At 45.4% G+C, this 71,840-nt stretch overlaps 2 protein-coding genes across 5 annotated transcripts in view; both read right to left on the minus strand.

Annotated features, from left to right (window-relative positions):
* Window positions 1-20,530: 20,530 nt before the first annotated feature.
* On the minus strand, window positions 20,531-59,804 carry SPAG6 (sperm associated antigen 6). Of its 2 annotated transcripts, XM_040547678.1 has the most exons (12): window positions 59,714-59,804; window positions 59,511-59,606; window positions 48,735-48,901; window positions 43,305-43,488; window positions 36,351-36,556; window positions 35,283-35,456; window positions 32,718-32,870; window positions 29,668-29,859; window positions 28,470-28,586; window positions 27,002-27,125; window positions 26,785-26,865; window positions 25,622-25,764 (listed from the first exon to the last, which is right to left on the minus strand). In XM_040547678.1, exons 1-12 carry the CDS (start codon window positions 59,736-59,738, stop codon window positions 25,751-25,753), a joined length of 1,533 nt encoding a protein of 510 aa, XP_040403612.1. In that variant the 5' UTR covers window positions 59,739-59,804; the 3' UTR covers window positions 25,622-25,750. The 2 variants fall into 2 exon arrangements, with proteins under 2 accessions (XP_040403613.1, XP_040403612.1); XM_040547679.1 differs by lacking the exons at window positions 26,785-26,865; window positions 27,002-27,125 and adding an exon at window positions 20,531-23,445 and having other exon boundaries at window positions 25,619-25,764.
* A 9,100-nt stretch (window positions 59,805-68,904) lies between these two features.
* Window positions 68,905-71,840, minus strand: part of BMI1 (BMI1 proto-oncogene, polycomb ring finger) — a 16,328-nt gene continuing 13,392 nt past the window's right edge. For all 3 annotated transcript variants that reach the window (XM_040547684.1, XM_040547680.1, XM_040547682.1), the window contains 3 exons: window positions 71,400-71,498; window positions 70,932-71,012; window positions 68,905-70,848 (listed from right to left, as the gene is read on the minus strand). In XM_040547684.1, coding sequence (XP_040403618.1) covers window positions 70,519-70,848; window positions 70,932-71,012; window positions 71,400-71,498 — 510 coding nt within the window. In that variant the 3' untranslated portion in view covers window positions 68,905-70,518. The remainder of the gene's footprint in view (window positions 70,849-70,931; window positions 71,013-71,399; window positions 71,499-71,840) is intronic.

A 71,840-nucleotide genomic window follows, 5' to 3' on the forward strand; every position in this document is an offset into this window, starting at 1 on the left:
GACTGCCTCCCTTCTTCCCTGGGGATTTGTGGGCTGCCGGCGCACGCGGCCACCTAACACATGGGACCCGTCGCTCGCCCGCAGGTCATGGCCCCACATCTCCTCCCCATCCCAGGGGTGTAGTTGGCTGTGGTTGTCTTTCCGTGGGCACCAGGAAAGGAGGAGGCACCTCACGGACAACTGTCATGTGTTAGTTCAGCTCCCTGTGCGACTCTGACCGACACCTCCCTGGGTACCATCACCACCCTGCCTCACGGGGGTCTATTCAATTCCTACACTGTAATAAATACCACGGGGGATAAAGCAGGAGAGCAGTAGGGTCTTATAAACGGTGGTTCAAAAGCCCTCGGAAAGGACCCGGGGTTTCAATTCAGAATGATGACGCCGCCGCCAGTGCCGCAGCATTTTAATTACAATTCCAGTATATCTGTATCACAGAACCTGGCAATTTTAATGACAAAGTGCGGCAATTCCACAAAGTATTTTTAGAACTAATAAAACCTCCGCAGAATATTTCCATGGAACATATTAAGATCCAATTCCTGCATTCATTAGTAACATCAAACAGCACAGGGTGAATGGTTATTTGAGAAAAATTTATTCAATGTAAATCGATTTTGTATTATCAGGACTAATGTAGAGAGAAGCTTTCCAGCGTCTTCAGGCTTCAGCCATTCCACCGCCTGCTGCAGTTTATGCCCTAATCTTGTGAGATTTACATAGCATTTTAATTTTCAGTCTCAGCCATGTTTGCCAGCTGAGGGACACTTGTTATACTTTACATTAATTCCAAATTCACACCACCACAACAGCAAAAAATAGAGTGCTGACAAAAGCGAGAAGCCAAACATGACTCAATTAAAGTAACACATATCACCATTAATCACCTCCGCCTGTCCGTCCACATTCCCATGCCGGTGCCTCCCTCTGTGGCCGCATCCACGGCCAAGGCCAGCTCTCCTCGTGCTTCTCCCCCTCCCTCCGCACCGGGCAGGATCCGGCCTCCCTGGGCAATGGTGAGGGACGGGGGGGGGATGGAAGAAGCCCACAGGACAGCACTGGGGGATGCCCAGGCCCACAAAGAGCTTGCACGTGCTTGCCTGCTCTTTGCACCTCTTGTGATGGATCCAGCCAGGGGCTCGGCTCGCTGGGGCTCCTGCATGGCCACGGCTGCATTTTCCTTGGACTTGTGCAGAGCTCAGCTGTTTGCTAAAGCTTAACGCTCCCCATTATTATTAACAGTTAATCCACATAAAAATAAGGCAGAACCAATGACAAAGAACAAAAGCGGAGCGGTAATAACCCCTCTCCACAAAGTAACACCCCCTGGGTAAGCTAACCAAAGAGAGAAGGGCTCCCACACAGTTTTTCCACCATCCAGCCATGGGGTTAACAGGAGACTGCCCGGGGTGAGCAGTGGGGTGGGGGTCCTGCCGAGCCTCGGCCGCGGCAGCTGCTGGCTGCTGGGGCAGGGGGCAGTGAGATCGGGGACCTTCCCCTCGCGAGCAGAATGACAAGCCCTGCTCACTGCAGAGCCGTGCCTGGTGCCGGCTGCCACAGAGGCCAAGCTAAAAGTGGACTGCCTGGATCCATCCCTCCTCTTTTGTGTGCTTTGTGCCGGTACTTACACACCTGCGAAAGCTGGGAATGAAACGCTGCCTGCTCCAGCCGACAGCAGTCTAATGCTCATGTGCACAGCAAGAGCCCGGCTGCAAGAAAAAGCCCTGCATGCTGCAAGCTTGCTTACGTGTGGTCTTGAAGGTCACAAGGCAAGGCTGGAGCTGAAATGCCTGCCCATGGTTTTGTGAAGCTTTTGAAGAACGAACCCACTGCTCTCTGCATCTCTCTAACCGCAGGCGACTTGTCTCACCCCCAAAGTCGCTCAGACACGACCCAGGGAGTTTCTCTGGGAAGGAGCTTTGACGGGTTCCTGACATTAGACAGAAAAAGACAAGCCTGCGCGCACAGGAAGTGATTTCTGTCTTCTGCTCTTCTCTCTCTTTCCAGCTAAGTCCTGTATGTGTCAGCACTACCCAGTGCCTGTAGCGGAGAGCCAGCCGTCGTCGGAAACCACCAGGCAGCTTGGTTCAAAGGAAAGCGAGGAAAAACGTGCAACCAAAGCACACCCGTTTGAGCCATCCTTGCTAGCTGCTCACAAAGTGCCCCGTGCTTGTGGGCTCTGCCTCATTTGAATAAAAGCCCTTTTGGTAGTCATGGAGGAAAAGAAACAACATGCAAGAAGCACTTGCGAGTTTCACAGGAGCAATCAGTCATCTGAAACTGGTAACAAAAAAAATTTGCCCTGTAGCAAAGCGCATCAAACTTCAGCTTGACTAATTTGTGGCTAGTTATCTTTTTGTGAACAGCACGTTGAATCAAACCTGGGGAAAAGTAGGTAATTAATGAATCAGTCAGTAACACCAGCTCATAGGCAAAGCTCAGCATCTTTTTCAGCTTGGGACTGTCATTTGTTGCAAATGATCAAACACCCGGAGAAAGAACATTTTGAGGAAAAAAAATGTACTGAGCCAGGCAGACCCAGAAACATTTTTAACAGAGCTGGTCTTGGCCACTTCCCCTTGGCTGTACCACAGCTTTCTATACTGAAACAGCAACAAGAGATGACAAATCAGGCAGGTTGATAGCAAAATAAATTTTATTTTCTCTCCATCCCTGTTGCTGAAAATGCTGGGAGAGGCATTTCCGATTTCTTCCTTCAGTAGCAGCTCTGGCCATCATGTAGTTTATCTGACCTTTGGCTATGCCGCCCCATGAAATCAGACACCGGGAGGAGGGGGGCAGAACAAAGCAAGGGGAGATTAATACCAGCATTATTTGTGATGTGGCACAGGGCCATGAGTCACCGTAGAGCCAGGCTGCACTACCTGCTGGCAGCAGGAGCAGCCCAAGTTCTGCATCAGGATTTTTGCTTTAAAACAAAGACTTGTGATCTTCGCTTCTGTTCTTCTTGTATATACAGTCCTGGTCAGATGAATGAGCGGGAGAGGGAGGAAAAAAATGCACCCAACTGGAGGGCAAGCAAAATATAAAGTTAATATGTGACTTTCATTCAAAAGAGTCTATTCTTTGCATGATTGTTTGGGGCTTTGGGGGATTAACCAATAAAGGAATAAAATTCTGCCTGTTCAGCCTCGTGTTAACGTTGGTGTTGTACTTTCATCAGTGCAAAGTGTAGCTCACATCGCCCTCTGATAGCCCCCACCTTCACAGCTGCCACGTGCTAGGGTGCAAATGTAGCTATCTATGGTCAGTTTGGCACGGTGTGTATGTCAGAGAATGCTAGATATTGTGCAAGTCAGGTTGAAAGAGCTTGAGGATAAAGAAATATATGTCATTATTATTATTATTACAGTTCTACACCGAGCCCAGATAATAAGGAAAGGAATTAGATTTCTGAGATTCAACTGCATTTGACTGTAAGGTTGGAGATTGGTGGCACCTTGATTAGGAAACAAGAGTGACATGAATCAAGAGATTCAGAATGAGTCGAGGTGATGTGAGTCACCGTGAATCAAACATGAATGATATGAATTGTGCTCGCTGTTAAGGAGCCCCCCAACAGCAAGAAAGCTCCAGCAAGAAAGCTGAGAGCAGGGGAGTCCCTGCGCGAGGAGCAGAGGAACAGTCCCAATGGAGAGGGGGCTGCCGCTCACAGAGCACCCACCCAGGAGGGTCCCATGCACAGGGCTTTCTAGAGACGATGGGCAGAAATCTCCTGATCCTAACGGAGGGTTTCATCCACCCAGGCATGTGCTGGAAGGGAACACAACATGAGCAGGCAATCCAGGGGCCTCTTACACTGTGCTGGTGATCATTTCTTACCGTGAAAGCAGAAGGGGAGAGCCAGGGGTTATGTGCTGGTGACTTGCTGGTGGCAAATGCGGTCACTGTGTCAGGATCTGTCCTAGGAGACCAGAACTGAATCCAGGGTGTAGAAAAAGGCTGGGAAGGTAAGCAACAAAGGCTCTGGACTTCAGGAAAACAAACTGCGGTTTTCTCAGGGACTCGCTAAATACAGTCTCCTTGGTTGTAACCATGAAGTGGAAATGTGCCCAGAGGGTCTGAATGATTTTTAAAGAAAATTTACCGAGAGCTCAGCAAAAAAAAAAAACAACCCGGTTCTGCGCAAAGATGGAGTTGTGGCAGAAGACCTGACTGGCTACATGAGCATCTTCTCGATGGTGCAAAATGCAGAAAAGGAGCATACCAGAGATGGACACATTTCATTTCCTGCAAGAGCTGGTCAGGGTGATTGTGAGACTGCTGCCTGCTGTCTGTAACAACTGTGGTGACTGGGGAAGTCCCTGATAGCTGAAAAGGTCTAAAACTTCATCTGCCTTTAGAAACACAGGAAAGGAAACTGCGGAACTATTTGCTGATGAGCATCATCTCAGTCACTAGAAGATCATGGAGCATATCCCTCTTGGGATCCACTTCCAAGGCCATAAAGGACAAGAAGGGCTTGGGAACAGTCAGTGTGGATTTACTGAAGGCAAACTGAACTCAACCAACCCGCGTGCTTTCTAAGAGGAAATGACTGAATGCGTGAAGAAGATGAAAGTTTTGCGTGTCATCTACCCCGACTTCAGTAGGGTTTTGACATCATCTCACCACAACATCATCATTTGGAAGCTCAGTGTGTGGGCTGTGAGGACAGGCTGTACGAAGGGCTGGAAACTGGCAGAAACACCAGGTTCAAAGGGGGTGGTGATCAATGGCTCCATGTGTGGTGGTCACCAGTGTCCAGAGGATCACCCAAGGGGTCAGTACTGAGATCCACATTGTTCAATATCTTCATCAACAACTTCGATGGTGGCACAGACATATGCGTCGATGACACTAAACTATTTGGACTGACAGGACAAAGGGCAAAGCTTCAGAGCAGGAGCTCCATGATAAACTTGAGATCTGGGCCAATGGACACCTCAAGAGGTTCGACAAGGAAACCTGCAAACTGTGCACATCAGGCAGAAAGACCCCGTGCATCAGCTACAGGCTGGGAAGCACCTCACTGAAAAGTCATCCTGGTGAAAAGGAGATGAGGCTACACGGAGCATGAGGCTGAGCATGAGTCACCAGCATGTCCTCATCTGAGCAGGGCAAACCACAAACTGGGCTACATGAGGGCAGTGGCCAGATCTATTCAGTTTTGCACCCATTTTCGGGGTCCTGCTGTCCAAAAGGGGCGTGGAGAAACTGTAAAGGGTCCAGTGGAAGGTTACTGGGATGGTCAGAGGCATGGACTGAGGGAGACTGAGGGAGCTGTGCTTATTTTGTCTTATCAAGGGAAGGCTAATAGCTGCTGGAACAGCTGCCCGTAGCGTTTTGAAGCGTGGCTATGCAGACAGGAGCCATTCATCTTCTTAGTGCATGGGATGAGCCACTCGTCTTCGTAGTGCATGAGGCTGTACGAGGGGATGGTGGCCACAAGCTGATGGCTGGACTTGAGAAGAAATGTTCACCTGGAAGGGAGCATAGCAGGTCACCCAGAGAGGCCGTGGAACTTCTGCTCCTGGAGATGTTTCAGGATTTAGCTGGACCATGGCTGGCCTCACCCGCTGTTGGTGATAGCCCCCTGCAAGCAGAGTGTTGGACTGGGTGAATTCCAGAGGGCCTTTGACTCAGCGGTTAACTAATTGAAATAAGAACTGTATGAAATTATAATAAAATATAAATACGATTAAGCAGATTAATATCCAATTTGCAGGAAAAAGGTAACTGTAAATGTGCTAGTTCATATTTTTGCACTGCATTGGAAGAACCTATACAGCTATTCCCGAGCAACATTTTAAAAAATCTCAGAGGTCAGGGGAAGAGTAAATAACCAGAAGGAAAGACTATACACCCAAAGAGTCAACATCAACATTTGCAGGGCCATAGTGAAACCATAACCTTTCCAAGGCAGCCAAAAGCAAGCTCAGACATTTAAAAGTGTTAAAGATTTTCAGCAGCAGAGACGCCGTCCTGATCCGCAGATGTTAGGGTATCAGAGAATCACAGAATGGTTGGGGTTGGAAGGCACCTCTGGGTCCATCTGGTCCAACCGCCTGCTCGAGCAGGGCCACCCAGAGCTGGTTGCTCAGGAAAAAGACTTGGAGAGTGCAGTAAATGAATCTGAATTTGCAGAACACGTTGTCATCACAAAAGGAGATAAAATATAAAGATTGGTGCACACCAGAATGGATAAAAGGTAATGCCGAGTAGGATATGGTAGCTATATCACTTCTGACTTGGCCTCCTTTGGCCCAGGATATAAATGAAGAGAAAAAAGAGTCCTAGAGGATAGAAAACGTCTTATTGTGAGAGAGAAACCCTTCAGCATGTTAGCTTTCCGAAGGTTAACACAATGGCCATTCCTTCACTGTTTCCAAGAGAAACAACTCCAAATTTCTCAGCAGCTCAGGGACAAGACCCAAGTTTGCTGCTTTCTCGTTGAAAACCGAAGAGCTTCCAGAGGCACATCTGTGCCCCTTCCTCCACGTTCCTCGGCAGGCAGCACAGGGAGCCCTGCCGAGCCCTGCCAGCCCTGCTCCTGGCTCTGCCCCGGTGCTGGAGGAGCAACCTTGAAGCAGGGCTGCGGGCACCGGCCCCAGGCTCGTGGTTTTCCCTTCACGGGTCTATTTTGCTCCTTCCAACAATTTGCATCTTCCAGCATCTTCCTGCCCACCGCAGGCCTTGGTCTCCCCGTGTCAGGACGAGGAACAAAGATCCAACACCTCTTAAAGCTTTCGCAGAGCTTGGGAGTTGAAGCTCCATCAGTTTAAACAGGAAGCAAGGCCCAGTTATGTACACAACGCGAGCTGAACGATGGTGGCTAACTAGTGAAATAAATTACTAGTGACTGGTGAGCGAACGCTGTTAAGTGGGGTGTGTGTTTGGCCTAAACACGGGTGTTTTCTGCAGCTATTAGGCTTGAAACATGAGTTCCTCCGTGCGTGGCGAGGCAGGAGGTCACTCGGACGATCGCGCCGGGTCCTTCCGGCCTTAAATTCTGCTGCTCCCTGGAAATTATGTGTCAGAGGGTTTTTTTCTCCTCGTAGCCAGACTGAGAGCTTGAAATGCACATGGTTACTGACAACTCCCAACTGTCAGTAAAGCTGTTCCACAGAAAGTGTTACATGACTGATGTCTCTACAACTGCACTTTTCCAAACAGATGGGGGGAAAAAAGGCACTGGTCTCGAATCAAATTAGTCTTGACAGATTACGCACAAGAAATTTAACACATGCTCCACATTTTGAGCAACTTCTAAATATAACGTCTCTTTTGAAAACAAAGTATACGATGGTGCTAAAAACGTGTAAATATAGAGTTATAAAACTTTCTTCACGTTATAGGCTGAGGATCACTCTTAGGGGCTGGAAAAACGACTTTCCCATGGTGTGGGAGACCCACGTTGGTGTAGCCACACCTTGTTTAACCTCGGAGATAAGTTCGTTTTTGCAAGCTCGCTGTTTGCCTTACGGAGGTTTGTCTATACGGCACGCAGGGCAAAGATAAAAATGTAGCTGATGTCGTGATTGCATTTAGAAATAAGAAATCCTTGACATTATGGAAAAAAATTAAAATAACCCACATGGGAAAAGGTGATATTTATATTCTGTTGCAGCTGGAAACATGCTGTAATAATGAATTAACCACTGTGTCTTGGTCTACAGCCTGCTTTTATTTCATTATAATTAGGCAGGGGTATAATTTTATTTTACCAAGGTGGTTATACTGGTAAAACATTTACTGCACATGCAGTTCTACTCATATCAATGTTTGATGCGTTAGTATGCATGATGCAATCTCCATTTCAAGCAAGAGATGCAGCAATATAGGAACAGCATACTAGCATACATGTGCATCTAGCTAGCAAGTGCACTGCTTTAAATGGAGCCAGGTAGTTAAAGGAACACGGTGTGTATGTGCAGATAGGTTCTTGGAAGGTTGAAGTGGCGTCCTGAAGATAGAAGCCTTTTCCAATTACTTGTGGGAATTAATAACAGTAGAAAAAGCCATCTTGGAGACTGAGATTTAGCAGAATAAAACAGATTTGCATCCAAAAAAAAAGCTAGTTTTTTCTGAATAATTTCAAATTACACACGTAAAACAGGCTCTGAAGAATATAGCAGATAGGACCTGTATAACAGAGGAATTATTTTCTTGAGAAAATTACATTTGAATTTGTTTATAGCCATTTTGGTGCTCTAAGTGCTAAAAAGCAAATCACGTGTTCAGCTTCTTTAATCTATGTGGAACCTGCTTTGGAAGGAAAGTACAACAACAGCTTCCTAATTATTATTTTAAGGTAACTTTAAAATAAAATAATTTTTAAAAGGCTATATAATTGTATATATAATGTCTACGATGCAATATGTATATACATATATATACATATATGTTTGAGGAGTGGCAGCAAGAAGTCAGACTGTAGCCTCCTACCTGGTACTGGGCAAGGCAGTTTTCTTGGTAGGATTACATCAGGAAGAAGAGGTGTAAGAACCATCATAGCAGCAGATTTGCTTAAGAACAGTAACACGGGGGACAATTTTGTCCCACTCGCTGATACCAGACCATCTCACTTGGATCAGTGAAGATGCAAGAAGAACAACGCATGTTTTTGTAGGAGAAACACCAAGAGCATCACTGCTGGGAAAGGCACATGCAGCACTTGCAGCAGTCAGAATTATAACCAGGGGTACTGAAAAAATACCTAAGCATTGCTTTTAATCTGATTCAGCCTGGCTTCGGCAGCAGGATGGGGCCAGCCACCCCACCAGGCACCCAGGACGTGTCGGGGAGGTGCCGGCAGTGGGAGGCACTGCTGGGGAAAGGCTCTTGTCCGGGCACGTGCTGAGTCGATGCGCTGCTCTGGCAGCTTGTCCCAGCTGAGCAATCATAGAGGCCGAAGAGTTATTTATAACCATCCTCCTGCAACGGGATTCGTGAAGGAGGATGTTGGTACAGGAGCCACTATTCTGCTTGCACACGTCCACACACGTCCACACACACGGCAGCTGCATCTCTATTTAATGAATAGGGAGCACCCTCCTGACATAACTTTTTTTTTTTTTTTTCCCCCCGAGGAGGTCACACGCACTGGGGGGGAAAAAGGACACAGCTCTGACCACAGAAAGCCTGGAGGCCTCCCCACAAATTGTCAGACAGCCCCATGAATTCCTGGGGACTGACAGCACAGGTAAACCTCTGAGCATGCAGACAAGCTCTAATGCTAACGTGGCTCCACTCGCTTTGCCTTGCCCTCACCTTGGACCACACAAAGCACCCCCTCTCGGCACCGAGTCAGCACACTGCGTGGAAACCCGCCTTCCTCTGAGGGGATCCGGGCTCAGTCCCCCAAAGTTGGCTCCCCAGGGAGCCCCCAGGCACCCACTCCCCTCCCCGCTGATGGCATCGGGCTCTTGTGCCCACCCGTGATGGGGTTCAGAGCCAGACCTTTGCTTAATTCAATCAGGCACCTACCACGGGTGAAGAACAACCTCCACTGGTGTCTTGCACTCTATAATAGGGGTGAGCTGGGAAAAAAAAAAATGAAACAACCTGAAAATGAAATGACAGTAGGGGTAAGGACAGAAATAGTCAGCAGGCGCTCAAGAATATGCAGCTGCTTGTTTATTTTCTGCGCTTTGCAGAGTTTCAAGGGAGAGAGCTCGGGCTGCCTGTCTGCTGCAAGAAGGCTCTGCAGCAGGAGACACTGCTTCCCTGACAGAGCTTTGTACATCTTCCTTCCCTCTCGTTCTCCTGTGCAGAGGGAAAATGTGCATTTTGCTTCCTGCATGCAGAAAATATAAAGACACCGGCAAGCAGGATGGGATTGTTTACTAACCCGCTCCGCAAACCAAGGTAGTGGTGAAGGAGGAACAAATGCGAAATCTCCATAAGAGAGAAAACAAAGCCTGTCTCTCCCCCATCTTGAATCTGACGGCCCTGCAAGACAGACATGGTGCTTCGCACATTTAAAGGCGCAAGGCACATTATGGCAGCTGTAGCACGGGGAGAGGAGATGTGAATACATGCAGTTCTTAGAAGGTAGCATCCAGAGAAAAGAAATGACAACATAACCCTTCCTCCACTTTTTTTCTGACATATTTGAATATGTGTTTTACAGACTACCACAGCTGCGGAAGGTGGCAGCACAAAACAGAGACACAACCGATTCCAAAATCGTGATTCAACACCTCTTGCACGTGGCATGGAAATTTGACTAGAGACGTTGTCTTCTGTAAGCGATGGGGCTGGATTAAGAAGCTCTCATTCCTGGGCAGTGTTTATTTTGGCTACAGAAACCCTGGGAGGCTTTGTGGGTTTGGAGCAGCTAGAGGTTTCGTAACACCAGCGTGACGGCTGCTTCTGGTTCCAGGCAATGCGAGGGATGCACAGCGGCTATCAGAGATACGGTACCAAAGAAACAGCAGAGATGCTGTCCTTCGTGATTATTTTTATTCTAAGACTCATGGGCTTTGTTACATTCCCTAAAAAAGAAGATTTTTTTTTTTTTGTTACATTCTCTAAAAAAGAAGCGCCCTCTCCTTAGTGGCGCTACAAATAGCAAGGCCGAGAGCAGACACGAAAATCACGCCCTTCCCCTTTCGTTTTGGCCGGACATGGATGGCAATGGGTCAGGTACGGCAGAGGGGCGTTTTAGTCCCACGCCTCTGGAAAAACAAGTGTGTTGCATTGCTGCAGTGCCACGTTTCCACTAGGCATTTGCTAAAGGGCCGTGTGCTCGGTTCCTTGCGTGCGCCGTAGCACTTGCAGCAGATACGCTCCGTGTACGCCTCCAGACCGGGCTGCCCTTTGGACCAAGCCACTTCAGCCACCAGTGGCTTTATCACGAGCCCCTCCAGGTGTGGCCCGGCCTGTCGGGTGGCTGTGTGTTTTACAAACAGTTAATACGTTCTTAACAACAGAATCCTTCACCTGATTGATCTTTTATTTTATTGTCCCGTAATCTTCTATCACGCGCCTTTCCCACAAAGGTTTTTGGCTACCGTAAGAGGTGAGAGGTCACACCTGGAAAGCATCCATCACGCCCCTGCTTTCATCGCGCTGCTGGGCGTTTGTTCTGCAGGTGAGCAGGTAAGGACAGCCCGGCCAGGAGGGCTGCCTGCCCTCAGCGTGGCTCCCCAGGTGACTGTCATCGTTTTAAGGCACTGCAGCTGAGTGCTGCAGCCTTGTGAAACCTGCTGGTCTCCGCAATCTTACGGCAGCAGGTGAACTGGCTGCCTGGTTTTAGCTACACGGCTGCGGCCCTGAAAATAAACATGGGTGCAGGGATGGAGCCACGTGTGGAGAGCCTGTATTCATGAGAAGTGTCCCACCAAAAAGCAGAGCCCCTGCTCCTCCCTCGCCTCGCACCCACCTCGTGCAGTGCGGGACGCTGCGCTGGGCAGGGACGGGGAGCTGAACATCAGGGCAGGAGGAAGAAGACAGCAAGACACCATCCAGCACTGGGATGTTAACACGAACGGTAAGGGCTGAGAGCAGCAGGGAGTACAGAGAGGGCAGCAACAGCTTGATAAAGGTACGAAGCACTGCAAGGAAGCAAGGAAGGAAAATGGACAGATTAGCCAAATAAATTTTGTGGTGAAAACAGCTGGATGAGCATCTCTGGAGACCGAGAGAAAGCAGAAACAGAATGGGGAGATCATCATCATCTGTCCGTGCTCGTAATGATGACAGATAGGACAGGCTGCCCAAGCCAGGTGCGCTTGTTGTGCTGCAGGACTTTCTCTTCCCAGAACAAAGCTGCCTCTGCGGCCACATCCAGCCCAAGAAAAAAATGAAATCTTTTGCTGCTGCCTCCTGTATTTTTATTTACTGTTCACCGTTACTATTTTTTCTTCTGCCTATTCCTTTCTGGCCATCTTGGTAGTAGGCAAAGAACATCACCTGCAGAACCGTGCTGCGGGCACAGGGGGGGCTCAGCTGCCTCCCAGCCTCCCTGCCCAGCTGGGTCCTCAAGTGTCCTTAGCAGCATCCGTCACTCATCGGATGGCATGTAAGAAATATCCGTGTTCAATAGCTGGGCTAAAAACTTCTCATTGTTATGTTTCTTTAGCCCAAAGGGCCTATATTTAGCTACGTTCTTCACTTTTGTGCTCATTTCTCCCATTAATCCGTATGATTTCAGCATAGAGTTGCAGTCTCCCTCTCCCCCTTTACCCCAGTGTGCTGTCGATGCAGACATCTCCTCACGCTGCAGGAAATATCCCCATCAATTACCCGCGATGTACAAACAAAGAGCTACGACACATGAGAACTGCGACAGCAGCGATGTTATCACCTTATCTGTGTACGTACTCTCTGCACTTTGCAGGCTGTGGGACGAGAAGCCGTGCAAAATGCCGCGTCCCCATGGAGAGAAGGGCAGGGGGGAACAACTGCTCTCTTTAGAAACTGAGCAAGTGTGTTTTGAGGCAAAACAATGAGCTACCAGCACTTCTCCTGGTGGTGGTTTCCACTCCTGAGTAAAGCCCCACTCACTCCCTGGCTACTGTTCATCCACACGTCTCAGCCCTGCCGTCGGTGGGATGAGGAAGGCCGCCCAGCACCTCTGCAAGCAGAGGGCTGCCAGGGGGTTGCCAAGCTGCCCTTGCATCTCCAAATCACAGGTTGGTAGAAAGGATCCTGGGAGCTACAGCCCAGGAAGTCTGACGTCCATCCTTGCTAAAGGCAGTAGGGTCTATAGAAATAAAGTCCCTGGAGCCAGGATATGTTCGGTCTGTTGGAAAAGACGCATCGTGGCTTCTGCAAGGAGAAACCCTGCCTCACCGACCCACCAGAGCCCTGGCGTGCTCCTGTGAGGGCATGGAGAGAGGATCCAGCAGGCACGGGGCGGTCTGGTTTTGCAAAAGACTTCGACAGGGTTCCACACCAAGGGTTGTCCAGGAAACTAACTTGCCACAGGATGGGAGGAAAGACACTTAGAGAACGGCAGGCAGTTCCCTGAGCAAAAGGTAAGGCTCCACAGTCACTTTTCAGAGTGGAGGACAAGCAGCAGAAAGGTGTCCCTGCTGCGGGGCTGGCAATGGGACAGCAGGACGTGACCAGGTTCCTGTGCTCGCTGTGCCTGGGGTTAGGGTCGTCCTGTTGGGGACAGACCCGGGTCCGGAGGGACCATCGGTCTGACACTGCACTTCACGTCCTCGGTTTTAAATGAACTTCCGCACACTGTCCCAAGACGCCTTCTAGTTTCAGTGCACACTCTGGGGGGTGAATTCCCAGGCTGGCACTAAGCTTGAGGCATAAAAACCCACACAGCCCGTCTGCTTCAGTTCCCAAAGCCAGTGCTGCCTGCCTCCATCCAAGTCTTGCCCACCTTCAGGCTGACCCACCATCAGGCTGACCTTCTGGGCACATGAAGAAATAACACCCTTCAGGGACCGCAGGACAGTTAGAGAGGAGGAACCAGCCTTTGCAGATGCGCTTTCACACGTGCACGCTCTCACTTCCTCCTCCTCCATCAGCAGCCCTTGAAGAGTCAAGATGTGTGTCAAGATGTGTACAAAACGATGGCTTGGACATCCCCGCTTCCACCTCCTCACCTTTCCTGGGATTTCTGCGGTGTGCAGAGGGCATCCTTTCAAGGTGCGGGATCACCCGGCTTTCCATTCCTCCTCCAGTCACACAGGCACGTCCATCCCCATGGTGCAGGAAGGCCTGTCCCTTCCCTTTCACAGGCAGGCTCTGCTGATGCTCTCTCCTGCCTCTCCTCCACCCACAGCCCCTACAGACCAGCCTTGGAGCCAGCGGCTGGTGGAAGGCAGTGGCTCAGCCTGCCAGATACCCAGCCGTGCTTTTGGTACCCAGAAATGGCCCGATTCGGTTCCAAAGCACAGCCTGACCTCTTCCATGACACCTTAATCCATGCAGAAGGTTGCTGTCAGAAATATCACTCATTAAATGAAGCAGGGCCCATGCAGCCAGCAGGACAGGCCCTCAGAAGCCAGGACTATGGGGGAACTGAAATCAAGAGGTGGAAGGGGTTTAGCAGCTCTTGTAGTCCATGGCAGCTCCTCAGCCCTGCCTGCTGTGTCGTTTCCACAGTGATGGGTAAAAGGTAAATGGGTAAAGTCTGTCCCAGCTGCTCCTGCTTCCCTCTCGGTTTGGGCTGTATCCCAAAGCCCTCCCTGCCTCGTGTCCCCTTTGCCAATGCCCAGCAGCGGACTTGGGAGGCTCCTGGGCTCCTTTGCTGAGGGAGGACGGATGAGGCCAGCCCAAAGAGAGCCCTCTGCTACCACTGCAGGAGCTGCGTCCCAGGCCCCTTCCCCCTCCCCTCCAGCACCACCCACACAGCCATCCATCAGCATCACCCACAGAGCATCTGGGGGCAACGTGTAATTAGGAGTGATGCTGCCTGCCATTTACAGACACACGGCTGCAGAGAAAAGCTGGGAAAGTAAATACCCACCGACAGATGTACCTCACGGCCTGCACCGAAGGTAGAGGGGAGGAGTAGTGGAAAGGTGGAGGAGAGAGAAGGAGAGGAGGGAGAAAGGCGAAGGCAGTAGCTGGCTCCACACAGCTTTAAAACAAAGCAGTCATAAAAAAACACACACAGGGATCCTGATGACATTGTGTGATAAAAGCATATCTGAAGCAATGAATAAATTCTCAAAATAAGAACGCCCTGCCTTGCTGGGGAAGGGGAGCTACATTTGCTCCATGAATCCTTTACTGGGATGCAAACCAGCAGAAATCTTGCAGGCACCCACATGCGACATTTCCTATGCCCAGGGCATAGTGGGGCCCAAAATGCTTTCCTCTGCTCTTGAAGTCTTTCACTGCAAGAGATTTTCTTTGAGATTTTACACGGAGCTGATTAAATTGTGTGGCCCATCTCAAGCATGCATGCTCCTCAGTTTGGGAATGTGGCTTTTCAATAATTTCCTTTATATATATATATATTATATATATATATATATGACTTTTTCTTTTTCTTTTTTTTTAAGGATTTCCAAAAAGTGTTTGTGCTTGTCACTACACTGTTAGCATTTAATATGCAGTTGTATGTGCTTGCTTTCAAGGCACACATCAGCCTATTGTCAGCAAAAACTGGCTGTTGATGAGAGCTCTAACTATTCTGCCAGGACTCAGCAACTAACCTTAGAAAAAGCAAGGTCAATTAAAAGGAGCATGAACTACGACAAGCAATGCATGGAGTGGTAGTTTAGGAGGGCTAAAGAAAATCTGAAGAGCAATTAGCCAAATCTGAAAGAGCAATTAGCCAAATAAACAAAAACACAAGGCAAACTATTAAAACGCGTCACAACCTGGAAACATGCAAGAACATTTTCTGAAGAAAGGAACAGAGAGTTCCTTTTTTATTTTTTTCTTCCTGAGGTCTAGAAAAGCATCATGAAGGAGCTAAAGGAGTGAATTCCATGTCTTCCACAGATAAAGTCATGTAGTAGATGGATATATCAATGAATTTGAGTTAAAGCAAATTAACTAATTAAAATAATACTATTTAAGGAAAAAAAAAAAAAAAGATGGGAGGCAAGATGAAGGAAATCCAGAACAAAGTGGCGGAACCATCATTTCATTCAGCAGAAGAAAGGGAATGGAGCAAATGGACCAGCTCGGGGCACAACAATATGGCAAGAGAAGACAGCCAAGACCTTACCACTGTGCGTTTGGGGCTATGGAAAACGCTCCTCTAACGAGGAACTTTTCAATTACATTAAGGAACAATGGTGTGCTAATGCGCAGCAGTAGACCTGCCGGCAGCTGAACAGGAAGGAATTTATATCAGGCTTCAGAATTGTACTTGCTGCCTACAGTTTCCCTGCAGAACGGCTTCAGATTACATCGTGCCTGTGTGAAGTTGCACAGCTCTGTCATCCAGCTATTCCAGCAGCCCAGAACATCGCGGGAGCCGCGCCGCCCTCATCTGATAGCCATATGCCCGGGAACCTTCCCTTCACAGCACCAAACACCCTCGCAGCAACAAAAGCTTTTCCTGGCTGAGGGCTTGCTGGATCAGCTCCCCATACAAGCAGCATGCAGCACCAGCTAACTCACAGCCATCTTGTGCGGATCCTTCATGTGCCTCTCGCCCCGGGGATTCAACCACACTAGCAGTACATTTCAGTCATCTGCAACAGATTGGGGTGAAAATTCAACAGAAATTTAATTAGCTTGTTTTTTTTGTTTGTTTTGTTTTGTTTTTTGTTTTGTTTTGTTTTGTTTTTAATAAGATCCTACTATTGAATTTTTCTAAATTACTTTTTAGTTTTGTGGATTTTTAATTTCCTCCAATAACTGCTGCAAGGGTTTTTCACACTGGCCCAGACAGGTGACTCTCCTCCGTACAAAAGGATCTCCAGCTCTGGTCCTTCGGACTGCTCAGGTTGGGGTGGGGGGAGAAGTACATCCTCCTTCAAGATTCAAATCATTTTTGGTAAGATTACAGAAAACTGCTTGTGGTCTCTGAGGAGCAGGCAAGCTCCAGACTTCAGATTGCTTTTGTAGTTTTGTGTCCTTGCTTTAGGTGTGCAGTGATGTAGCTCTGTCTATCTGCACACAGAAGGAATCCAGCTGAGAGCCCATTTTATTATAACTCCAGATGATGTTCAAGAGGATGAAAAACTCTTTTTTTTCTCAGGTGGTCAGAGAACAAGTCCCAGCGAACTGGCATTCCTTCCTCTCCCATCTAAATTATGCAGAGGAACTCAAATCGTTTATAAAGCAGTTTCAAAGATGTTTTTAAAAATAAACACATGAAATGCAAAGAGAGAGAGACAGAGAAGACAGTCCTGGACTTTTTCACCTTTTCAATTAGTTTTTAATCTCTTAAGAACAGTCATTTAAGTCAGAGTAGTTCAACTGTTATAAAGCAGCTGCTAGAGCACTGTAAATTAAACAGCGAGTTTACCAAACATTCCCATTGCATGACTGCACCAGCATAAACACAAAATCGGGATTTTAAAAACACTTGGGGGGGAAAGGTTAGACCTAAAATAATGATTCATGACCTCGTGATAAATTGAGCCAATGGCAAAATTTGAACAGATTTTGTTAATAGTAAATCATGCCTGATATAAAAAGATGTATAAATACGGGGAGATGGTCCAACTGCAGCTCACATCTCAGGGTGAAAGCCAGGTTTCACACCCTTGCTGTCAGACAGGACGAGGTATGTCAGGCATAGCTGTGTCTTCTGCGATGACAGCTTCTTAAAATACATTTTCATTTTCTCCACTTTAACCAAGGGAATTACCACAAGAAAATGAATTAAGGTCAGCTACACATTAATCACATCAGTAAACAGTAATAACACTTAGCACTCATACCAGTTTTCAACCTCAGAGCACTACTGAAGCCTCCCGCAACACACTGGGACACCCTGAGGAGAAGGAAATGGAGAGGAAGGAGGAAGAGGAGGAGGAGATAGAGGAGAGGGATCCATACTTCCCCTCATCCCTATGGGTACATGCTGTCAGAACAGACTGATGTATCCTTCAGCTCCATCTCCCTGCCTGTGATGGTATACAGGGAGCACAGGCACGATGCCTTGAACCCTGAAAAGACTCCCACTGCCAAATGTCACTGCCTCTGGTGTGCTCCAAGCCCTCAGGGGGCCTGCCAGTGAATTCTCCCCCAGCCACTACAGATGCTTTACAGAGGCAAGTCTTGTGAAAGCAAAGACAGAAACTGTAACAATCACATTGCTATTAACTATGCTTGCAAATGTGTATGTGTGTGTATATGGGGAGGGGTTACATAAACATCAGAACAGCCTACAAATGGGAGCTGTTCCTTCCAAATTATATACATTGCCTGAGTCATACAAAATCAACTTCTTTCAACTCTGTAAACTCCCTTTCCTCTTTGCTCTTATTCACTCTAGTATATCCATCATTTTTGATCCTCTACTGATTTCCATTGTTGGGGCTCATTTTCTGTGACTTGAGAACCTGAAATTACACTATATATCTTTGTAGCTCATTGAACTAGCCAGCATTTATTTTAATTTAGTAAGGAAACATTTGGCTGGGTGTGACCAAATAAATATTGTGTCTAAAGCAATACAAATATACTTTGCACAAGGCTATAAACCTGTCTCGGGGCTCTAATGATATTGCAAGTCGATGAAGCTTCAGTGCTCTCATTAACATGATTCCATCAGGCCTCTATGCTGCATATTATTAATTTTTAACAATAGACTGTAATATAACTATAGCACTGTGGGGGTAACAAAAGCCAAATCTTGGTACTAATCCGACCTTTTAGATTGATAATAGCTTTAACACTGACCTAATATTGAAAGGTGAACGTGCACAGCGGACATCAGACCTAATTATAAGACGACAGTGGTAAAACACACCATTAGGCTGTAGCAACAAAGACAAAACTTTCCTCGGGGAGCAAAGGGCACGGATCTTGTCACAAGGTCATGAGGAGTCCTATCACCTATTTTGACACCAAAATAATCAAGAGCTTTGATTTAGAGAATGACATTAGCATACTTCTCCCCACCCTAAAATGTTGGTTTTGTGTTAGAAGGAATAAAACGTAGAACAACCCCAGCTGAAGCAGGTACCTATCCTTTAACTCAGCTTGGAGACAGGAATTAGCAGGAACAAGTGTATTTTTATGGAGAAAAAGCAAGCTATCAAAATCTCTTGGAAATCCGTTAGGATGATGGCATTAATACATCCGCACTGTTCCTCTCCCCAGCCTGCTGATACATCACAGTGAACACAACCGGTTTCTACTACACAAAACAGGCTAGATGGCCCTCAGCACCGTGCTGAGCACTCAGCCAGCCTCACCATCGGACCTCTGCGGGAGAGGGAACACGAACAACTAAGAAACGTTTAACCTAAGTACGTGTAACTTCTTGTGAAAGGTAACACATCGAAATAACTTGGTTTAAAAGGCATTATACTCACCAAATTATGCTTTAGCATTGCCTGTATGTATTTTCTAATTCAGTCTTTTTTGCAGTATCTAGAAATACAGTACAGCGGTAATAATGTAATTAGTATTTTCACTAGCTAAATTATAGAGTTGACTGCAGAATGCAGCACAGTAATATCAATATTAACAGTTAAGTATTATACAAAAAAGACATCAACAGTTTTAGTACAGTCATGAGAGACATTGTAATTTCCTCTTTCTCTAAGATTCCTTCAAATTGTGTCAGATGAGGAAACTCACAGAATCCACTGGTTTTTAGTTCTACTCAAATTCTAAAAAATTACCATCTCGAAGATAACTTATGCAAATTTCTGAAGGTTCTTAAACAATATAACTAATAGGTTCAGTAAGGAATAAATAATTTAAGTCCTGCTGCATTGACCTCTTACACGAATATGATATTTCCAGTACTTAGGTAAGCTAATAATGAAGTGAAACAGATTCTCCGCAGAGGAAGATGATGATACACAGGGAGGTGTAATGCTTATCCAAGACCATAAAAGCAGTCCAATGCCAGCACAAGAAGCAGAATCATTGGCTTTGCAATCTAGTGCTGCTCCTTATTTTTTTTCCTACCCCGGTCACATAATGAGATCTAAAACTCTAGCAACCAAGATACAGCCATTAAGGAAGACACATCAAGGAAGCATACTTTCAGAGATCCCTCACTTGAATGGATTATAGTCAACCACCTCTACGTGCCCAGAAATCAGAGAACTCCAGTTTACACCACAAGCTGTGGACTGCTGCGTGGCATCCTCCATGCCTGTAACTCCCTTCTGGTCAAGCTAATTCACAGCCCCCAACTGAGGATCTACCCACACACCATCAGCTTCCTAATTACAGTAACTTTATGCTTTACTTCACAAAATGGGATTCATTTGTTCTTTCACCATTCAGCTCCTTCAACACTTTGTTCATTTGTTTGTTAAGATGCAGATCTCCAGCAGATTGATCACTTCAGATGAGACAAAGCAGTGCCTTGGTAAACCCCTCTGGAAATGCAGAACATATTATATGCACAAGAGTTGAACTCCTTGAATTTCCCCCTTTCAGATCCTCTTGGTTTCCAGTCATTCATATAAAGAATGAAGCTTTTGTAGGCCGGTTAATCCATCCACCGAATGAAATATGGTGAAGTTTTACACATCCACATGTTCTTTCAAGGCTGTAGTTTACATCTGTAGATATAATAATAGATGTAGTAATGTAGACAAAAATCATAGCTTGGGCCCCCAGAGAAAGCCTTTAAAGACTTGGGTTCAAAAGTCCCCATACTGCAGTCAAAGCAACTGGCAAAATGATTTAAGGGCTGTCTCTGCTTACATTCACTTCTGCCAAAGCACTGGCTTAATTTTCTTTGTGTGTCTTAATAAGCCACCTCTGTGAGAAGGATTCTTACTTGAAATCATTGTATGTCTCTAAGCTCAGAAGGAGAAATTCAGGCACTGTTGAGTGGTATGCCGAGACAAACATTCAGAGGTGGTGTCGGGCTCAGCTGCAAAATGAGCCTACTCTTCATCTTCTCTAGCATCACAGTCACGAACTAGCATGAAAACAGCATTTACACAATTAATTAAAATGCAAATCTACATTTTATTCTATGAAATTGAGACAAATGGTACACACTTGAAGCTTGCCAGAGTAGCAATTACAAACATTAATATAGTTTTAGATGACGAGTTAAGTCAAACAAGAGGGCAGAATAGAAACACCATACACTGGAGCCTGTGAAATAATACAGGGAAAAAAAAAATAAAAAAGCAACTCTTGCCCTAGTAAAGTAAGCTTAAAATACAAATTAGTGATAACTCTGTTGCAAAGGCCTAGATCTGCCTTGTGCAGATGTGCACCACCAGGGAAGCTTCCAGCCACAGGGTGTATGTACAATGCAGGGAAGCAGCCTGCCAGCATAGGAGAGCTGAGGGCTTCTCCAAGTATGTGGGAGAGGACTTTGCACTGCCACAGCCTGATGTGATGTGGCATCATCCAGGAGGGAGACCCGCAACAAGAGGCCAAACAGCTCCACCAGCCTAGGACAGGACTGCGCAACTGGTGTGAAGATGTACTTATGCTAGATCTGATTGAGATTGCACCCTGCAAAATCAAATCACTTTGAAGGTTTGCCTTGTGCAATCATTTCCTTTGTCAGCAATCAGTAAAAGGCTGCAGAAAAAAAATGTGGACAAATGGTTTAGGCATTGAAATTTAACCCTGTGGAATCACTACAGTGTAGCACCTTTGTCAGGAGACTGAAGCCTCTTTGCTCTCTCCACACAGAACACATACATTAGTACTGTGAGTTGTGGGTGTGCTCCCAAACACAAGACGCAGCTACGGGCACACAGCTAAATGCCTACCCTGCCTCCCATGTGGCCTGCAACTGCATTCAGCCCTCTACAGGATTTCTGTTCTATTAGGGAAAATAAGGGCTTCAGATCCTTCAATACTCTCTGGAAGCCCTTGCAGTACATTTTCTCTCAGAGATTGTACAACATTTGATTTTTAAATATCCATAATGCATTTTGCAAATAACGCAAAATCTATTGAGTATTACAACGATTTTCTTAATAGACCTAATGTTTTTCCACAAGTGTTGTAACATCAATAATGACAAAATATAAAAACCAAAAAGGAAAAGGCACATGGTTAGTCAATTCTAAGACTTCTCATTCTGGTGTAGGCTAAGGCAAGAACCCAGATGGTGTGGTTTTATACATCAGCATTCATGAGACCAACATTTTCCATCTCAGCTGTGTGCCATACAGCCAGCTACTGGGCATCCCCTGCTTCTCAGACAAGTCTGAGAGCACCGAGTACCTCAGACCAGCGGCATAGCCCTCTGTAGAATTAAACCTTAGCACAAGATAGCCCATCAATGTTTTTGTGAACTGTTGAAGAATATGCTGACAAGAAGAAATAGTCATTTGGAATTTGGCAGGGAAAACCCACTCTAAATCATTTCCAACTGCAGTAAGTCTCTGCTCCCTTTTTTACAAGTAATAGAAGAGACTATCCCTGTTTTATAAACTCATTCAGTTAATATGTTTAAGAAAGTAGACAAGTTTCTCCTGCAGGGGTTTTCAAGTATTGTATTCCCTTGCAGCTGCCAGCATTTCAACATCCCATTCCAGAAACGCTGCATATTGCTCTTTGGGAAAAGAGAAAAAAAAATAGAAACTGCTGCATACTAAGAAGAGAAAAATGGTTAGAAGAACAAAAAACAGTAAGTGACAATTACCTATTACTTGATGAATACTAAAGGGTTGTATGATGCTCCCTGCTGCTACAGTACACCAGAAGAGTAAGAAAAATATAACAGTCTTTTCACTCTCCATAAGAGGGCACAAATATTTCCTGGATGTTCTACATCTAACGGTTCATACCTCCAATAACCTCCACGTCTATGTGATCTGTAAGTTTAAGTTCCAAGTGTGTTTCTACTCAATTCTGCAGCAGTTTCATCACTTGAAGAATAAGTACTGAGCCATCTTAGTGCACCAAATCAGTGGGACTCAAGTACCGTCAGGTTTCCTCTGAATGAGCTCAAAGCTTTGCTAACAGTATTCCCGCAGCCAAGCATTTCTCCTCTCTTCCTGAGTTGCCCAAGCACTGCTGATCCAAATGGGGCAGAACCTCACAGGGTCCTTCTCTCCCTTTGTACCCATAGAAGCTCCGAGTTCACTCTGCCCCTTCCAAGAGGAACAACGATGCATACACCAAACAATGCATTGTTCCACCCCTCCACGTAATCCTGCCTTAATTAGGAGGACTTCTGCAGGAGGTGTACTATCTAGCATGGCAGGACCACCACACTATTGTAGCATGCAGAATAGAGCCCTTTTATCGTCATCAGATTTGATTACCTCTTTATTTAGCAGCTAGTAGCATGTTTGGGGATGCAAAATCATATCACTTCACTTTCTGAAAGGTAATGGTAGGAAATATCTCAGTGCAGAATGGATTCCATAATTAGAAAAGACACAAGGGACAACTTTTTCCTCCTGCTCTCAAGCTTGGGAAGCTCTAAACAATATGCAAAGGCAAAAGGGGGAAAAAAATCGATAAAGTACTGAGAAGGATAAAATTTGAATGAGATAATAACAAACCTTTCTTGTGGAAGGAAGAGGAAATGACTGACTCTAAAAAAGCTTTGTGATAAATCATCACCCCTGCATGAAATTCCATTGATATATGCTGCAGTATGTGGTAGTAAAGTTAGAGAAAAAAAAAACAAATAGGAACAAAAACTTAGCAATAATTTTATAAGAAACAAAATACAGCTTGCTGGAAGTGCTGAGCTTTTTCAGTGGTTCAAACAGTAGAAGGAGATTTCAGAATCTAACAAGAGTTTCAACAGCTGTATTTGTATTACAGTCATAAAAGCATAAATGTGAAATACAGCTCTAATAAAAAATTGAAGTTTATAAAACTGGCTGGTAATTTTCCACCCGTTCCAGAAGTATCTCAGAATATCCAGGGGAATAATACCTGAAAGAGAAACATATTGTTTGTGCATTAGACTACAAAGCATGTTCTGTGCTAAGTAATGAAACTATTCATATTCCTATCGATCAGGAAAAAATCCTAGCATTAAACATTGGTCAACAAACTCTACAGTTACTCTCCTAGAGTGCAGTAAGTCTGCTTTTCAACTTACATTACCATTTATAATTGGAAGTTAGGTTTTCAAAAAAAATGTTGGCTTCTTTTGGGGCAGTGGCAAATTTTTAAGAGAGGTTCAGCAGCCATAAGCATCATCTTTACTGGGAAACGCAGATATTAACTTCTATTGAAATTAGGTTCTTTAATAAAAAGGCATGAGTTTACATTGAATAATTGGCTGCCAGAGAAAAATAGCCTACTGCTGTTTGTGAAACATAAACACACACCCCAAAGCTAATGTGAAGGCTACATCACTGCAAGAGACATTGATTCTGGAACAACAAAAAAATGATCACAGTGACCTTCCGTCTCTAGTGTCAGCTCAGTGATGGAGATTATCCAATAGGTTTTCACTAGAGTAGAACTCTATGGTGCCATTATTGTCCTGCTGTCATTCAGTTGGTTTTCCACAATGGACCAACTGCATGCTTCCAATATGCAAGCATCATCAAAGCTGCATTTAGTCCTTGTTTTCCAGGTTAAGAGTATCTGAAATTATCATGCTATTCTAAAAACATACATCACAGTACATTCTTGGTTTTGCAGGCATGTTAAGATATCATCTCTGAACCCTGGAAGTTTTAACTATAAGGAGAGAGGAACACACTTCTGTGTAGTGCATGCCTAAAATGTATTCAAGTAAAAATCCCTGATCTTTTCACATTAAAGAAGGATCCATTTACCTTAAAGATTTTCATTTTCTGAATTATTTCTGCATAATACAACTTTTTAAAGTCTTTTAAAAACTCATTCGTTCTCCAATAGTAAAGCTAACTTTTCAATACACTGTTATCATATTCAGTCTGCAAACGGCCTGGAATAACAGTCTCCGAAACAAGCCCAGACCTGGAGTCTAGTATAGCAGCTGTGCCTTGGACAGCAGAAACACCACCACGTAGTAGCACAAAGAGGCAAGCAGGAGATGCTCGAAGGGGCCCTTCTTTGTTACATCTCAGCCTACATAAGTAGGCTTGTTTCATTTACAGAAAAATAAAATAGATGGAACACGAAAACATTAAATATATCCAGAGAAGTGTAAACAAAAGTCTTCTTTCCCTTCAAAATATTGGTATTTGTAGCTGCAGAATAAAGTTTCTTTATGATTTTGCTTTTGCCCATTTGACAGCCAGTGGCTTTTCCTTGTGGAGACACACTGGGCTTCATTTTGCATGACTGTCTGTAGCTGCTATTAGCTAAAGAACTCTGTTGCTGTAATTAAAATTGATGATGCAGATTTTCAGAGCCTGTAGAGGGAGTGCATGAGTACAACATCCTTTTGATGTGTTGATGGAGTGAAGGACTGGTAAATGGATATCTAGAATCTAGGAGGGCATTTACCTCCTTATTACAATTTAGGATGGTGACATTTTGACTGTAAGCTATTTAATAGTGTTTCTGTATTCATTAAGGGCAAAGTTCAACTTGGTGCAGACAGCTGGTGCATGGTCCTTTTATATAACACTTAAGCCTCATGATGAGGCTGGGGGAGGAAGGGCAGCTGTGGGCAGAGCAACTGCACCCTCTGTTTATCAGAGGAAGTTTCAAAGGAGCCTCTGAATACACTAGTTCAGACAGGCGCTTAAGGAAGTCAAGGACGTAACCAAAGATTCACCAATACCTGAGAAATCCAGATAAGTTACCAAGATAAACTAAGCTTGCTATAGACATTCATAACTATGAGTGGCTGTGCTGAAGCCTCAGGGTTCACGTAGGTAGTGTAGGACTACCTTTTCATCTCAGTTTCCTGCAACAGCCTGATTATTTGGGCTTTATTTACAAACGAAGAAATTTATTCCCCAAAACAATCAGAAAATAGAAAGTGTTCAAAAGTATATATCTAAAATTTGTGGTTACCACTGGAGCATTTAACCAAATGTTACACTGATTAAAAACAAAATTCATGTAGAAGTTCAGTATTTTAAATCCTCGCTTTGTATTGCTACTATGAAGAGCATCTAAAAGTACGGATTTTTTTAGATTTCATTTTCCCTTTCCCTACCTTACTATTTCCTCTGGAAAGCAATTGTTAATAGTGTTGATATACTCCTGAAGAAGTGACCCGGGTTCTGCTTTTATTTCTTGAACCTTTTTAAGCCCACCAGTTGTTACAAAGAGACGACGTGCTTTACTGTCATGTGGTAACACCTACACACAGAAAAGTACATAAAAAGTATATATTATTCTAAAGGAATCTCTGTGCTACTGGGCTCAAATATTGCTTATCTGTTTTTAATTCAGAGGACAGCTAAAGTGGAACACATCAGGGGTATATCTGTAATGACTACTGTATTTTAACACACAGGTATACAGCAAAAATAATAAATCAGCCCTTTATTGTTATAATGTAATTTAACATGTACTTTAATACATAACATATATAAAAATTCTGATTTGAACATTTATTGCTCCATAAGTAATATTTCTTGAATTATCCCTACAGAGACAATATGATTGTGGAGATTAAACAGATAATAAAAACAGAATACTAACATGGAATAACAACAGCATCTGTTCCACTTAAACCAAGTTATTCAGGTCTTTTATGTCAATTCCCACAGTTTAATTGTAGAGCAGAATTTTATATCATCATAATGATCTAGTATAGATTATTGCGTGAAAACAATACTGAGAATTGTTGCAAGTGAACAATGCAGCCTTGAAGCATTACATGCTACTATTAAATTCCTGGATATTAAAATCCTACAACACACTGTGTAGCCATGGAAGCCTTTTACACACATACACACACAAAGCAAAAATGTTAAGTTTCTGCAGCCAAAGGGGATGAGAAGCAGAAATGATCAGACAATACATTCTGCACTCCCTGAGTGATGCCAATATGCAGTTTTTTCCAGAGGACGAAAGGGAGAGAGGTGGGGGCTGGGCCAGGCAATGGAGAATGACAGCATGTAGTCCATAGGCCCACAGGGCTGCAATAATATTAAAAAAAAAAAAAAAAAAAAAAAAAAAAAAAAAGATAATGCAAGATGTCAGCTGCATCTACAACAAAAACAGATGGGTTTAAAGCCAACCCTGAGAGCTACATACTATAGGACTATGGGGGCAAAAGCATTTTGTAAGCCTTCACCCTGGTTGGACAAATCGAGCCATAAATTTGACTGCGTGTCAGTGTAAAACAAGAGCCTTGAAGGAGGAAGGGATTACCTAAAAGGATGGAGGAAAAGAAGGATGAAATTTCTGTCACGCATATGGGCAAACAGCCTTCATTTCCCTGGTCCCTCTGGGCTGCACAAAATCAACAGACAGGTAAGGAAAAACAAGGAGAGCATAGAGACTTCTCTCTACTATGTTCCAGAGAAGTGTCGGGAACAACTGTGGTCATTTCATTCTGGGAACTAAACAGACAGCTGTTTCCACATACCTCCCACAAGAACTGCCAAGGAGGAACTAGCAAGGAGACAGGATATGGCCCTTTCCCTGCCTTCTTCCTCCACACTGTGACTCCCAGGCTGGATAGACAGCAGAAAAGTTTCTTGGAAGCGACTCTAAAGACAGACAACACCTCTGAGACAGCCTCTCCCCACCCCGAGTCCAAACTGAGACAGCACAGAATTGTTAAGACCCTGGAAAGGGCAATGCTAAAATGAGACAGTCCAGCAGTGAAAACACGTAGCATCCCACCCTGAAGCGCAGCTCAGAAATAAGGCTTTTACTGAGCTATAAATAAGCCAACAAAACTAATACACCTCAGGTTTAAAAATAAGTTACACTACAGGACTGAAAAAAATACACCTTTTAGTGCAAAGAACTTCATTTTAAATGTATACTTCAGAATAACAAATGCCGGACAAGTAAATTTTAATACAATGTAGAAGAAGAAAAATTAAACAAAATATCAGCTGATATAAAGGGTATAAAGTCACTTCAACAGCAAACAACACTCAAATGTATATACACTGGGTAACCAATTACTACACACTCAACTCTTTAATAGTTCTAGTTAGCACACAAAAGCCAAAGGCACTGCATTCTGAGCAAATCTCCAATCTGCACTACAAACAGCAGTACTTCCAGATCTGTGATAAGAAGAATTGATTACCAATCAAGAGTTTTACTCGGCCATTTCCAGAAAGCACACCTCACCAAGAGAATCTGGTACCCCTGCAAATAGATCGCACTGCATATACTGCATTATACTCCAAGTAGATTAAACTGCACAGAAGAAAAGTCTATAGTTAAGCAGGATTCCCAATTGCTAGTAAGCATAACTAGAAGTCTCCTGTTTAGTTAGGAATTACTTAAATAATTTGAAATATTTTGATTAAACAGTATTGCTCTTTACATGCTGTGCTCAAATCAATAATGTAATGAACAATAAACAGTTAAAAATTTGACAGAAATAAGAAAAGATGTAGAATTTTTTAAGCTTTCTTAACTGAGACTGAAAATTAGTAAGGACAGAAACGATGAAGTCTTTGCACTCTAGGTTACTGTAAAACATCCAACTTAAGCAACTCCTGTCCTGTACAGACAGCTTGCACTTTGTCTAAAACAGATATAACTGGGATTTATGTGATGCATTGGCTCAGTGAAAGTATTTGCACATGAGTTAGTATTTCACTTAATCTCAAGAGGCAAAGAAGAAAAGAACCACCTTGCTTATAAGTAATTGTTTTCTCACTGTCTTAGGATGAATTATAGCAGATTCCAGACAAAACAGTATCCAGTTTTATCAGACAACAAAGCACGACACTTCAAACTGCTTCTGCGAGGGATGCTTCAGGATCCTGAGAAAACTAAGACTTTTACAGATGCCCCATCTTTGGAACGATAGCTTTCTTGCTAAATGGAAAACAATGCATTAGTCATCAAGCAGAGCCTTTTCTTACCTTGCTAAACTGCCCAACAATGTGTTTCATAATATTGGGAGGGGCATCATGCAGCAATGGTTCAAGTGCTGGAAGATATGTGCATTTCTGAAGTATGTTCTTTAATGCTCTTTTAGTCTATTGAAATGCAAAATAAAATTACTATAGTAAGACATCAATGAAAACAACAAGAATTCATGATACATATCCCTGAAGTCTGACCAAAAAAGCAAATTGATTCTTTATTAAAGAGTGACCCGATGGACATCATACTTTTTATTCAGAAAATACTCTTACAGAACTCTGATCAATTTTCTACTTAGATTTATTAAACCTCAAACCTACAGTGCATCATATTCTTATTATGCTATCTACAGTCAAAGTAATGGCAATTTTACTTTGGCTACAACAGAACCAGGCGTAGACCCTTTAAGTAAATTGAAGTACTGTAATATAATAACAAAGCTAAATCAAAACACAGCTTAAAAGACTGTATTTTAGAAGTGACTTATTAGGAGAATCCGCTGGTGTGGGATAGCAAGGTGCACTACCATCCAGGCAGAAAGGGAAAGAGAGACAGTGGAACAGTTGTATGTCAGTGCCTGGTTTCTGAAAAGAGACTCAATGCTGGCTACGAGAAGCAGTAATGACCTCATTGCAGTAATGACCTCACTGTACGTACAGCTAATTTGGCCTTGATATTTTTGTGAGCACTGAAAATTACAATGCAAAATTGTCTTCTTATTTTATAGATCTGGAATTCATTATACTTTGGTGGACTGTAACGAGGCACAGTACAACCTGGGAGACCATATCCTGTCATATAATACTATTCAGTGAGTTCATTTAGTGTCGCTCAAAACTACATTTTACCTAAGTCCAGCCCTATTAGCTGCCATGGAGGAAAGGTCCTACATTACAGCATTTATGGATGTACACAGCTCTAACCTAAAGTAGGAACAAAATGAGGGACTATACTGCTCTGGCTGTACCAAATGATTTGGCAGGCACCATATGCAGACCCATTAAGACCAACCAGTCCTAAAAAATGCCACATAGCTTTCAGACACCCTCAGACACCCTTCAGACACCCTCCACACAGGAAATCCACAACTCATTGAATATCAATAAAAGCATTCACCATTTAACAGTTTTTAAGCACTTATACTTGTTGGTTACAATAAATATGACATACTGCAGATACTGTGAATATACTTGCTTTCACTTGAAGATCTTCTGAACTGTGTGTGTCCATATACATAGAAAGCAGTGTGGGTAGCACGTTTGCTACTGCCACAGCACGTGCATGCTCAGGAGTATGTCTTCCAACCTGTCCCAAGGCCCAAGCAGCTGCTGCCTTAATATGATCTTCTTGTTCTTCTACCAAGCAGGTACACAGTGGTGGTATCCCCTGTAGCATTAACCAAAAGCACAACCTTTACAAATCTACACCAAGAAAGGACAACTAAACTGGTAGATTGTTAGAAAATGTTTCTGTTTACACTGTTCTTCTAAAATAAGCTATAAGAGAACACTTGCTAGTGTTGTCATATTTTGCCATCATCATGACTAGCAAGAATTTTGAAGAAATCTTTACAAATCTAGTTAAACAAAAGGAAACAGATTCAATATTCTAAGTCAGTTGGAGCTAACACACAAACTTTAAGGGATAAAAGGAATACATCACATAATTCAGGCTGTACTAACAGTAAAGGTTTCATTTTGTCAGACTGAAAATAAAAAAGTTGTAGTGCTTATGAATCTATGACAGCAGTTTAAGAGCAGAACGGCTCAATCATTCAGTCATTTAACTTTCTTTTAGTCACAGCACTACATTTCACCTCATAAACCTCTTCTTGAGTTCAGTAGTTCATGTTTGATGCATCTGATAACTTCCAGAAAGGCTTCAACTCTTGACATGAAGACATCAAGTGATGGAGAATACCTCACTCACATCCAGCTGTTACTGAAGTTCTTCTGGTTCAGGGTCACAGTCTTTATCCTTTCTCCACAGGATTATGGAGCTACTCAGTAGCCAGTATTTTATGTCCAGGATAGTTCAAAAGGTATCATTTCACACTATTTTAGGTGAGGCAAGGCTACTAATCCCTAACTAGATCTTTTTTCCCATTCCCTAGATCATTTTTATTCTTTCCTGTACTCCCTCCATTTTTTTTTCCAAGATCCTTCTCAAATACAGACAACGGGACTATGTGCACTAGGACTAGTGGAAAAAAATGTTAATCTGCAATGTTTTATCTTCCACTCTTTATTACTGCAAAGGACTGAAGTGCCTTTTTTTTTTTTGACACAGCACTGCAGAAGACCACAATGAAGTGTTTGTCCTGTAACACACATCACTTTTAAAAATTCATCCTTTCCAGGAGACAGTAGAGCAGTATGGAACTATAACTTTATGTCATGACATCTTAGATGTGTTATTTTCAAATGGTCCCAGTTTACCAAGCCCTGCCCTCAGCACTATGCACCACTTGATAAAACTCAGTTTTCCCGAAGCAATTTTTATTTTTTAATGGGCTTTGGGTTTATTCAGGTTTCTTTTGGGGATCATTCATTAAAATATTTCATGAGTTTGTGAAGATTCCTACAAAACCTCTCACTGCATTCCCATTCAGTTATGGTAGCAATCAAATCATTACTACCCTTCAAAAATTTATCACTTAGGTGCTTCCTTGTGAACTTAAACCTGCATTTGTCACGCTTAACTTCGAGCACTTAACAGCAGAAGCATATTTGCTCTAGGTACAACTGACGAGGGTGAGACATGGGCACATACACAGAAGATGGGCCTCCAGAGACGACAAGCCAGAACCATTTGTCTCTTCAGTTTTCAAATGCAAAAGAGAATTTTTTGATCACACCTACCTTCTCTGTGCACTTATTGCCGTTATGTTGTAGCAATTTCCATTTTCTAACTTGCATTCCTACTAGAAGACATTTCTGTTCCTCAGTTTTTATTGTTTAGCTGTTTCCATTCATACAGTAAATTTTAAATCACAGAATCATAGAATGATTTGGGTTGGAAGGGACCTTAAAGATCATCTAACTCCAACCCCCCTGCCATGGGCAGGGACACCTCCCACCTGACCAGGTTGCCCAAAGTCCCATCCAGCCTGGCCTTGAGCACCTCCAGGGATGGGGCATCCACAGCTTCTGGGGGCAACCTGTTCCAGTGCTTCACCATCCTCTGAGTAAAGAATTTCTTCCTAATGTCTAATCTAAATCTCACCTCTTTTAGTTTAAAATGCTCATCCTATCACTACTTCCCCATCTTTTCCATAGGTCCCCTTTAAGTACTGGAAGGCTGCTATATCGGAGCCTTTTCTTCTCCGGGCTGAACAGCCCCAGCTCTCTCAGCCTGTCTTCGTAGGAGAGGTGCTCCAGCCCTCTGATCGTCCTCATGGCCCTCCTCTGGACCTGCTCTAACAGGTCCATGCCTTCCTCATGCTGGGATCTCCAGAGCTGAACACAGAACTCAAGGTGGGATCTCACAAGAGTAGAGCAGAGGGGGAGAATCACCTTCCTCAACCTGCTGGTGTGAAAATGGGCCAACAATACTCAGTGAAATTAATCCCTTCTTCCTAATGTCATTAGTTAGCATTATTCACATCAGAATATTACCTCAGACACTAATTTCAGCTATTGCAGATATTGCAAATGACCCTTCTGCATCTCCCTTCTATCTCATTGCCCAGCAAAATTTATTTAAATCTGAAAATGAATAGCTTATCTCATTTGAAATACCACTTGCACAGCTGAATCAAACCAATCTACATTTCAGAAACTGAGGTGTCTGCAAGTCCGCAGATTTCTGTTGCAAGACTACTCTAGCAGTACTAGCACAGTCATGCTAGTGCAATAAAGAATGTGCCATAAAACATTCTTGTTTCAAAAAGGGTTTTGATGTAGCCACAAATATTCATTTTAAGAGGAAACAGACCATAGAAATTCACTGACTTATTTTTTTTGTACTCGTTCAATTGCAACACAGAAAAATCCTGTAGTGGAATAACTATATGTTCACAGACTAATCCAAGACATTTCATAAAAGGTTCAACTTCATAAGGACCAACTTTGATCAGGTTACCACTATTTCAGACATTGCAAGCCGCAATATTACAAGACAGTACGTTAATCAACAGCAAGTATATAATTGTCACAAAACACGTGCTCTGCCTATGTTAATTTGTATCTCTTACTCAGAATACCACTGAAGAATTATAGAAAGAAGGCAAAATGATAGCTAACCTTGGAGACAATCACTGCCATTGACAGGTTCTCGGAATGAGCTGCTACATAACCAAGCATCATGATGCCAGGCAGTCTGACAGTCCCTCTGCAGCTGCCAATACAATCAATCACAGCAGCAACTCCACCTGCATTTACTATAAACTGTGAAAGCTGCAAAGATAAACGGAACAGATTAGATACTGTGAAGTATCAACAGGCATAAAGCACCACATTATAAAAGTCTTTACATGTATTGCTCCTGACTTACAAAATAAAGCTGGAATAAGACTGACATATCATGCTGACTGTCGAGCACTGAGTGAAGCATGAAGTTCTCAAGAATTGAACTGTTTTGCTACCCTGATTTTGATTGACTTTACTGTAAGGAAATCAGGATTCTGAATTCTTGATGCTGTATAGCAAGGGATGACATATTCTCAGCTCCATTATTATACACCATAGGTTCATCTAAGTGACAAACTAATACACGAATGACCTTAAGACACACCTACTCCAAGCCAACAAATTTCTGTGCAAGAACAGAGGGGAAATCCCACTCCTCCTCTCACTTGCACTTTATAGATAACCTCTGCAGCATAAGAGCCCTTGTGGATTCCCCAACTTGGGCACAAAGCCAAAGACAACTGTCACGGCTGCACAAAACCAACTTGGACTACACCATTCTGCCATGTTATGGTACTATGAAGGATGTGTCCAGGGAGCACCCTTAATGGGCGATGGAGTTTGCCCCTGAATGCCAAATTACATAGCCTTGCTTATAAATGAAAATCATGTGCACAGTCTGTGATGCTTGCTGTGGATATTAAGCTATGAAACATGTATTTCTTTCCAAGTGTTATCACTTCTCACATCACTTGAGGGACAGCAGTAGAGTATATATGGTATCAACAATGCATAGAAATTAACATAATTTCATATTATGGTTATTTCCTTCTACATTGTTGGGTATATCACATTTTTTTCCAAAGATTCCAAAGCAAAAGAAATACCTTCTCAGGAGTTGCATTTAAATGAACAAAAATTGGAGGTTACGTGAATTTCCAATGCAATTGATTTCTATTAACACGAAATCCACCGTTACCTCTGAGCCTTTAAAAGGGGATTGTTTATTCATGAAACGACTACATGGAATTTAAAGTTATTACTTAGGAAAAACTGTTCACATGACTGCCAACTGAAGCCAGCAATGACCAAGCCCTGTGTCTGGGCACAGCCACGTGCACTTAGATGCACAGAGCTGCTGCACAGATGCACTCCCTGGTGCTGTGATCCCCAGGCCCCACTTCAAGACCCCCATATCCTGGCCTTCACATGAATTTTACAGCGTATACAGATAGAAAGCAGAGATCCAAAAGCCACAATGTTTGCATGACAGACACAGCTGACAACTCTAGAAATAACGTTTGTCAGTCTATCTCTGCTGCAATGTGTTTTGCTTCAAGAGAGTTGCTCAGCGATACAGAGAGCTTTCTAAAGTTAAACGTCAGTTGCGACTTTCCACTGGGAGTCACTAAGATACCTCCTACGGCTCCTTTACAGTGCGGCTAGAACGGCCAAGTGGCCTCGCATGAAGGATCCTGTGCTAGCAGCTCTTCTGCCTTAGCCTGGAGTCCTGTGCGTTTGGCCTCTAACTCCCAACTCCAGTGCCTGCCTTTGATAAAGATAATTTCTTCAATTCTCTGAGAAAGCAAAGTTTCATCAGTCATGAGGTGCAGAGAGAAAGTAGGAAATGTAGGAAAACAAGACTGCAACCTTTAATAAACAACAGCCACAACACAAGCAGGCTGAAGAAACAGCAGCACAATAGTCATGATAAAACAATTCTCAATTGTTAAGTTAGTATCATGACGGCTGTGTTCAGCACTAGCACACTCCACAAATACATTCCTTATATTTCATTCCACAGTCATATTTTGGAGCCTTTTAACTGATTCTATGATCTGACAAATTAATATAATTGTTTGTTTTTCCTATTCATTCTGCATTTGCTTTGCTAAACCTCCCCATCCTCCTGTATCTATTATTGGCAAAAAGAACGTAAATGGTGACACTCAGATCACAAACACAAGCTAGTATAAGCAATCATTATCAGTTTAATAATAAATAAGGGAATTTTTGAACCTCATTGTTATTGGAAAAAATAATTAAAATGTGATACCAGCAACCCCAAAAGATTTTTTAGAAGGACACACACCATCTATTATTGTTACAGCATGTTCTTGTCATTCGTAAGCTGCTATCATGACTTCTCTGAGGCTTTACTCATGATATTTTTAATATCTAACGCTGACAGTACTGTCAGCCTAAAACTGCCTCTTTGTGCTGATATCTAATGGAATGAAATAGTCAGGTATACTTTATGTGATTCCCAATTTTCTTAAGCCAATTCATATTCAATACACATCTCATAATATCAGCAAGCATTTCCATATTTTTCCAATGAATATGCCAAACAGCCATTTGCCCTCTCTTTCAAAAAGCAAATGACAGAATAATCCTGTATTTTATTTAAAGTGTAAAATCTAATGATATGACCTTGCATTTGCATTTTCAAGGTTTTACCTCAGGCGTATGCTTTGCTATCTCTCTAATTAAAGTTGCACCATTTTTCTTGACATATTCATCTGAGTCCTTCAGGCATGTGAGCACAACTGGGAAAATTTCTGCTTCAACCACCAACTCTGCAAGATCCACTGAATGCTTTGCTATTTGGCTTAGCGCTGACAGCACCTGACGCTAGTAAATAAAAATTGTTATAAAATCAATAGTATACAAACAGCCTGCAACACACACTCCTCCTGCACACAAAAATCTATTGCATCAAGGAAAACAAAGCAAGATAGAGAAAACAATTACAGCTATTTTACAATTCACTGAATCAATTCATGCACGAATATAATGGCAGAGAACATTTGCTGGTTCCTGAATAAAAGTTTCTTCTTTGTTTCATGTCATTCAAACTGCTATGCAATAAAAAAGAAAAAATATATACACCATTTAAAACTATAATTTAAAAATCAGTGACATCTACAGAAAGTATTTTTATTTGTATAAGTTTGCTCTGTCAGACCTCAAATAATTTTTATCTATGTTTGAAGTACTGTTTTTAATGTTGTTTCTGTTAGAGTAAAACAGGAAAGATATATTAAGGAAATCTTTTTTCAGTTAAACTTGTGATGAAGTCTTCAACAAGAGCTATTCACATTGGATAGCACATTCTAAAATACAATAATGCATTCAATATTAACTGTTTTATGGTATAATCTTAAGCATGCAAAACCTTTTCTGTAACTGAACTGTGCATTAAAAGTAACTGTCAGACAATGTTAAACTAAAGAGGACAGGGTGTCATACATCAGATTGCATTCTTTATATGATGCTATATAATTTCCCCTCTCCCCAAAAAAATACCATTCACTTTAAAGATTTGTTTAGCTGATCCTCACTGAGCAGCAGCTTTTTTATCCAGTAGCTAGATCAGTGAACAAGTTCAGAACTCCGTCACTATGTAGTTACATTTTAACACCCAAAACGAGAGCTTTCTAAATAAATATGCACATCAGTGTCATTGATTCAATATCAAGTAATGACTGGTGAAATGGAGATTAAAAAAATAATTTTTAAATGTACCTTCAGTTTAGCATCAGGGTTCAGGATCATCTGAGCTAAGTGAGCGATAGCTCCTGCATCCACTACTGTCTGTGCTAACTCTGGAGAATGCTTTGAAATATCACTGAGAGTTGAAGCAGCAATCCTTTTCAAAGCAATTTCTGGCTCCTGGATACAGAGCACTAAAAGAGGAACAGCTCCTGCATCCACCACAGCTTGTGACAGTTCTGTAGGTCCAAGGAAAGTAATTAAGTGAGTATGGGTGACTGACCCTTGTGCAAGCCATTTTTCACCCTGACAGATACAGCAAAGGAAAAAGGGGAGGGTGTAGCTCACTGTCTCGACATCTGCATTTCAAATCAGCCCTCCTGGTTTCATAAACCATGTGGACCAATCCAAAACTGAAAAGAATGCAGGTCAATAGATGGACCCCCATTTACATGCACACATTTGAGGTAGATTAGGCTGAAATGGTTTGTTATTCTGTTTTCTTTTTCTTTTTTTTTCCTCTTTTTTTTTTTTTAAAGTAAGCAGATGTCAGCTGTTTAAACCCTGGCTATTCTACACTGATCAATAGAAAAGCATTTTATGCATGGCTAACAACAACACAGAAAGCCAAAGTACCAAAATTTTACCAACCACCTAATTAGAGAGCATTTTACCCTCTTTAAATGATAAGCAGATATTAGCATAGATCAAATGCCAAAACCAGAAATACAAAAAACATACACAGAAGATTTATCTTACACAAAAGACCGGAAAAACTGAACTCACCTATCAAAATTAGGCTTTGCTACCATACACAGGAAAATACAGAATTTATACTTCAATGACATGAAAATTTTATCACACACAATTAGATAAATTAGAAATATCATCAGTGGGATATTGTGTGTCTGAGATTAGTACAATATCCTTAACTAACTGCACCTTAAATAAAAAGACAAAAAAAAAGCTAGGCATATGATTAGCTGACATGAGCAAAAATTACACTATTAGAAATTCATTAGCTCTGTCCATATATGCAGCATTAATCACAGTCCTAAAATAAGAATTATTGGATACCACAAGCAAAATTTATAGTATAACAAAGCTGTGCTGGTTTAAAATAGTGTTGGAAAAGTAGTAAAAATCATGGGGAATTCAATAATCTATTAGGTCTTAGTTGAGTTTTGCTACACCTTATTATGCATATCCATTATTATCTTTAACATTTATCTTGACTTACAGTACCATGGCAACATATAGCTGTTGTATTTCAAGACTCTAACTTAGCTTTTGATTTATAGGCCATCCATAAAGAGATTTTCATACTAAGAAAAATATAGCATACTTCATTAAATATACATAGACTAATACAGTTTTTCATGAAATCTGTAAGTCACATTATCATTAGGCTGTTAGCATCCAAATAATTTTTCTGACCAGATTTGTTTTCAATTAGTGAATTATAGTCACACACTCCAATACATGTAATCATTCAAATATTTACACTGTATGCTATTTTACATGATAAAGAATTTTAAGCAAAGTATAAAAATATTACTTCGAAAAATAGATGTAATGCAGTGATTTTTAAATAAACTAATACAAAAATTAACCATTTAAATGACTATTTGGCTGAAAGTGTACAGTATGTACCCTCCAAATACACATCACACGATTTGAACAAAATCTTGCCAAATGGTCAATCTGCAATTTTACAGAATTGAAATGAAATGTACCTGAAGCACGTACAAAAACAAATCAGAAAACAAGCTAAATGATATAAGTGGTATAAAAAAGCTTCTCATTAAAAATAAAAAAATAAATTCTTCAAATTCTTCTTTCTTTGATTTCTTCTGAACACTGACCAAGAGAAATTCATCATGAACTACCGACCAAAGGTCTTGATTAATCTGACTATGCCTCAGTTACTGACCCAATGTCTCAGAAGCAACTTCAGAGCAACCATCTCATTTGTCTACACTCTGCTGAGAAGATACTAATATCATGAAAATAATGTCAAGAGGTACAGGATAGTACTAGAAGAAGGTGTTTCTTTGATGCCTTATGAGCTGAAATTATGAAGTTCAAGTAGGGAGGAAAAGAGCAATACTTTAAGGTCAAAGCAATGCCCAGGCATGTAAAAGTAGAAATAAAAGTTCTTTTAAAAGAGCAAACTAAATCTGATTCAATTTAGATCAGCTCTTGCTGTTAGAAGCCTGATATCATTTAAATACTGATGGTTACTGTTGGTCATGGTTAATTAAACGGTTGTTCTTCCACTGGTGTTTATAAGGTTCATGGCTAATAACTTACCACATGTAGAGCTGCACCATGTGTCAGAAGACAGTCAAGTAGTAAACAGACTGTCAGAAATCCAGGAAAGCCGAGGCAGGGACAAAAGAAATTATGCATCTTCCCATCACTTCTCCCCCACAGTCTCTGCCCAACACTATGATTCTAAGTAGTAATGATTGTATAATAATTGCAATTATTTCGCTCAAAACAAATCTTAATTAACCTTCCCACTTGGTAGAACAACTTTAATTCAGACTATGTATCTGTTATTATTTACAAAATTTTGCTATCTAATTCCAGAACACAGAGAGATGTGAAAAGAAAAGAATGCTGAGAAAGAGTTAAAGGAGAAATACAGACATTTTTAAAAACAAGTATTCAGCCAAAGAAATTAAATGAGATGGAACAGAATCACCAAAAATACAAAAAGACTTTTCTTAACAACGTTCCAGGACACCACTACCAGAGTACAGACAAGACCAAGAGTTGATAAGAAGGGAAAAGACATCAGAAAAAAAAAAAAAATGAACATCATCTGAACCCACAGAAAGTGGACTCAAACCCAGAGCTTGAAACTGCAGTTTAGAACATGGACCAAAAGACCCATCTAACTACATGGTGATAAAGTTGGACATCTCCCTACATGAGGGAAAGTAGGAAGTGTGATTCCACATACACTCAGAGACAAGAGAATTTGGTCTGGAAACCCACCATAGATAAGTTGCTTCTGTCCAGAACTATGAGGAGAATTTTAGCAGAGGAAGATACGGCAGACAGAAAGACAGGCTGACATGGAGGTTGTAAGGAAGACTTATAAAGAAAGACATTGGAATTTAAGAAGTCACCATTTCACCTAAAAGTGGTACTAGGGTTGTACTGATTTGTGTTAATACAAAAGTGGTCAGCAGGGACTAAGAAATTAATTCAAAGTAAGTTGAGGCCTAGTCATGAGCTTATGTGATCAGGAAGAGCTGAAAGTGAATAAAGAGGAGTCAATAAGCTCCTGACTACATACCCTCTGAAATCAATGGAAAGTCTTACGGGATTGATCTGGGGAAAAAAAAAAAATCCATACTCACATTAACAGGTTAGCAATAATAGTATGGATTAAAAAAAGATGAGGCAGAGAAATGAATATGAGGAAGTGAATATGCAAGGTAGTCCCCAGGGCAGGCAAACCAGCCAGGTACAAATGCCATATCCACATAGTGGAAGACAGCAGCAAAACCTTCTTTGCTTGGAAACAAAGGCAAGTTTCAATGTAGAGCAGTGTTCTCAAACAGACCGTGTTGTGGTGGCAGGTGTAGCCACGGGAAATAACGGGTTTTGACTAAAACAACCACTAATACTGCATTTTTCTGAAGACCATGTGATTGTGTGATGGCCACACAGGAAGAGTAAGTCCACAAGCAGCCAAAAGGCTGCACTTCAGGGTCACTGATTTATGCAGACCATTACAACCACAGCAGTGACGATTCCACTGAAAATGGTGGGAAAAAATTCAAATCAGATGGATGGTGGTCACAAATTACAGGGCAAACCTAGATCCTGGAATAAAACAAAATTACTACCAAAGGCACATCACTGAAGATGTGAGCAACTTAGTAGCTGACTCTGCTTTAAGCAGCAAGCTTGACTAGAGCCTTCCCAAAGGCCCCTTCCAAGCGAACTACCCTACGATCCTGTGGGCACCACAGCACTTCATAAAATGCATTTAACTCCTCTCTCAGCAATATGCTTGAGCATAAATAGCGTTGTTTGGTTTTGTTTTCCTATCAGTTTACCAAATGCTGAAGCAGGTAAGAGAACATTAATAAATTATGTGTCTTATGCTTTTATGTTGGCAAAGCAAATAGAAAGTTAAGTGATACGCATTTCTCTCAAACAGAAGAATCTTGCATTTTCAATCTAACTGCATATGGTATAAGTAAAAATTTACAACATGCTTTTCATGGACTTGATAGTATTTTGATGGTATTTGAAACACTTCTCTTCTTTCCAAACACAAGTATACAGTAGAAATACCAACTGGCAAGATTAGAGCACAGCAAAAATAGAGCACACTGATCCGTACACCTTGGAGTAAAATCAGCATCTGAAATTCAGCTCAAGGGGATCTTCAAGAAAAAGCAGAACTGCAAGAGCCGTTGCTAAGTTTTGGAAACTCATCCAGCAGGATTTCTAGTGTCTTGGAATCTCATGAGATATCTGTCTTGACCTAAAATCTAACACGCCTTCTGGAGACATCTGTTTACAGAAGAACTGTATTTTAAGTGATAGATAGTGATAGATAGTAAGATAGAAAGGAACTTGCCAACCAGGAAAAAAATCACCATAGAAGAAAAGAGTCCTGATTTCTCAAAATCTTTTCACAGGAACATACACTGCAGTTCCTAGAGAGCAGCTTTACCAGGTCATGGACAGAATTTATGATAAAAAACTGAGAATCCCTCCCACAGCAAAGCAGTTATCACCTAATGCTGGGAGCATTTGCTTGCACTCAGGGAGACAGAGGTTCACATCCTGCCTAAGACAGGTCAGGACTTTAATCCAACTCCCACATCCCAGACATATGCCCTAACCATGGAACTATTCTTTCTGAGGGGCAAATAAGCCTCCCTCCTCCACGGTCTTTTAAGGAGGTTAAAAAAAAAAAAAAAAAAAGTCTCGCCTTAATGTTATCCCCACAGGAATAGAAACAATTTATGAAACTGAAAAACTACTTGTGGGTGGGGAAAACCATTTATCAGTCTGCTCTATTTGTAGAGTTTAAGCCGTAATATGTGTCCACAGTTAATGACAGAAAATCATAACTGCCAAACTTTATCAACATAAGCGTGTGAGTCTAATCCAGAGTTTCTCAACAGTAAACACCAGATGTTGGTAAGACCAGGTCCATCTATTGTTGTATCCCATCTCCAACAATATTCTTTTGCAAAGGAATGCTTGTAGCCATATAAGAGCCATACCATGCACAGAATGATCTTAGAATCATAGAATCATTTAAGGTTGAAAAAGACCTCTAAGATCATCTAGTTCAACCTTTCACCTAGCACTGACAAGTCAATAACTCCTCTACTTTCAGTAATCATTATTTTACAGACTTCTTGCAATTTTGTTATAGAGGAAGGTAAATCCCCCAGTTGGCTGCAGGGATTTTTTTTTAACTGATTACATCAAACAATCTGTCCTTGTCCTTATGCTTGAGGTTGGTAGCACTTGCAATTTCAACCTAATTTCTGAAAATGCTGTTCTTATTGCTGGCATAAATTGACATGGGACATACATTAATTCATTGTCAGTGAATAAATAATTCATAACTATGGAATAAAAAAATGTATAAGAAGTTTTTTCTATTCAATACCTCTACACCATCTCCATCTTTGCAGACAATGCCATCACAGAGTGAACGGGATCACCCTGAAGATCAGCCAGCATTCATGCAATGAATAGCACAAAGGGCAATTGAGGTGAGTCAATATTGATTTACTGACATAACAAAACTACAGAAATGTTTACGTTAAGAGTAACACAGACACACACTCCGACTACATACATTTATACAAAGGAACACTTCCAAATGACACTTAAGAAGATATGTTTCAGATGAAAGCAACACTTATTTTCAGGGATTCAGGCCCAATAACCAAAAGATAAAAGCTCCTTAGCACATAGAGGTGCACCAAGAATGAATTTGTTCCCTGATAAAAAGCAGCCCATTCCTGAGATGCTGATAACTTTGGAGTCTGTCCCAGAAAGTTAACCATCTCTCTAAATGGGAAGAGGAAATCTCCCATACCTTCTGCAGTCCAGCACTCCACACCGATTAAAAAAGAAAAAAATTTTAAAAGAAAGAAAGGAAAGAATAACTTCCAAATTCAGTGTACGTACATTTTAGAACCAAAACAACACATAAGTTAATGTTGTGATCCTAGAATTATTTTAACTTTAAGCAATATGAACACAAGCCGTTTCTTCCATCCTTTCCATGCAGCAGTTTCTTCTCTCAGTTCTTTGATTCATAGTTCAAAACTTTTACTTGAACTATATAAATAGCTGGTAAAAGAATTATTGACCACGTGGATCAGCTTTTAAATAGGAACATGACACTGCCAGTGAGTTATATAACTGCTTGCAAGACAGCAGTGAACTGCTCAATATCAGATTCCTAGGATCTATTCCTGACTCTCAAAGAAGAGTGTGGTCTACTGGCTAATGATAATATATATAGTCACTGCAATGAATTTAGCACATTTATCCTGCAGGCAGTGCAGTCCGATGAATGAAACTTGGTTCTGCCTAGGCTTCTCCCTTCTGCTATGTATATAAAATAAGAATTAATGGTGAGCAAAATAATCTTTGTTCCATAGTAACAGTTATATAATATGTATAAGTTTTGAAATTTCTTCACAAAGGAGAATAAAGCAGAACGCTACTTTCTGGTCACAAATCCAATCCATCTCTTCTTAGAGCACCTCTCACGTACCGGGGCATTGTGAATGTCAGACATGCCAGCTTCCCACGTAAGGTAGCACTGACAGATTTGTAATGTTAGAGCAGGTCTTTATTCCAAATTTAAAATTTTATAACAGTAAAGAAGAAGCATCTTGTTCCAATTTACGAACATCACAATAATACCATTTATTACAACTCTCACATGAGATGAAAGATAACACACATGTAACCTGTTACCTGAATTGTGTCGGGCAATATACCCGAGTGCCCAAGCTGCAGCTTCTTTGACTCCAGGGTCAAAATCTTCCAGGCAAATTGCAAGTGTTTCCAGTGCTCCACACTGAACTACTGCCTGAGCTAGATGTGGAGAATGTTTACCAACTGCTCTTAGCACAAATGCAGCTGCTTTCTTGTAAAAACGCTATACAAATAAGAAAAAAAAAGAAATGCTTTTAATAAAATTAAGTAGTTTATAGCATAACAGAGTATGTGCATAATTTATGTGCATAAATTAGACTTTTTTAATAGCAGCAGTATCTCACACAGATCCAAATCAGGACCACCAGACATCATACAAACAATGAACATACAGTCCTTCTTTGAGTCAGCTTATGATCTAAAATTTGCAGTAAGTGTATAAACAAACAGAAAAAATGAGAGGGCTAAGAGGATATGGAGAAAAGATAATAGCCTAGATAAGTCTGTTTATTTAAGTGAGTAGTGAGTGATAAGAGCTGCAAAAACAATAGCTCTTAACATATTTAGCCAGCTTATATAGGTTATGTAGGGCAAGCTTCTAAAATAATTCTACCCATCTGCAACATTCACAAGGCTTCACAATTTGTAATGTATATTGTACCCTCATAACATCGCTATGAAAAAACATTGTTTACATTCACAAATGGGAAACAGACACAGAGAATAAGATCCAGCAAAAAGGTTTAGGACCCAAATCCCCAAATGCCTAAATACTGCCTCAATCCATAGCTAAGATCCCAAAAAGTCAGCCTAGCAGACACCTAGCCCTGGATGACTCTCAGTTTTGACCAGCAAGCTGCAGTTCTACTGCACGTGTCCAGAACTGACTCACTTTCAACAGGACTAAGCAGCTTGGTGACTCTGTAATGAGTTCAAGCAAAATCCAAGCAATTGTCTCAGTCCTTCTACCCATCTGCCTCAGTGCTGGAGCAGGGACATGTTTTGAGCATCTTTATAATGTATGATGCTGCACACATCATGGGGTTCCATGTAAACTGCATATTCCCCCAGAAGTCATATTTCACAGTCTCCTTCCACAGTTTCATAGCTATCATCGGGATGTGGAAGTTGAAGGTTACATTTCTTCCCCTCCTTTCAGTTTCAAAATTCAGAGCCCAGTTAAATCACTCCTGCCAGAAACAACTGACTACTGAGGATAAGGAAAAGGCTGAGGTTCTTAATGCCTTCTTTACATCTGTCTTTACTAGTCAGACCACTTATCCTCGGGGTACTCATCCTCCCGACCTGGAAGTCTGGGATGGGGAGCAGAAGAAACCCCCCACAGTTCAGGTGGAGACCTGCTGCTCCACCTGGACTGTCACAAGTCCATGGAGCAAGATGGGATCCACCCGAGAGTGCTGAGGGAGTTGGTGGATGTGATTGCTGGGCTACTTTCCCTCATCTATCAGCTGTCATGGTCATCTGGAGAGATCCCTGATGACTGGAGACTTGCTAATGTGCCACCCATCTATAAGAAGCATCATAAGGAGGACCCGGGGAACTACAGGCCTGTCAGCCTGGCCTCAGTGCCATGAAAGGTGATGGAACAGCTCATCTTGAGTGCAATCACGCAATGTATGCAGGACCACCAGGGGATCAGGCCCAGTCAGCATGGATTCATGAAAGGCAAGTCCTGCCTGACCAACCTCATCTGCTTCTATGACTGGGTGACCCGCCTGGTGGATGAGGGAAAGCCTGTTGACGTAGTCTACCTAGACTTCAGCAAGGCTTTTGACATGGTCTCCCACAGTATTCTCCTGGAGAAGCTGGCAGCCCATGGCTTGGACAGGTACACGCTTTGCTGTGTTAAAAACTGGCTGGATGGCTGGGCCCAGAGAGTGGTGGTGAACGGAGTGAAATCCAGCTGGTGACCGGTCACCAGTAGTGCTCCCCAGGGGTCGGTGTTGGGGCCCATCCTCTTTAATATCTTTGTTGATGACTTGGATGAGGGAGTTGAGTGTACCCTCGGTAAGTCTGCAGATGACACCAAGTTGGGGGGAAGTGTCGATCTGCCAGAGGGTAAGAAGGCCCTGCAGAGAGACCTGGACATGATGGGTCAATGGGCAGAGGCCAATGGGATGAGGTTCAGCATGGCTAAGTGCTGGGTCCTGCACTTTGGCCACAACAACCCCATGCGGTGCTACAGGCTTCGGGCAGAGTGGCTGGAAAGCTGTGCAGAGGAAAAGGATCTAGGGGCACTGGTCAATGCTCGCCTGAATGCGAGCCAGCAGTGTGCCCAGGTGGCCAAGAAAGCCAGCGGCATCCTGGCCTGTATCAGGAATAGTGTAGCCAGCAGGACCAGGGAGGTGATTGTTCCCCTGTACACTGCTCTGCTGAGGCCACACCTCGAGTGCTGTGTTCAGCTTTGGTCCCCTCAGTATAAGAAGGACATCAAGGCCCTGGAGTGTGTCCAGAGAAGGGCTACGAAGCTGCTGAAGGGCCTGGGACACAAGTCCTGTGAGGAGCGGCTGAGGGAGCTGGGGTTGTTTAGTCTGGGGAAGAGAAGGCTCAAAGGTGACCTTATTGCTCTCTACAACTGCCTGAAAGGAAGGTGTGGGGAGCTGGGGGTTGGCCTCTTCTCACCGGTAACTAGTGATAGGACTATAGGGAATGGCCTTAAGCTGTGCCAGGAGAGGTTCAGGTTGGAAATGAGGAGACATTTCTTCTCAGAAAGAGCAGTCAGGCATTGGAACGGGTTGCCCAGGGAAGTAGTGGCATCACCGTCCCTGGGGGTGTTTAAGGAAAGGCTGGACATAGTGCTTAGGGAAACAGTTTAGTGGGTGACATTGGTGGTAGGAGGATGGCTGGACCAGATGATCTTGGAGGTCTTTTCCAGCCTTAATGATTCTATGAACTGCACCAGGAGAAAGTTCATCTCCCTCTTGAAGTCACCATGCAGCAATGAGCACAAGATTCACTGGGACACAAATAACCTACTGCCACATCCACATGCCCAGAGTGTGCTCTGTGGCCTGACGGTTGGTATATCAACACTATACTAGCTCTAGAGGGCTCCTTCTCCATCCATCAGCTTGGTTTTAATCTCATTCCAAGCTGCTTTTCTCCCTCCTGCTCTGTACAAGGAGGCTGGGCAGGTAACTGCTGGATTCCTATTGTCAAGGTACCCAGAACTTAAAACAGTGCAAACCCCACATCCCTTTTGAATGAAGTTCATAGAAACAAAGAGCCAGGTGAGTGGGTTTTTTGCATCTTGCAAGCACCTTTGAAAAATCTCACCCTGAAGCACTAAGGTATGGCAGTAGAGGACTACCTGCAACAGGTATCTGCGTATAAGGAGAATGGACCCAGGCCCATTCCTTGGCCCTGAAGGAAAGCAACATTGCATAACAGGTACACACACCTAAATTTCTCTTCCCTCAAAGCACAACGGCCCCATCCATACAACTGAGAACTGTCTCTGTCCTGCGCTACCCCCTAAACTATATCCAGGCACTGCTGAGCAGTTTGATGGTTAGCATTGGCCAAAACCCCATCATGTTAGCATTTAGGGAGCACCGTCATCTTCCAGCGTTCAAGTGCATGCCCTGGTCCTGCTCAGTTTACCAGTACCAACATAATCCTTTAATGCCAAAAATCCAGACTTCTAAGGCCTACAAGCAGATACCAATGAACATAATTTAGGAGCAAGACGTTAAACATCACTTAGGAGAACAGAGGTTAAGGGAAACTGTACAGACACAAGTGGACAATTCCCTAGCTAGTTTGTTACCGTAAGTTCTGCTGAACTCAACGGAACTATAATAATTTACGCCAGTCTATGTCTGTGCAAATATGAGTATGTTATTTCTGTTAAGTAATTACACTTCTGGCAAAGGAAAACACTTATTTGTTTCCCATTGTTATTCAAAACACATTTATTTACAAACAAACCGTACTCACAAGCCCAGTTAGAACATACCGTAAAACCATTTTGCTCAGTTTAATTGACAAAACATTGAGCTGGGATGTAATCCTGTAACTGTTCTCCATAAATCAGTAGAATTAGTATTTATTGTGTGCTCAGAGAATCTGCTCCTTAAATATAGATGTTGATACACAAAGAGTGAGCGGAATGGAAATGTATCTTTTCTTTTTTTTTTTTTTTGCCTATGGGAAGTACAAACTGCATGCATTGCTAAACTCTGCATGAACTGGATAATGAGTTTCCTTCACTTGCCCTCAGTCACCAAGGCATAGTAGGCTTTCCATGACCTCACACTAATCTTGTTGCTGCCCCAAGTGATTCTGAATTACAGCCATCTCACAGATGTAGGGACAGCACTGGCAGTAACATGGAAGAGATAAATCAGGGTACTCAAGCTAATTTAGTGAGTGCTTTGAATTGTAACAGGGGGGTGGTTTCCAAATTTAAAAAAAAAAGAGGATAAAGAGTTCTGTTCCCCTCCTTCCCTTAAAAAAATAAAAATAAATTAACCAAAGTGGTTATAAATTTGTCTACCTAAAACCTTAATTTTCTTTCCATACTATACCAGTATCTTGACATCAAGGTTTCTCTTTTTAATTTTTTTTGATTAATTGTATAGGCAGTGACCAGATATGCAAAAAAAAAATGCAATGAGTATTTACATTTTCCTCAAAAGACTGAAAAAAAGAAATATATATAGTTTTCCCAACTATATTTCCATTGAAATCCTAATTCTCCTAAATCTAATAAAACAATATTGCAACTTAAGTGTGGCTGTGGTATCAATGCACTTCACTCTCAGCTGTCTCTTCCTTTTTCCAGTCATTAGAAACTGTATACAAAACTACATTTTTATTACTATTGTTGATTTAGGTTAGGAATAAAAAATGGAATATATGCAAGAACTGAAGAAAAATGGCAAGAACAGAAGAAGAGAGACCGTGAGATCTGTAATTGTTGCTACACTTTTTTTTGTTTTTAATAACAATAAAGACCAAAAACTTTAATGTGTTCTCCTTAATCAGTGGTTTGATATTTCTCACGCTACAGATTTCCAAATTGCTGTGTTTGGAGACACAAACTGAACTTCTATAATGAAATATTTAGTATGTATTTCACAAGTGTTTAGTATTATTGACAAATCCTAGTCAATTATCACTACAGCTTTCAAATTGTCTCCTTTTTGAAGGGGGACCTTTAATAAAATATCACTCAACATTTTAAAACCATACCAATGCCGTGAGTGTATATCTCGTAAAGCACTAGGAGGTAAGATGATATTTTAAAGTCAAACTTATTTAAAGTCAAATTTATGTATACAATACACATGGATCTCTCAGGAGTTCAAACATGCATGCTGTCTCTGACTTCCATTCATTTATTGCTATATTAGGAATAACAGCAGATAGCTGATACAGAAAGATTTCTCTTTCCCTGTGCAACAGTTAAAAAAATGATTACTTAAGAAAACAATGATGCCTTACATTCTGCTCAGACAATGAACACACGAGCTGTGGAAGAATGTCTCCCTTCACGACTGCCTCTGCCAGGTCATCGTTATAATTGGCAAGTCTCCCGAGAGCCAAAGCAGCCGTCTGTTGAATAGTTGGGACCACATCCAGCAAAAGAGGTCTCAGCAAAGACATTACACCTGAGTTACAACAGGAAGAGAAAAGCCCATTCGGTAAGCAGATTTTCTTCTAAACATTTATTCTAAGCTTTAACTAAACTTTACTCATAAAAAAACTATTAAATTACTCTTCCAGGTAAAAAGAACTTGTAGGAAATTCAGGTGTTCCACTGAAATGAAGTTGGCACTTGGATAGCACTGCTGATGCATAGCAATGTTTCTGCCCGTTTTTCATAGGTACAAAAATCCTCTGAAATATAAAAAGATTTACATGTAGAAATAAGATATATTCAGACATAAATAAAATACACGTTAAAATATGCACAGGAAAATAAGGTATATTCAAATATATATAATATACAAGTATTAATGAAGTCTGCACAGGAAAATCCACCTGGAGGTGAGCTACCACTGGTATGTCACTCGTTCAGCCTGCCAGCAGAACCCCCACGTCGACTTACACCAAATTACATTCCATCTACACAAGCTATGACTGAGCTGGGGACCAATCGCCGTAATATAGTAGACTCCAGATAGAAGAGTTCAAAGGTTGTTGGTTTGGTGTTTGTTTTTGTTTTTTAAATCACGTTACTATTTATGATGTGTTTTTACTGCAGTCCGCAGTGTATCAGCGAAATATGAAGGAATCTGGAAGTCCATTCTCTAAGGGCATATTCCAGTATCTACACATGCTGTTGAAATTATAGGTGAGGTAAGCAGCAATGTGTTAGCAGTCACAGCCCAAGAAAGTGCTTACATGAATAAACATTTGAAAATAGGAAATGGCAGCAGTAAACTTTCCATTCTTGCAATAGGAGGGAGGAGGTCACAGTGCAGGTCCTGCAGGAGTCAGTGCGGGGACGTGTGCCTTTCAGTACTCCTCTACGATCTGGGAGAGGGCATGAACAGTGAGGTGAGAATGCACGCTGGTAAACCAAAGTTATTCAAGGTAGCATCAATGGGGAGAACTATGAAACTAGGGACTGAATGACTGGACGATAAAACGCCAAGTTAAATCAAACTCATATGGGAAAGCCAACCCCAATGTCCCATACACAGCAACAGACCCCAAACAGATCTCTACCACTCAGGAGAAAGATGTCATTGCTAGAACAGACAGATCCATGGAGATATTGGCTCACTGCTCAGTAGCAAGAAAAAAAAAAAGTATATATATACATACAGAAGTATATAGGGTATTCAGTATTATATAGAAACGAAGAGATACCAAAACAGAGCCCATCACGATGCTATTCCATAAATCCATTCTGCATTTAATTCCCTTCCCTAGAGGAGGACTGGAAAAGGTTCAACAGAAAGCAACAAGGATGACCAAAGATGAGCACTCCGTACATGAAGTTATTCCTCCAGTTAAACCAAGACTCTTCAGTAGGGATATAAGCAAGATACACGTGGTTACATAAAGATTATCATTTGTAAGGTGACAAATGATAAAGGGAACATTGCTTGTATTGCAGTTCTGCGGAAGCAGGGTCCCTCTAACAGCCAGCTGCATGAATTAATACTTCTGAGCTTCGTAGCTCAACCAGAAAGCAATGCTCTCTGGGGCTGTGAAAGTGCTACACCAGGACACCAACACCAGAGCCGCAATTAGAAATCTCCATATCAGCTGCCTCCGTTCTTTGCTCTTTCCACTACATTTGTTTCCGTCAGATAAAGATGTAGCTGACTGAGCATGGAAGAAAGCAAGACTTCCCTTCTCGAGGGCCAAACAAAGGTCTTTTGGTGCAACAATCCCACAACAGTAGGATCACTGCCTAATGGCAGATGACTCTAAGATGTTGAACTGACACACCAAGACACGGAAAAGCCGAGGGGCTTAGAGCAAGGAATAGTCTAAAGGATGGAAGTTATTAAATAAGGTATACCCAGAGCAAACTTCTGTACAGAAGAGCACCCTAAAAAAAGGCCCAAAAAAGTAATTGAGCAGCAGGGCAATTCTCACAGGGAACATTCATGTTAAGTTATAACCAAATTACTCCCAGCAAGAAGAAAACCTAATCCACTGCTGGCTCTAAAAAAAGAGGTAGGGAGGACAGGAGAGACAAGTAACCATGGAGGCCACGCTGACCCTTGATGAGTTTGTTCTGGGAAGGTCAGCACCGCAACCAGAAGCTGCCCAGCCATGGTGGGTGCAGCCTCCCAGGATGTTCACAAGACAAAACACCACAGGTCTTATGGGGACACACAAGAAAAGGGAAATGAAATTGTGATGTCTTAATAATACTACAGCAACACCAAAAATAGCCCTGCTGTGATTAATTGAACGTGTACACATAGAGACTACAGAAATAGGTCTGTGGTATCACTGGTGCCTGCTCACATTCCTGTCAAAGCCAGGAAAGCTGAAAGAGGCCTCCTGGGCAGCAGCAGACAAAGGTAGCTCCTCCAGTGTGATTTCATTCAGCACTTGGCAGGAAGCACTATTTAAAGATGTGGTCGTTGTGCTGGTATCTTCTCACAAACTCTTCCAAATGGCAGGTAAGGTCTCAATAGAAAGCTATACTTCATATTAAAATGGACTAAGAACCTCATAGGACAAATTAAAAGTGAAAAAAAACAGAAAAGCGTGCAAATTAGTGCCAACACCATATATCATCTACAGTGAGCTAATCTTCTAAAAGTCACCTGCGTCCTGTACAGGAAAGCATTTTCTTGTCCTTCCCTCTAACATGAGCTGCATGGTCAAACACCTGCTGAAATTCCTGCGGGACCTCATGCTGTTCCAGCTCTTTGCGCTGTTCCTGCTTTACTGGAATGCCCCCAGTTCGGACACTTGTACTGACATTTGCATTTATATTACATTTGAGCCCTTAAGGTGAGATGATACGAAAACAAGATCTACTTTTTGATATCAATAAAGCTTGATTTAAAAAAAAAAAAAAAAGAGAGACTGTTAGAAGTGGTTGGGAAAGAAGGGACACCTCAGCATGTAGTGAGTGTTCTGCCCCTAAAAAAGCCAAGGTGACACACCAAGGCAGTCTCAAAAGTCAGTGAAATTTAAACAGACCGGAATGAATGTACAGCAGGGGAACCCATGAGCTAGCTCCGGATGACATGATGTGTTTCTAGCCTGCACGGCATACCTAGGCACTGCAAAATGCAAAACCACACGCAGGAAAGTTTACATGTACATGAGCTTTGAGTTGTCCCAAATAGGAGATTTATATGAATTGTATTTTCAAGATGAGCTGATTCAGACTTCGCTTTTAGAACATGCTAAAAAGCCTTGAGCCTGAAAACGCTTCCAAGCAGCATCTCCTCACCATGACCAGCACCGATCGTTTCATTGTGGTACAAAGCACATAAAGCTTGATGACGACATTTAAGATGACAAACTATTTTAGCTGATGCAACTGAAGGTGAGGGAAGAGATGAAAAGTGAAATGGGAGTTACTGCTGGAAGAAAAGACACAAAATGCTAAAGCAAGGCTGATAGAACAGTGAACAGATGAAAAAGATTTAGAAAGAAATAGAAACTGTACTGATTCTCAAGGAGAACGTATTTTCCCAAAGTGATGTGTGAATGAAAGAAAAGACAGTGAACAAATAATCATCATGACAGGAGCTTTGGTGGAACAAGAAAAAGAAAAATCAATTCTTGTTGCTGTACAAGCCGTATGTCGACATCAAATTGACTGAGAATTTAGAGAATCATATAGACCTAGATTATGCCTGTGCATTGAACATAATTAAAAGCTTCTACCTCCACTTCTCACATTCTCTGCAACATGATGATATCCATCATCTCAATCCGACTCCGCAGCAAGACAGACTGCTTGAGAAGTTTTCATTTTATTCATGATTTCCATTTATTTCATTTTCATATTTACATCCTCAGTAAAGAGCATTTCTCCCAACAGCACTTCGAAGAAGTGCTAATTCCAAGAGATGTGGTCTCCATTTAAACACCTACAGGAAAGCAAAGACAACCTTTCCTTCTACAACTTTTGAAGACAGCGCTGGAAGGAACCAATGTGCCCGACAGAAGGAAGCCTTCCTGCCCTGGGCCCAACCAGCTGCTCTCACCTGAGACAGCCGCTGCATTTGGTGAGCTCCTCTAGTCAACCTCTTCCTTTCTTTTGACTGCCTGGTCTAGAGCCAAGTCTAACTTTGGAGAAGAAAGAAGTCCAAGCCATCATTCCTGTCAGCATTTTCAGGTAACATAGGTAAGAAACATCCAACAGCTTTCTCTGATGTAGGGCCATACAGAGCAGGGATAGCAGCATATTGCTGCCCAAAATTTTAGGAGAACTCTTTGGCCATCTTCTAAACAAGCCTCTTGTGACAGAAGTAGGAAATTCATTAAGTCTAATTCAAAGGCAGCAACACAAAGTAAACTACAAAATAAGGCATTTAGAGCATTAGACTAGATTTGTTTTGGAAGGGTTCCCACAAGCAACTCAGAAACAGGGTAACAAAGAATTACTGCCAAATATTCTCTCTTGCATCACACAACCTTGACTGACCTCAGGCAAGGACCGATTCCCCTTTCTATCCTCAGTTTCCCACTCAGAATTGTTTCAAAGAATGACACACTTAGCAGCTGAATCGCCCTTAGCACACTTCTCAAGTGGAGCTGTTGTGCCCAGGCCTGATGCACTTTCTTTTAGCAAGCAAGCGCTGGCTGCTGCCTCTCTGGAGGAGACACACACACAAAAAAAAAAAAAAAAAAAAAAAAAAAAAAAAAAAAAAGGCATGCTCGAGGCAGCGGCAGATCCCAAGTTTTTTCGTTCCAAGTTTCTGTAGCCAAACAGACAGTCATCGCTCTGGAAACAGCAGACTTCGTTTGGTTATTTTGGCTTTTTTGTGGGGGGGAAAAAACACCTGAAAGTCAGGCAGAAAAGTCAGGCAGAATCCACCTACTCTCTTTCCCTACCTCCTGCAAAGCCCGCATGAAACTTGAAGTTAGGAACTTCAGAAACATGGAACAAGTCAGAGTAACATCACTCCGGGTTTCAAATTCTCTCCATTTTTGCACCTGAAGATGGCCGCCTCAACCCCATTCTCCTTCCTCAAAACAGTATTTCCATTTTTAAATGCAAACATGAAAAAACATAATTCTACACTACTATTGTCTCCTGACATACTCTTATCTTTGGATCAAATATAATGTTGTCCTCTTATTTCTGTATGCCAGCTGTTATACCACGAACAGTCTCTGATCTAACACTAATGCTCCAACACTCGTTGTACCACCTTGATTTTTCAGGACTCCTGATGCCCATCCAATTCAGATGATTCGACAAGGAAATGAAATGCAAGCTTATTTCTGTCTCACCCCAGCACCCTACCTTCAACAGTCCCTTCCTAGAAATAGCGAGGTTTAAGTCAGGGACTTGAAACAAAGCTTCCCAGAACGGTGAGAAAGAGCTTTCATACTCACTCATCTTGGCACAGTCCCTTCCATGGCCCATGCACAACGCACATCTCAAGTACCAACTCCTCCAGCATGACTCGCGCTGAGAAAGGACCCGTCTTTGCACAACACAACTGCAGTCCTTCAGATATCAAAGGGAACACAAATAGAGGTCGGTAACAGAGACTCTGGGTAACCAAGTAATTCGTCAAGCAGTTGCCAGATGGTGTGGAACATGACGCAGGTTGGGTGCAGCAGCAGGGCTGCAGAACTCTGAAGAAACAAGCAGCAGTAAGTCTCCCCTCCTTAAAAGCCAATTTGGCTGTTCCGGCATTGATGGACCAGAACTAATCCTGTTTCAGGAGGGCTGAGTTGCTGAAAATACTGCTCAAAGAGCTGGTAAGTGGTCACCACACAGCTCTTCACAGCCACACCAAAACCAAGGCGGTCGCAAGGAGCTGCTGCTTCTTAATTGCCAGCCGTGCAGAAGCTGCCGACAAATTCTGCCTCTGAATTTCCTACCTGCAAGTCTCCTCTGAACAGGCCAGGAGGCGGGGGGGGGGGGAATCCCGCAGCAGTTGAGCTTTTAGTTGACTGACTTACAGCAAAAGGCAGTCCTCCAGCCTCGGATATGTTTACTTTCTCCTCTTTTGTCATCTCTCTGGTACTTTCCCTCACCAGGCACAACCGCACCGCCAGGCTTTGGGGAAGGCCACTCTCCCCACTTGGCCCGTTACAACTCCCAAGCTAGCCGTCTGCCTTCCTTCCCACGCTGCGTGCTTCTCTTTCCCCATCCACTTCTCCTCTCGCCAGAGCTCAAGAAAGCTTTTGCCCCAAAATAACAACAAGGAGGATAAGTGCATCCTTCGCGGCAGAGGGTGCTTAAGGCCAAACGCTGGAACTGGCTACGTGGGGGCACTGGAGCCTACCCGTGCATATCCACTTGTGAGATCCAGGTAGGGCAGGAACACCGCTGCTTTAAGGGAGCAGCCTTCCTGCACACAGCTAACGTGGCAGCCAACCTCCTGTACGTGCCACCCTCCCAGCAGGCTTTTTACAAGGCACTGTGCTCTCTGAGCAGATACCTTCATATTCTTGAAAAACCCACTGTTCAAATACATACACTAGAAGTTGAAAGAAGTACAGGCAAAAAGACTCCATGTAATTGGATGAGGGAAATATATCTGAACAGCATTTTTGTAAAAATAAAGACTCCTAAAACAACTCCAAGGCTTGGGGAACGCAGCGTTTAAAAGCTGAGACCAGTGGAGGAGCTCTGGGGCTGGGCAAGAACTAACCCGCACGGCATTGCCCTTCAGCTGCAAAGGGACAAGACCACGAAGAAGGAAGCCTGCCGTGCCACAAGGGTTTGAGATGGTGTCCTCCTTCACGCTGACATTCTGGAACTTGGCTCGCTGAGCTCTGAAGACTGGCCAGCAAGTAGGTAAGGCCAAGGAACAGAAAACTGGAAGAAATCTGCTCGAGGCGTTAAAACAAAACCCTGTGAGAAACGAGAAGCACTCACAGGTGTGGAGGATGCCAGCACACGCAGTCCCAGGACAACAACGCGCAGGCTGCTAGACCACACGGCTTCTAGTTTCTTTGTCCATATCCCAAACCTGGTTTTCTCTATTCCTTCCACAGCTGTTATGCTGAGGAGTGTGATCAGCCCCAAGAAAGGCTGACTTTGAACTACCTTTAGAGTCAAACTCAAAGTGGCTGAACTAAAACTGTTTCTTAATCCCAATCACATCCTTAAACATAAACATTAAAAGCAATGACCCCATCACCACCAGCTGTAACACAAAAATGAATAAATAAATATTTAATTCTTACTATGGGAGAACACAAAAAATGAATATCCAGAAGTCATGCAAGTCTTATTTCGATGCATTTATTAATACTGAATCATAAATGCCTCAAAAAAAAAATAGTATCTACTTCTAAGGGGCGATTTACGGAGTGCTGCACTTCCCAAGACAGATGAAGGAAGCAGACGCAGACCCTCAGTGACTACCAGTTGCAGAAACATACTGGAACCAGCTCAGATTTTCTCCTAAGTTTTCTAAAAAAACAAAAGCTGCCTGAATCTCGGTGCAAGAAAGAGGGCTCAAGCTCACCTGCTGTTATAAGTAAAAACAGTTGGTTTCCAGTAGAGGATACGGGGCTTGATGACGCATAACGGTACCAAACATCGTGAGCTGTAGCTGCCAGAGGGATAGATTTGCTTCTAAAGAATATGTTTACAGCTGTTACTGTCATAGCAGCTTCTCCCATCAGTCAGGTGTCCTCCAGAAATGAGATTTGATGAATGAAGCATCTGTCGTTGTTCCGAGCTTACATTTACCAAACAGAAGAGGTTTAGGAGTTTCGGATTTTTTTTCCACGTATCCATTAATTAAGCATTCAAAAGAAAAATCTTGCAGTCATTATTCACAGCGGTATTTAATCATAAGGAACAACCTTAACAAAACCATAGCAGCACGACCCGAGAGCTGTTAGAAAACAAACAGGAATGAGTCCTGAAAAAGGAATTTCTCTGATCATTCCTTGCGTTTCCCCGTCACAAGAAAGCTGCTGAGCTCCCAGGAACAAAACCCCCTGGACATTCTTGTACACGCAGAGCCAGTGCGTTGGAAATGTGCCAGGGAGCCCAGGGCCAGCTTGCGGTTCCCTGGTTACAGCCACCTCTGGGGTTTGAGTGCAAAGGCAGCTCCAGAGCTTGGTTAGACAGAGCAGCCTCAGAAGAGAGAGGCACTGGAAAGAGGTGGTTTTCCACTTGGCTCCCTCCCCACTGGCATCCCCCGCAGATTACACAGAGGGCACACCACAGGAATGGTACCGTAACATTTCTCAACTGCCAAACCAGTAGAAGAAACTTTCGCCCCGACCCCGGCCACTTGCTCCCTCTGATGCTGCAGTCTCCTGCTGCCACCCCCTCATCTGCAACAGCAGCACCGTGCCTGCTGTAATGCCACGAAAGCTGGGCTTGCGGTGCAGTGACGAGCTGTTTTTTAAACACGCTTCCATCTTGCACAATATTAGCTTCACGTCCAAAGAAATCTCTGAGCAGAACAAGATGATCTCAAACTACTACTTAGTTTTTATAAGATACTATTTACCAAAACTACTTCTCAAATGGAACTTTATTCCTTGGGCACTGGTATTTCACAGTCGCCAGCCTGCACTTTGGATACCCAAGAATATAAACCAAGGCCGATATCCCAAGAATATATTTCAGCACATTTTGAGGGCTTAATTTGGTTCAAATTCGAGTCAGTGCAATCTTGCCTTCTGCTTCAGCTGGGAAAAGACCGAACCCCAACAGCCTTTGAGATCCAACAGGAGAACCCCACCAAGCGCCCCTGACTCCTGAAGCTAATGGAAAATGACAGCAGGCAAAGACTTTCCGCATCTTCTTAAAACCGCCGTCTCCCTAAGGAATAATTAACTTTCTTTGCCAGAATACGAAATCAGCCCCCCAGTCCTATTACGTATGGATTTATACGGAGATGCATGTGTAGACAGACATCTTTCCTTCTCAAACCGCTGCTACAGAGCTCGCTGGACCAAGACCACAAAATGCATGCCAGTTATCCTGCTAGACATAGCAATGCCTCTAAATATTTGTGCTAGTCATTTTTAAAGCACTCAATCGCGTTTCATTTAGAGGGAGGTTTTGAAACCTGTTTCTAGCACATCCCGAAAAGGTCAAAACTAACAGTTATCATTTTAATTATATCATCATAAATAAGTTTAAAAGCTAAGGTTGAGGGAACGAGGTAAAATATTTGTGGGCCTCAGCCACTCAAATAAATTGCAATAGGAAACACTATATTTGCAGACTTTCCCCTCTTTTCTACCATCTGAAAATCTATTCAAAACCCATAGAGAAGCAGCTCAGCACCAGAACGCTGCTTGCCATCCTTCTTGGCTCACAAAGGCACATTTCCACATCGTGACTCCAGAGCCTGATCCTTGTAAAGTGAACTCTCAGACCAACACTGAGGCTGTGCACGGAATAGCTTCAGGCCTCAAAACGATTATTTCCTCTACACAAGTAACAAATCGGTTCTAAAGAAAAGCTACTCACCAGACTACAACAGACAATTATTTTAAGATCATGAAATACAATGTAAGTAAAATTAGCTCGACACTTTGATTGCTTTCTTAAAATATAAGTTTTCTGCAGTTTTTAAAATACCAAACTGTAAGAACTGTGCCTGAATGGGATCTCTGTCTGCGAACAGACAAAACCCAGAACTGTAAATGGCCACAGAGGGACCTCTTCTTACAAATAAGACGCAATCTGTTCCTACGGCCAAGATGTCGCTTTGGTAAATGCGGATAATTTGTATAAATTAAAGCGGTGGCATTATCTCACTGAAAGATTAAAACAAAACCGAGAAGCACCGCAAGGCAATACAAAAGGCCTGGCGTCAGCGTGTCGCTCACATAACCCAAGCAAACGCTTCCTTAACAAGGATGCGAGCGAGCGATTTTCAGCAGAACTATTTTACCAGAGAGCTGCAATCACAGCAACCAAAACCTGAAAGCATTTACGCGATTGCTTTCCTTTTTTTGTTTGTTTGCCCCCACTGTATCTCAGGCTGCGCTGAGAGCTTTACAAGATCTGGGAAACAAGCACTGAAAACAAAATCGGGACGAAGCAAAACATAATCAATTCGTGAATACCATATGGTAAAGCGACTACGGATTTACAGCACCCTGCCCTGCTGCCTCCCAGGTAATTCAGTTCGGAGCGCTTCTTTGTCCTCGCTTTAAAGCTCGGGAACCTGGGGCGGGCGTCGCGGGGCTGCCCGACGCCAGCAGCAGGGCACGGCCGCTCCCAGCGCTCCCTCAGCGTTCCCGGCTCGGTTCGCCCGGTGTGGCAGAAGCCAGTCCCCCCCCCCGAGCCGCGCAGACCCGCCGGCAAGAAGCACCGAGGAACTGGCGAACGACTTTCCAGAGGCAGCACGAAAATAGCCGCTTCTGGGGCACGCCGCCCTCCGCGAGCCGGCGCCGGCTTCACCGGCAACGCGGCGCATAAAACACCACGGAAACTCCTCCGAGGACCGCGCCGGGAGCCTTCCTTTGGGAATACAGGGAACCTGGGGGGCCGCGGCCCGTGCTCCGAGCCGGAGGAGAAGCGGGGCTGCGGGCAGCGGGCGCGCCTGGGGCTCCGGCGGGGCGCTCGGGGACGGATCCCGGGGGTCGGCCTCTCACGGCCCCCCACGGCCCCCCACGTACCTGCGCTCCTCAGGGTCTCGGCGTTCTGCGGCCTGGCGGACAGCTCGGCCACCGCCTGCACGAACTGCGTCCGGGCGCGCTGGTACTGCTCGAACACTGCGGGGGGCAGCGGCGGGTGAGCGGCTGGGGCCCGGCTCCCCGGCCCCCCCCGTCCCGTCCCGGCCCGTCCCGTCCCGTCCCGTCCCGTCCCGTCCCGGCCGTACCTTGCAGCACCTGCCGCTGGCTCATGGCGGAGGCCCCGCGGCCGCGCAGGGCCGCGCTGTGTACCCGTCTCCATGGCAACCGGGCGGAAGCCGCGCGGCTGAGGGAGGGGGGCGTGGCCTCGCCGCCGCCCGTGACGTCAGCGCGCCCGCCCCGCCCCGCTCCGCTCCGCTCCTGGCGGGGAGGGGGGGGGGGGTGAGAGAGGAGGGAGCCCCATGGGGGGGCGGGGTAGGGTTTGGGATGGGAGGGGAGGGGATGGGGCTGAGGTTTGGGGTGGGGATGGGATGGGGATTGGGGATGGGGGTGGGGTAGGGTTTGGGATAGGAATGGGACGGGGATGGGGATGGGGGTGGGATAGGGGTAGGAATGGGATGGGGTTGGGATGGGGACGGGGATAAGATGGGGATGGGACGGGGTGGGATAGGGTTTGGGATGGGGTGGGGACGGAGATGGGATGGGGATAGGTTGAGAGGGGATGGGGATGGGGTAGGGTTTGGGATGGCATGGGGATAGGATGGGGTCGGGGATGGGATGGGATGGGGGTGGGATAGGGTTTGCGATGGGGATGGGATGGGGATGGGATAAGGTTTGGGGTGGGGATAGGATGGGAGTGGGATGGGGATAGGAATGGGATGGGGATGGGATGGGGATAGGGTTTGGGATAGGGATAGGAATGGGATGGGGATGGGGATGGGGATGGGGATGGGGATGGGGATGGGGACGGGGACGGGGACGGGGACGGGGACGGGGACGGGGACGGGGACGGGGACGGGGATGGGGATGGGGATGGGGACGGGGATGGGGATGGGGACGGGGATGGGGACGGGGATGGGGATGGGGATGGGGACGGGGATAGGATGGGATGAAGGTGGGGATGGGATGGGATGGGGATGGGGACGGGGATAGGATGGGCATGCAATGGATGAGATGGGGACGGGATGGGGACAGGGTTAGTATGGGATCAGATGGGATAGGATGAGGATGGGGAAGGGCAGCCCCCGTGGGACCCCATCGCCCTCCCGCCGCCCCGGGACGCGCCCCCCCCCCGTGGGACAAGAAAGTAAGGAAGTGCTAAAAGGAGGGGGCACCGCCGCGCTGCGCAGCTCCCCGCCGCCCCTCCGCGCTCCTTGCGGGGTCCTTCCGTCCCCCTTTCTTTTTTATTTCCCCCCCACCGCCGCCGCTGCGGTTCCCCGGGGGATCCCCGCTGCCGCTCCGGCCCACGCGTGATTCACGGCCCCGCGTGGGGCCGCGCAGCCCCCGCACACACACACCCCCCCCCGTGGGCTGCTCGTCGGGCTGTGCGGGACGGGAAGGGCTCGAGCCCCGCGCCCACCCACGCCGAGGAGCCTGCGGGACCCCGGGGGCCTCGGGGACACGCGTGGGCACCGCCCGACCCCGCGGGGGGAGCCCCCCGCCGGGCACAGGCGCTGCTTGCGGGAATACCCACCGCGGCGGCGCTTTGATTTTTATTTTCTTTTTATATTTTTGGGGGGGCTCAAAGGCGGCTCGTTCCGCTCCAGCGCCCAGACACGGGCTTCCACTTCCCGCACGCCGGTGCCGGTTCGCCACCGAGTATCAAGCCGGCGGCCAGAGCACGGGCACATCTCCGGGCAGATTTAAGCCTGGAGCTCCTCCGAGCAACTGATGGGGACGGCGAGGCGGAAAAATGAGATGCCGGCTCTCGGGAGGAGGATGGGGACGGGCTCCGCACCCGCTCCGCTCTCTTTTGCGGGCGATCCCAGGGCGCTGGGTGCCCGTGAGCCGAGTTCCCGGTGAGCCCCGCTACCGAGCCGGCTGCTCCGAGGGGAGCTGAGAGGCAGGGCTCAAAGAAAAATGTCCCTTTCTGTACCCACCCCCTGCCTGACGGCGTCCTCCTGATTTCACGGGCTGGAATTTTGTTGCGCAGAGCCGCGGATCGACCGAACCTGACGCCTCACCCTGTGCGAACGCGTGATTTCATCGGCAGGGCAAAGTTTGGGCTTAAAGTTGAAAGGGAGTCGCTACTTCAGCCGCATTTAAAAACTTCGCAAAAGTCTGAGAAATCGGTCCGGTTTGCGTAAATAATCCCCGTTTTTGCTCAGCTGAAAAGGAAAAAAAAAAAAAAAAGAGAGTGAAGAAGGTCGTACACCGAAATGAGCCACGTGTTTCCAGGAGGATTTAAAGCGAAAAAAATCGCTCTTTGAGCAAACAAACAAAAGAGGCGATGCGGTGCTCTTCGCAAATAAATGGGACAAATTAAATCGGATCGGGGAGAAGGTCGTTTGTCACAGAAAATATTTTGGGAAATTATCACCATGTGTACTTGAGAGGGGAACAGCTGTTAAACACATTTCTTTATACTTATTTCTGTTCTTAAGTTAAATAAAAAAATAAAATAAAATAAATAAACAAACGGTGATGAATTGCTTCCAGAGGTTTTCTTTTTTTTAAAAAAAAAAAAGCAGATGTGTCGATTTCAGATAAATTGATTTATCTGCCTAATTAAGTCTGATGCTCGGGTAAGCGGAGCAAGCACACGCACCCAGAGCACCTCCAAAACTCGCTGCGACATTTCGTTGCTTGATACCGGGAGGCTGCTCGCGTGGTTAATAATAATAATGAGGGATAAACACCATGCAAATGCGGTCTACGGAAATGTCACCGCTTCTCGCAAAAAAAGTACCGAGGACGGAAAATCATTGATGGAAATGACGTAGTGGGGAGAGCGCACTGCACGCTGCTGGGGTGCTCAGCATCAGCAAGCCCGTATCCTTCGGCGGGTCGTGTTCCTCCACACGTCGGCTTAAAAAACAACCAGGAGGGCAGGGGACCGGGGAACAACTATCCAAATAAACGTGTGCTCGGTCGCTGCTGGGCGCGCTTTGATCCCAGCCTTTGGTTCACCGGGAAATGCGGCCAATATTTCCAAATGCGGGGAAATATCATTTTCCCAAAGTCGGGGAAGGGCAGAGCAATTCACGGGGGTTTGGGGGGCTGAGGGGTGCCGGGGGTCTCCCCAAGGGCTTGCCGAGCCGCGAAGCAACAAGTGTCTGGGCCCCACTCGTGGGAGCGGCCGGCACCCACGCGAGTCTGCCGGGGCGCTGCGGGGCACGTCGGGGGCTGGAGCCGCGCCCGCCGCCCCCGACGGCCCGTTTATCTCCCAAAAAGCGGGATTTCCCCGCTTTTCCACCGCGAGGGCGTGAAGGGGAAGGTTTGACACGGAGGGGCGAGGGGTCCCCGACCCTCCCCTGGCTCACCCCACGTCCCGGCGGCAGCGGGACGCCCCCGGCCCGCCCTGCCCCGACGGGGCGTCCGCCGGCCGCCGCTCGGCGAGCGCCGGGCGAACCGTTTGGGCGTGCTGCTGCTGCTGCTGGAGGCTCTCAGCACGGGGCCGGGGGGCGGTAAAAGTGAGGGTTTCAGCCCCCGCTCGCCCGCCCGGGCGTGCTCGGTGGGAAGGGCAGAGCGCCCGCCCCTCGGGATTCCCCCGAGGCACCGAGGTCGGAGCGCTGGGCTTTCGGAAAGCGGGGGGCGAGGGGTTACGCCTGGAAAGGTTCGCGAGTGGAGGGGAGGTGGGACGCTCAAGTGCTCTCACGAAGGCGTGCTGAGCTCGGGGTGTCGTCCTAAGCACCTACGGATAACAGGGGTAGACCCTAGTCTGAGATACAAAGGTAAATATTCGAACCGCTGGGCTGGATGGCTTCGTTTGCCGGTTCAGGGTTGGCTTTGCCATCGCTTGGCTTTAGCGTGGCCGCGGAGTCCCCTCCCCGCTCCCTGCACGATGCCTTCGGGTCCCGCGGTGCTGCGGGGACCCCGCTGCGGGCTTCGGGCAGCGGCGTTCATTTGCGGGACCTTCCTACCGAGCAAACTAGTTCTGGGGGGGGCAAGGCAGAGACGTCGGGGCGCTTCGAACCCGCTAGGGAAGGGAATTCTCCTTTTTATTCACCGAAGAGGACGACGCTGGCACTGGAGCAGGCATTTGTCCCGGCGCGGGTTTGGCTGGTGGGGATCAGCGCGTCGCCACCGCGCTGGGCAAAGGCAGGAGAAAAATCGTAAAGGGAGAAATAAACCGGGAAAGGGCAAAAATATTTCGGGTTGGCTTGCAGGATGGGACCAGGAAATATCAGCTGGTTGGGGCTGAGCCTTTTTTTACCGCACGCAGATGGTTGCACCTCTGGTTTCCTGCGGAACCGCCGGCGCTTGTGCAGTACCATTAAAAAAAAAAAAAAAAAAAAAAAGAGAGAGAGAGAGAGAGAGAGAAATAATAACAAATATTTTTGGGACGGTCCAAAACTGAAAGCCGGAGCTTAATTTATTCTGGGCAGCTGAAAGGAACGAGGTCTTCCTTTGTGTCTGTTGCTCCGGGGGAGGGTGCGCTCCGGCTCGGCGCTGGGCGCTGCCCGCATCTCCATAGGCAGCAAGGCGAGCGCTGCACCCACCCGTGCCGCTGGCAGCTCCCAACAATGCGCCCAGACAATGCGAGCCGAGCCGAGCCGAGCCGAGCTGAAGGCGGGGGGAGGCTGGATTTGGCAAACCCCAGTTCGCCCGCCCCGTCCTCCTCGCCCCGTCCTCGCCCGGGAGGGAGCGCGGAGCCTCCCGGCTGCATCCCGAGCCGCGGCCGGAGGTGTGAGGAGAGGCACCGGCAGCAGGAAAGGCTGCGAATCGCTGTCGTGTGGTTGCTATTAGCAACAAATCAGCTGAACAGCCTGCAAACCCCGAGCACCTAGCGCCGAGGTGGCGACGGGAGGCTGCGGCCGGGGAGGCCGGCGGGGCTGGGGAGGCCGGCGAGGCCGGGAGCCTCCCCGCGGGGAGCGGCGGGGCCGGGGGGGAGGGGGGGGTGGCTCCGCCGGGGCGCAGAGCCCTGGCTCTCCGGCGGAGGGGAAAGGCAACCCGCTAAAAAGAGACAAAATGGCAGCCTCGTAGCCATCCCTCTCGGCGCCAGCCTCGCCTCCGCCGGCCCTCGCCGCTGCCAGCGAGGCCTCGGGGCGCGGCGTTCCGCGGGGCTCCGGCCGCGGCCGCTCTCCCTCCGCCCCGGCGCGGCCGGCCGGGGTGCCCCGCCGCCGTCCCGCACCGGGGGAGGCGCCCCCGCCGCTTTGCGGTGCCCGCTCCGCGCCCCGCGCAGCCCGGCTGCGGCCCGACGGCTGCCGGAGGCGCAGGACGCGCGCAGGTTCCGCGCCCCCGCACCCTGCCCGTGCCAAGGCAGCGCCTCGCAGCACCCTTCTGGCTTAATTTTTATTTTTATTTTTTATTTTTTTGCCCCGCATTTCCTAGACGAGTTTTTGGGCTTGAGTACGCGGGGCTGTGTGGGGTGTTTCCTTTTCTTGTCGTGTCTTTTCTTATTTTCTTTTCCTATTTTTCTTTTTTATTATTATCATTTTCATTTTTTCCATTTTTATTTTTTCCATTTCTATTCTTCCCATTTCTATTTCTTCCATTCTTATTTGTTCCATTCTTTTTTTTTTTTTCCATTTTTATTTTTTTTTTCCCTACGTCCACCCCTTTCCGGCAGCCTCCAGCAGCCTCGGGACCTTCCGCACGCCGTCGTCTCCCCCCGCCCCCGACTCCTAGCTCCTCGTCGAGGCGGCACCGCTGGAGCATCCCCGGCACATGCCGAGGGAGGAGCGAGAAACGCCCGTGAGGGCAGAGCCGCCCGGGTGCTCCGCGTTCAGCCCCGGCTCCCGGGGCGGCGCCTCCCGGCCTCGACCTCCCTCGCCGGGGGGGGCGGCCGTCGGGGGTCCCCGGTAGCCGGGAAGCGTCCCCCCGCCGCCGGGGAGGCCCGGCCCGGCCGCTCCCGGTGCTCATCCCCCGCCGCACCGGCGCTGGGCTGAAGCATCCAGCCCTTTGTCTCCGCGACGCCGAGCTGCGCGCCGTGAGGATGCCAGCGCCAAATGGCCGCCGAGCCCCCCCGGGAAGCCCCCGGAGCCCCGCGGCTCCCGGAGGAGGGCTGGCACCGGCCGGCCTCGGGGCGACGCGGGGCAGGACGGCGGCACGGGACCTGCAAAGCCCGTCCGGGGCGCCCCGCCTGGCGGCACGGCCCCGGCCCCGGGAGCCGCGGGGGTCCCGGGGGGGTCCCGGGGGGGTCCCGGCGCCGCTCCCGTCCGAACCGGGCGGCGGGCGGGGAAGTTCCGCGGGCTCCAGGCGGGAGCTGCGCAGGCGCAAGATGGCCTCTGCCCGGGCGGCGGCGCGGGGGGCGGCCGGGGGGGGCCGGGGGGCCCGATCCGCGGCGGGGCGGAGCGGCCGGGGGGGGTCCCCGGTGGGCTCCCCCCGGCCCGGGCAGCCTCGCCCCGGCGGGGCGCGCCGCGGTCGCTCGGCGGCTTTGCGCGCAAGTTGCGCGGCCGCGGGGCTCGGCGGCAGCGCGCAGCCCCCGGGAGGTGCCCGCAGCGTCCTGCCCCGGGGCTGCGGGGCCGGGCTGGGGCTTCCCGGGGACTGCGCGTCCTTCCCGTGTGGCTGCTCCTTCTGTAATTACCGCGGGTTAATTAACGCCGATATCCCGTCCCCGAAGGCGGAGGGGCCGAGGGTTGCCCCGCTCTCCGAGGGTTTTGCTTTTGTCCCGGCGGGGGTCCGGGAGCGGGGCTCGGGGCTCGGGGAGCTCCCCGCAGGCACAAAGCCGGCCCCGGAGCAGGGCAGCGGCTCGGGGCCGGGGAGCCCAAAGGCGCTCTCATCCTGGGAGGTAGGCAGAAAAGATGAAAAAAAAAAAAAAAAAAAAAAAGAAAGAAAGAAACAGTTTAGAGTAAAATAAAGGAAATCCGTTTCGAGGACCCAGAGGAGAAGCGAGAACGTTAAAAATTAACAGCGGAAACAGGAAACACTTAGCTGGGTAAACAGAGGCTCCCAATTTCGCCGTATTAAAGCCGGGAGGGCGCAAGGTGCTCGCCGGCACCGCGGCCGCCCGCGCCCCGCCGCGGTACCTGCCTGCGGCCTCCCGCCGGGGCCGGGCCGGGAAGCGGGGCCGAGGCGGGGAGAGCCCCGGTCCTCGCGAACCGCTGTGGTGGCAAAGATCGGAACTGCAGGAGCTGCCGAGCGCCGGGAGCCGAGCCGTCCGCCGGTGATGCGGAGAAGGGAATAGCAGAGCTCCCCGCCGGCGGGGAGACGGGACGGGAGAGCCGGGGGCGAGGTGAAGGCGAAAGGATGCTCGGGGAGGGTCGGGGGGAAGGACGGGGTCCTCGTCCCGGTGTCAGCCCCCGATCCCCGGCAGGACCCGTTTCGGCGGCGCTTTGGCCATCCCATGCGGAGCGGGCGATGTCCTGGGCGGAGGAGGGCGGCCAGCGGCACGGCCTCGACGGCTGCGGGGGAAAAGGGAGGAAAACGGTTTTCCGCCTGGAAGGACGCCTGCCGCTTTCTTTGTCCCTTCCCTCGGGCTTCCGAGCCCCCATTCATTAGCAAAGAAAAAAAAAGGAAAAAAAAAAAAAAAAGAAACGGGGGAGGACTTCTCAGGGCGAGGTTGCCCGCAGCTCCCCCCGGGCCGGCCGGGCCCCCCGGCAGCAGGGCAGGACAGGCCCCCCACCGCCCGCATTTTCGGGCACATCAGCCCGGTACCGGCCTGCCCCGTACTGGTCTCTCCGAGCCACAACTTGGTGCTCCGGGGCTAACGGCTCGGCGGAGCGAGCTCCTCATGCTCCTCCTCTTTCTCTCTTGCAGAATTTTGTGTGCCTCCCTCCCGTTCCTGCCCGTCTTCTGCTAAAGCCTGGGAGCTCCTTGCGCTCCTTCTCCCTCTCCTTCCCGGGGCAGCACCGCCGGGAGCGGTGCCCCCGATCCGGCCGGGCACAAGAGCACGGCTCGGGGCTGCAGGCAGCTGGAGCCGGGCGGAAATTTTGGACGGGCGACCACGGAAAAACCTCGCTTTGCAGCGGGCACGCACGGCGCCTGCCCCTGCCTTTGTCCAGCCGGACTGTGGAACAGGCTCCTAAAAACGCAGCACACTTCGGCTTCCATCCCGAATCCCAGCAAACGCAATGTCGGGTGGCGAAAAGATCCCTCTTGCACGTGGATAGCCGGGATTTCTTTCCAAACAGCGGGGACTGACATGCATTTCTTAAAAATCCCGTTCTCTGTATGGCTGCGAAGGGAAAGCCGGTGGAAGCGGGGAGGCTGGTGCCGCAGCTCCGCCAGCGGAGCATCCTCAGCCCGTCTGGCATCGCCCTCCCGGTCCTGCTCGGCACCGCGCTGCCAGCTGCCCAGGGCCGGCAGCTCACCGAAAGTTACTTTCACAGGCTGCCACAAGCATCCTCGGCGGCTTCAGCAGCCCGGCAGGGAGACACCGGAGACGTTTGTTCTTTTCCCAGGCGAACCGGGAGAAGCCGAACGCGCTGCAAGAGCTTAAAAAACCTCGGGGGGAATCAACCACCTCCTGCTTCAGCGCCTCGTGCTGCGCGGACACTTCGCAAAGAGCAGAAGAAGTTCCGTTTAAAGGCTCCAAGGGGTGGTTATCAGCTCCTTCCAGCGCAGATCAGAGCAGTGTGCGAACGCACAGCCCTTCGGGTTGGGCTCGGTGTCGGTCTCGGTGCGAATTAAGTCAAAGAGCCCCGAGGAATTAACTCCTGGGGTTGAGGAATCACGCCAAGACACACACCCGGTCGCACGGAGAGGAACCTTTGCATTGAAACGTCTTTGGCTGCAGGGTGTTTTGAGAAGGAAGGCAGAGCAGTACGGGCAGAGCATGGGGTTTGCCAGCACAGAAATTACGGGGAAAATGCCCTCTGAGCTTCGACATGGGCTAAACTCGGACACAAAGGACGCGAAACTGGCTGGAAAAGGGGGAATAGCCCCTTTGCTGATCGCCAAGAATAATCCGAGGTCAAATAAAGAACAGCGAATGGTTCCTAGGTCGGCACCCAAAACAAATCGTGGCAATTTCTAGGCAATTTTGTTGCTGTTATTTTAGTACCGTGCTGTTCTGTTCATTAAAAATCTTTTTATGCCCCCAGAAAAAGTGGAACTGAGAACGTTTCCCCTTTAATACCACATTATCAACACAGCTCATTTGCTATTTTCAATGAATTATCCCTTTTATTTGTTTATTTCTTTGATCAACTATAAATGAAAGTTATTCGTGTATATAAAACTGAAGTTTTTACTGTTGAAATTGAACTGTACATGTTTACTACAGGAAAAAATATCAACTCTTGTTTAACAAGACATTATACATCAATAAGCAATAACCTTGTGGAGGATTTGCAATCACCTGGTCTATAAAAACAAGCAGGACAAATAACAGCAATTTATATGCAAAAGTAATGATTTAATGACTATAAGCAAGACAAAGCAATAGAATTGTGCTTCTTTTGCAGACTGGAGACAATGAAATGTTTAACTACAATTTTCCCGTACAAACATGAAACAATATCCATATAGAATAAACACCCTCACAAATGTATAACTGATGGGTGATGAACACACACGAAGTTCGACCAAAGCAAAGCACAAACTGAAAAGTGTTCTGGGCTGTTCATATTTTATGTCGGAAAAGTTCCTTCTACTGAAAAAAAATAATACCCTTAGAAGCCTCTAATAAAATGCACCTATTTGCAGGCCATTAAAGAGGAGGCATTCTCCACAATTTATTGGAAATATTAAAGTACCTGTTAAATTTTAATGAAGTTAGTACTGTACCATATACATATATATTAAAGCAAATTTAGACAAAATGCCTTCATCCAGCAAATTGCTGGTTCCTTAAAATTTATACCAAATAGTTTATGGCTTCTATAATGATTCCATGTGCTTTTAAAAACACAATCCCACCACACCAAATAATAAAAAGGTAATCAAACAGGTCAATTACTTTCATCTTCCTTAACTTTTTTTTTTTCTTCACTGCATCACTTCAACAACATTTGGTAAAGTAAAAATATACCACTTGAAAAAAAAAAAAAAAAAAGACAAAGGCAGTAAAATGCTTTTAAGATTGCCAATTGCCCCCAGGTTATCAGAGACTCGAATGTGCTTTCCCAATACTGTAGCTTTCACACACAAAGTGTTTCTCGCAGTATGAGCAAAGCTCAAACAGGCGGCATCTGCAAGGGTCGAACCAGTTTAGAAATTTAACAACCATATCATGAGTGCATGAAACACAATATTTTCTTTATAGTATTTATAAATATATCATACAATACTGTTTCCTGTTATGTCATATACCAATATGGCATTGTACAATAAGCATAATGCCATCTGATTCTTACAAAAGCGAATCATTTAAACAAGTCAGTAAATAAAACGGTAATACCCGCTTTTAGGCATACAGATTGTAAAACTGAAGTTTACTTTTCTTTTGATCGGTTCTGCGCAGCAACAGAGAATTAAAGATGCAACATAAGAATCAAAATGGCTAATACGCAAAAATTGTTATTCACAGTGACATGGCTACATATATGCATTATTCTATGCATATTCTTTCCGTTTCGTTGGATTTCAAGATGAAAAAGCACTTGCTTTCTACAGGTTCACAAAACAGCATAATAACAATAACAATTGAAGAGAACGCAATGGAGGAGTTAGTCTGGATTAACAAACTACTTCCCAGGGTTTATATCAACTTCGGGAGACTCCCGGGTCCAGATGACGGGGACGGAAACAACTCCACATCATTCAGAACACATGAAGGTGTCGCTTCTGTTCGCTTCCCAGTCCTTCGAAAACAATTTACATTTCAATCTTGCGTCGCAATTAACGTCCACAGCGAATGTCACCTAGTCCGCCTTTTATAGCCAAGTTCAGTGTCACTACAAAAGAAAGCAGTTTGGACGATAGTCACATGTATTAGCATCTATAAAGCTGTAATGGCATGGAGAGATCTATAGAAAGGAGGGGCGGGGGCGGTAGTCTCGTGGGCCCGTCAACCGGACGAAGTGGCCGAGGAGCCGTTTATCGAGGTTTTCCGCGCTCTGTTGGTGAAGGAGGACTGGTGGTTACTGCTGGGGCTGCTGCTGGTGCCGTTCATGGTGCTGGAGATGTGCGGGAACTGGGGATGGGGAGACTGGACCGGCGTGCTGGGGCTGGGCAAACAGGAGGAGGTGGAAGGGATGCCTCCTGCTGGGCTGCTCGCCTTATCGCTCCCAGAGTCACTTTCTAGCTCCCCGCTGTTATTCAAGCCTTCCCTCTGGTGACCGATCTTCATTCTCTTGCAAGTGGGTCGCACTCTGTACTTGAGGGGCAGAGGGCCGTTCTGCAAGGCAAAGAGAAGCCCCCGTGAGCACCCTGCCCGGCCACCACCGGGCACCCGCCAGCCAGGGCCGGGCTGCTAATTACCCGTCTCCAGGTGTAGATGTAGGCGATGTCCATTAGGGTGTAGTAGTCCTTCAAAGGCTCCTCTTCGTACATCACATCGATCTGCTCGAGACATTTAACCTTGCGTTAGCGAGCGCCCTGGTATTTACCACTACGCTGCCCCCGAGGTGACCATAGCCCCCAAACCATTTAAAAAAACGCTGTGCCAGAAATGGAGCTGGGAATTTTTGCGTACATTAAACGTGTTTGTAATGAGTTAAGGAGCAATCTCTTGATACCTCGATATTTACATATAAAATCAGGGTGTCACCAAACTCTGCCCTGAGATACTGTAAAATAATGCTCTGAATGCCGTCAACATGTTGCAAACGCCCCGTTGTTAGCACTTGCTGCAAGTGACCAGAAATGTAAACCAAGCGGAGCGTTAACCAGCATTAGTAGGGTTCCAATAGCAAGACTGATTAAACAAAAAGAAAAACCACTGGGTACCTGGAAAGTGTTAGGAATATCCATTTTACTCCGCAGGAACTTTCTTAGATGCATCACTGTCATTGCTGCTGGGCAGCGTAAGTATCTTTTGTCATTCACCTAATGACATAATAAAGGAAATCAGTCAACTGAGAACAAGCAATTACATCCACCAAAGCTGCATTCTAACGTTTTATGCGATATTTAAAAAAATGCGCGTTATTAAATTCTGAACGGTACAGTAACAGTTTCTGCTGTTCTAAGGGACAATAGAAATAAGTGGTACCTTGTAGTTCCCGGGAAAGTAATTAAAAATGCAACTAATTTTATACATAAAGATTTGTATCTCATACCGAATCCCTGTTAAGAATGCATATGTGCTACATACTGACTTTTTAAAAAATAACCAATAAATAATTTATTGCAGAATGACAAAAATTAGGTTCAACTTTAAAAGCAATG

The sequence above is a fragment of the Cygnus olor genome, chromosome 2, assembly GCF_009769625.2.
Source record: "Cygnus olor isolate bCygOlo1 chromosome 2, bCygOlo1.pri.v2, whole genome shotgun sequence".
NCBI classification, from domain to species: domain Eukaryota; kingdom Metazoa; phylum Chordata; class Aves; order Anseriformes; family Anatidae; genus Cygnus; species Cygnus olor.

Excerpts from the sequence above, each read along its gene's own strand:
- SPAG6 (XM_040547678.1), bottom strand. The coding sequence starts at position 59,738 with ATGAGCCAGCGGCAGGTGCTGCAAG. Across the intron at positions 43,489-48,734 it reads GTTCATTGTCTGAGCAGAAT|CGTTTTTACAAGAAAGCAGC; the intron begins GTAAGGCATCAT and ends TTATTTGTATAG. Across the intron at positions 28,587-29,667 it reads CAGAAGATCTTCAAGTGAAA|ACTAAAAGAGCATTAAAGAA; the intron begins GCAAGTATATTC and ends GCATTTCAATAG.